Here is a 72,089-nt window from a genome sequence, read left to right as displayed (position 1 = left end):
TCATAATTCCCCAGAACATCATTTCGATTGAAAATGTAGTTTTGAGCAAAAAGCACTAATTTCCCAGTAATCAAATATTTTTTTCCCGGAAAGACAGTTGTTGTTTTTTGGCTGGGACTTTTTGACATGTCAAACGATGCTTGTGCAGAGTTAGTTGATTGCTTAGTCATTGCTGAGTTCTATTTGGCATGTTTGTACATTTGAAAGGAATTTTCTGGCAATGATGGCTCTAAGAGTAAAGGAATGCTTCATTAACACATGTAGTTAGCCACATGGCCAATAGAGGGCATGACTGTATGTCAATTTGAACATGAAAATGGTTAAGCCTACTTGACACATAACATAATTGAAGAAAAAAGCAGCAGAGCTAATGCTTTTATTAGTAGCTTGGACCTTGTAGTGCATATGTCTAAATGAGACTGAGATGAGGATTACTCTTTTTTTAATCCAAACATGACATGCCGATTGCCAAAGCTCAGCAATTTATAAGTTTGACTTGTTTACATGTAAATTTGATACCAAGAGTGAGTGTGTCTTGGAGGACTCCTTTACACTGAGGGGAAAAGGTTGAAAGGGAAAAACTCTTTTGGCAGTTCGTTGGTGTATTGAGGCAGGTCTAGACAACGGAGATGTGTGAGGAATGTGAATCTGCTAAATGAGTTATTGTTAATGTGGCAATTCCTTAGGAGTGATCTTAGAAGTGGGATGGGCTGTTACTCTGAAACAAGAGTTAAGATAGAGATCATAATCAAACGCATAGCATGATCCACACGACACAATGCACTTTTTCAGATGTAAGGTTTTGTATTTGGACAAACTGTAGATTTTTCCTCATTGAGTTAAGGTTCTATGAACTGTTCTCTAGATATCCGGGAAACTGCATTTTTGTATGCCATCACAGCTGCTGGGGTGATGCATGCAGTAACACAAGCCTGCAGCCAGGGGGCGCTGCCACAGTGCGGCTGTGTGACCCTTCAGAGTTCCTCTCAAACTCACCATGACTTCCAGGCAGAGGAGGTACTTATCCAGGCTTCACCTGTCCAAAATGGGCGCTGGGAATGGGGGGGCTGTGGAGATGATGTGGACTTTGGCAACGAGAAGTCTCATCAGTTCATGGACACCAGGCAGAGAAAAGGCCAGAGTGACATCAGGACCCTTATTGACCTGCACAACAATGAGGCAGGAAGACTGGTATGTTTACATTTCTGGGTTTGGAATACGGATAGCATGGTACATTGGAGATCGTAGTAAATATCATTTTTGTATTCCCTTGCTTTAATAGAAAAAGAAAAAAAATACACTATTGGGTTTCCATAACTTTCTAAAAGAGTTTTTTTTTTTTTTTAACTACAGGTAGATTATGTGGACTACAGCAGTCAGAAGAGAGAAAGTTGTTATTTAATGTCACCATGAATTCAAAATTGAAAATTGTTTTTGATGCAATATTGCAATATTTATTATAAATGATTTATCCTTGCACATGATTATTTTATTTTATTTATATACTTTAATCAAAGTAAACATTTCTTCTCTTCTCTGATGATGTTTACAGGCACGAGAACGGGACGACCTGTCACTTTTTAAGATACGCATATAAAACCCACAAACATTTCTGCAGCTGGTAATGTGTTCTGCACATCAACACTGTCAAGCAAAAGTACTTTTTAAACATTAAAATGATTTATTTTACTGTAATATTTTCCTATGGGGAGTTTTATATTTCTGTTTAGATAAACTGAACGAACCAGGTTTAAAGCAGAAACCACGATTTTCGATTAGACCAATATAAAAATACATGTTTCACTTTTTCTTGAACTAAATTAAATCAGGATTAAATTAAATTCAGCTCTTTTGTTGAGCTGCTTTACAGTTGAAATTGAATTTGTTTAATAATTGAGGAATTTTGCAACGTTATTTTTTTCTGTTTATTACTGTGAAGCTGCTTTTGAAACAATCTGTATTGTATAAAGCGCTATATAAATAAATGTGTCTTGACTCGACCATTAACTAAACATGTCTAATCATACTCTGGCATGAAACAGAAGTTGCCATAGTCTTTTCTATTGTGATCTATATCGGCTGCTTGAACAAGAAAAAAATGTAGGGAGGGACTTGATTTTGTCCATCGGGAGTTGATTGGATGGTTGTGATATGCTATTGCTGTGATGTCATGTGAGTGACAGGTTGCCCCGCCCTCACGCCAGTAAACACGTCATCAGAGAAGAGAAGAGAAGAGGGAGGGGACGTTATTTTGATTAAAGATTACAAGGGTACATGAATAAAAAAGATGTCCACAGATAAATCATTTATTATAAATACTGCAATATTCCATACAAAACAAATAATTGTCAGTTTTGATTTTATGGTGACTTTAACTTAAGAGACTGCATGAAATGCAGTACAGATGCACGTATGAAGAAAGAAATCACTTTGTCACTTTTCTGTCTTGTCATGTGTGTGCACAGGCCATACAGATACATATGCGAACAGAGTGTAAATGTCACGGCCTTTCTGGTTCCTGCACTCTTCGCAGCTGCTGGAGGAAGATGCCTCTCTTCCGTCAGGTCGGCGACTATCTCATGCAGAGCTTCCACGCGGCCGTTCGCGTGATGGGTGGGAATGACGGGAAATCACTTGTCCCCATCGATCCGGATAACCCCTCCCTAGATGCAAACGTCCTCATCTATTCAGCTGAGTCACCTGATTTCTGTCAGGCCAATCAAAGGACCGGTACAGAAGGCACACAGGGCCGTGTGTGTAACAGCACAGAGACAGGCCCGGGAGGCTGTGACAGCCTGTGCTGTGGTAAAGGATTCGCAGATTACACACTGGAACACGAGGAAAACTGTCTGTGTCGGTTTCACTGGTGCTGTGAGGTTCAGTGCCAGAGATGTTCCGTGAGACAGGACGTCAGCCTCTGCTTGTGAAGTCCACTCGAGGAGATAAAAAGCAGAAGCTATGAGCTAGAAGGGCACATTTGTTTTCTCTCCTATGCAGAGGAGCATCCTCAGTGCAGAAGGAAGCAGTGACGTGTGAAAACAAGTCTGCTGGTTATTGCAAACAAGACTGAGCATTACCTAAAAGTCAGGTGGGAGTCTGGGATTGTGTCTGCTTTCGAAAACAAGCACATGTCATGCTGCCACCTGCTGGTCCTTTATTAAGAGGAATAAGTGTATACAGAAATAATTGATTTCTCCAGTGTTTTCAGAACAATACCTGGGAATAGACTGAGCTTGAAACTTGAGACAAAAACATCGTCTGATAAACTTTGGCCACATCAGATATCCTTGGCTTTTGGTCATTTTCTTGGTATTTGAAAATGAACCAATTTCAGCACTGTCCAAGGTGCTGAATCCCTGACTGATTTGCTGTCTGGCAAACCTAAAGATACAGTCAGTACCCAACTCGTTTAATTATGGATTACGTTTATAATTTTACATTTTCCAGCAATTTTTCCTGTCCATGCTTTTAAATACCTGCATTTGTTTGTAGCAAGACACTGAAGGGTAACCTAAAAAAAATAACATCTAAATTAAGTAATTTTATTCCCATCAAAATGTTATTTGTGAATCAACCTAAATATATTAGGTTATACCAACAAAACTAAATTTAAGGTTATGATCAATGAAATATTGTTCCTTGTTATAATCACTCTGACATGAATGTTTGTAGAGCCGTCTATAAGGATGCCAGTTGATAGATGTAAAGAACACTTTTCCAACTTTATTTACGCCTCATATTCTCCGGTCTCATACAGGTGACTGACTCACGTGTATGCGGGTGTCGCCTTCTGACGTCATCACAGAATAAATGAAATGCTTATACAATCAGGTAGCTTTATATGGTGACATTTGCAGGTTTACCATATTTTACAGCGCAACTCTAAACGTAATACACAACACTAATGTTGTAGACACTGTTTTATGTTTGTCTACAAATGAATGTCCACAAGGTGGAGCATAAGAATCAGTGCTGCTCAAATGCCTGAGGCTACTGTAATGCACCTGTACCACAAGGGGTTTAAATGACCATTTATTTGTGTTATGGTATCTATACCTATTTAAAAAGTATGAATGATCTAAATCATTGAAATTGTTTGTTTGAAGTGACAGTCTCCAATACAATTATAAATACACAATTAAGAAAAACTTGCTACCATCTGTTTTCCCCCATTTTCTTGTTTTAGCTTTCTCTTTGCTTGACCGTTCTACCAGCTGTGAGATAATTTTGGGAATTGATTGTGTCTGTCAGAGAGATGTACCTTGCTAGCTGACAGGTTGAACACATGCATGCATGTAATTATGAGGTAAAATTTTTTTCTATTGCTGGCAAAAATCCAGGAATACTTTCTGTACCCCTTGTATAAAAATAGAAATCTGAAAGAGACTGTCTAACCCACATACAGACTCATATAAGATGTGAGCAGATGCATTTCAAGCTTCTCTGGTTGGTGAAAACAGACATCAGTCGTTTCACTTCGCATTAGGATTGGCAGATGGGGGAGGCTTATCCCGGTTTACAGGTATGTACCTTTAGTTTTTTTGCCCGGCTACACAAGTCCTGCCCATTGCTCCCGCTGTCTGAGGCTGCGCGCGCAGTGGGATGCAGAAGGAGTGGCGGAGCGCGCGCGTGTGACTGAAGCTAGCATCGATTATTACATAGGTACCGTAACCTGATCAACTCAACAGCTGTTTTCCCCACTGTATACCCAGTGGTCACGCGAAACGTAAATGGACGTGAACCTGTGACTCTGAATTCGCACCTCCCCGAGGCACTCAACGGGACGAAAGGCGAGACAGCGCATTCCGAAGGGCCGGTGGGTGTTGGTCGACCGTTGAAAAGATGGGCACGGTGCTCTCTATTTCTCCCACATCCAGAAAAGGAGGGATTCTGGATGAGAAGACGGATGGAGCTAGCGGTAAGACGGAGAAGAGCCTCAAGCGCCATTCGGTGCTCATATCGGCTCTGACGTGGAAGCGGTTAGTCGCTGCCTCGGCCAAGAAGAAGAGTGCCAAGAAAGTGAACCCGAACCCACCCGTTTCTCAAATCAGTAACCCCGTAGACCAGCTAAACACCGAAAATCTTAAGAAATCTCAATCAGGCTCCGAGCGCAAGACGAAATCTGGGCCACTTGCAGTGCCAGTACCTACTGTACCGGATAAAAGCCTTCGATCCAATCAAACCCAGAATGCGTCCCAGAACGGAAAGCAGCTCCTTTCGGTCCAGCGGCAACCGAGCAGTCGCTCCATCATCTCCCCTAGACGAGTCATCGTGCAAGCCTCCACAGGAGAGCTCCTTCGCTGCCTGAGCGAGTTCATGTGCAGGAGGTGCTACAAACTCAAAGAGCTGAGCCAAAACGAGATCATCCTGTGGTTCCGAAACGTCGACCGATCACTGCTCATCCAAGGTTGGCAAGACCAGGGTTTCATCACTCCTGCCAACTTGGTGTTCGTTTACCTGCTCTGCCGGGAGGCGGTGACCGAGGATATTTCCAGCGAGTATGAGCTGCAGGCCACCTTTCTCACCTGCCTGTACCTGGCTTATTCTTACATGGGCAACGAGATCTCGTACCCGCTCAAGCCCTTCCTGGTGGAGACCAACAAGGAGGTGTTCTGGGAGCGCTCCCTGCGGATCATTGATAAAATGAGTGCCAAAATGCTGCAGATCAACTCCGACCCGCATTTCTTCACCGAGGTCTTCCAAGACCTCAAGAACGAGGGTGGCTCGAGCGATACGAACGGAAGATGGAATAATAATCTGGACCGCTAAATTTGGCTTGTGTTAAAAGGAGAGAGAAGCTCTCTGATACCTCTCCACACCCTTCCTTCAAGGGTGAAATGAATGTAAGGCCCGACTGCTGAAGGTGCAAAGAGTGTTTCGCTCTATTGCTGGTTTGTGGAAACGGACAGGGGGATTTCGCCTCACCTCCATGAGAGGGGGTTTACGTTATCACATGTGTAAAATAGGCTACAACCTTCATGACCCAGTGAATGTCACGAGCGCGATCTGGGGTTTCTTCATAGTTTACTTAATGCATGCTTAAAGAATTCTACTCGTATCATCATTGTGGTTTTTGAAGAAAAAAAAAATAATAATAATAACGAGCTGTTGGTGCCGAGCTAAAAACGAGAGATGTAAATTATTAGCTTGTGCGTCCACGCTGGGGTCTTATTTTTCTATTAGTTTCAGAAACGATGTTGTCACCGACGCTGAGCTGTCCGGGGTGCTGGCCTGCAACAGACACTCTCCTCCTGTCTCCTGTGGCGCCTGATGCTGTCTATCTGAACGCTGAATGTACTGTTTTACAACAAAACGATTCTCTACAGTCAATGTGCCAATTGTAATAGTATAAAACGTAATGTTTTATATTGTATATTTGAAAATATATGAATACAAATACCCCCAGACTCTCTGCCGCTTCTTTATTGTTTTGATGATGAAAAGGGGACAGTTGATGCATTGGTTCATGATTGAAGTGTCCTTTTTGAGGCGTTTTTAATGTGAGCATAAATGATCAAGGTTTTACTGACATTGACAGGCGCTGGCGTAATATCGCATGCAGATAAAGATGATTTCTCTTTGAATCAATTCTCTTAAATCAATTCATTTGATTTCATTGAAAATTATTTGCATTTCCTTTTTTTTAACATTTTAACAAAACTCGACCATTGGTAAAAGTTGAATTTCAATCATGCACGAGAGCGAGCAACAGTGTAGGGTTTACGTCATTCCTGTGCAGGCAAATGACTGCATATGCTTGAGCAAGATAATCAGTCGGATAAGGAGCGCGTGCTGTAACAACATAAATCCATGCAGTCCCTGAATTCACCGGAGGCTTTTCAGTATATATAGCTGCTAAATCGTTTTATTTTGAGTCTGGACAGTAAACACTTACATTTAATCAATTGTTCGTGACTAAGTTCTGTGTATAAATATGTATCGGGCCCTTTTTTATTTAAGAGGGGTCGCTAGCCGTGGTGCTGAAACTCGCCTTCAGTTTCCGCATTAGTTTAGTTAATAGGCCTATTGGTTATATGTGTTATATGTAAACTACTTCCATATCTATTAAATATGGGTTACCTTGAACTTGGTCTTACAAACGACTCTCACATATCACGTTTCAGAAGTTACAGTAAATTAAAAATCAATATTCTACCATTCTACTTGGTCGTACAATTGGCTGTCACCTGAAAACATCAGACACCCAGACGTCATATATGATGTGATTACCTCAGTAATAAAATGATAAGTTTAAATGCGCTCGCGTGTGTGTGTATGTGTGTGTGTGTGTGTGTGTGTTTTGGTCCCCATGAGGAAAACAGCTTATAAATCATAAGTTATGTTTTTTGAAAATCTAAAAAGTTTTCTGTGATGGTAGGTTTATGGGTATAGTGTTAGTTTAAGGGGATATAATATACAGTTTGTACAGTATAAGCATTATGTCAATGGAAAGTCCACTCAAAACAGAAAATGTGTGTGTGTGTGTGTGTGTGTTATTATGTATCTGTGTTTATATATATATATATATATATATATATATATATATATATATATATATAATTATTATGTTTTGTGTGTGTGTGTGTGTGGCGGCTGGACATGGTGCACTGACATTGCTCACTTTCTCCTGTACAGGTAGTCCTCAAGAGAAACGTCTTCATTGTGAAAATGGCCTCAGGGGTGCATGAGTCATGGAGAGAGTAAGAAGCAGCTGGTTTGAAACGAGAGAACCCCCAGAATTTGTGAATAAAGCACGTGGTTCGGGAGTTCGAACATTTGATTGGCTAGATTTTGGTGCAGTCTGATAGAAGTGTCATTGTGACGGAAGGCTGCAGAACCGGCCGCGTGTCGGCCATAGGAATTCTGCGGGCGCATTCCGCTCCGTCTCTATGGCAACGGCTATATTAGCAAAGGGTCTGATCCAGATCGAGCGTGGGATGAGAAAAGCTATATTTCGAACAATATCTGTCTCTATACAGTATGAAACCGGACGCCCAGAGTTAAATGATACAATATAGTGTCAGTAAACGTATAACACCTTATTACTAATGTGCACGGATGTGCATAAATGCCCCTATATTTAATCAATGTTCTTGAGAGTGAAGCAGGAGAGGTTGCAGAGTCAGACATGAATGCTAATGTGCTGGAAGAGCCGTATAGCCCTTAAAGCGATATGCAATGAAGAGATGCACCAGCAAGCATGCATTAGGCACTGTTATTAGATGAACCTTCAATGTGAAGATCATTCTTGTTAAATAAGCCGTTTATGTAAGTGTATATTCTTGTCTGCTGGATACGGATGCAGCCGTAGGAATGAGGTTGCCGTGGAAACGCCAGCAGCTGGAAGCGAGATCCAGGGACCACAGAAAGGATGAAGCAGACAATTAATAATTTACAATATTTCTTTCGGCTTTCTATTTTTACTGGAGATGACTGTAAAACCTTTAGTGGGAATGTGGGATTAGTCCCTGGCGAATGCCATAGGCTATCCTCTAGTTATTTCTTTTGGTACTTATTGGTACTTAAACAGCCAAATACACACAAAATAATGTCAAAATGCCTCTCTTGGCGAGTATTCAAGTAAACACAGTCAGTCGTTTTAAGACAAGTGAATCGTCTTAAAGACGCAGAAGCCTAATTTACCTGCTGCCAAATACTTTTAAAAATATATGGAAAATTTTCCCCATGGTATCGATATCAAAAATGGGGCCAGTGAAAATGCTAAGTGGCTAGTAACTTTGGAAAACCACAAGCCACAGTGGCTGGTGAGCAATGTCAAGCTCTGCTTTCAACCATTCATGATTCCACTGAAACACAAAATAAATGGATGCAGTTCAGACTACTTACCTGTAGGTTATTATATCAAAAGTATGATACAGTTTTTGTCAGAGAGATTTTATTAAACTAAAGGTTAAAAATTATTAATTTTGGGTTAATGTTCTTCACCTCAATATTCAGCAAATAAAGCACATTAGTCAAAGTATGGAATGATAACTTCTGAAGCAACTCATTTAAAATAGAAGCAACTTCAAACTGAATTTTTCTGGACTTATGATGTTGTTTATATTTTGTAAAGAGGTCAGGACAGTTTTTCTCTTTCTGTCAAGACACAAGTAAACATTGAAAACTGAGATATAAACACACTGACAAAATGTATTCATCACACAGTTGATCTAAGTTTCATATATACATGTCATATAACCAATATCAGTTTATTTCATAGGTAATCAACACTAGAGATAGTCTGTTTATATCTGTACTTTATCCACAAGGGGGCTTATGTCTTTCAGGTTATATTGGTATGGGCTAATCTTGGTTATGAGATTATTTTATTCTCCCTGTGCATGCAGTTATGGCCCCTCTGAGACACTCAACTGAATTCGGAAGACATAATCCACAGCTAGTATGAAAATAACAAAGGGGCCAAGACATAAACAGTCACAAAAAGAACAGAACAAATGCCATCAAATTGTATGTGAAATAACAAAATTGGTTACACTTTATTTTGATGGTCCCTTCAACGCATTCTGTTGACTCTAAGTAATGTTGCACCATCATGTCTACTAACTCTCATTAGAGTGTTAGTAGAGTATTAGTAGTTAGGGTTAGAATAAGTTGATTTGTAGTTGCAAAGTTATTTATAGTCAATAGAATGTTCAAAAGGGACCATCAAAATAAAGTTTTACAACAAAATATGTTCAAGCTATTCAGATAACCCAATATTCTTGCATTTAAACATTTTGTATAACTATGTTTAAATGCAAGAGCTACTGTTTATATGTTTGGAGTCGATATACAACACTTTATTTCAGTAGTCCACTTTACACATTCTACTAGTAACTTTGCAACTACATGTCAACTTAGAGTATTAGTAGACTGTCTGCAACACGGTCCCCAACAGACATTCTACTTCAACTTATTCTACTAACCATAACCATAACCTAACATAACAATCTACTAATAATGAGAGTTAGTTGACATGCAGCTGCAAAGTTATTTATAGTTAGTGGAATGTCTAAAGTGTAATCAGAGATTTTTTTTTATGCTTTTGAAAGAAATGCTCACCCAGACTGCATTAATGCAGTGTCAAAATGTCAAAATGCAGTAAAAACAGTAATATTGTGAAATATTATTACAATTTATTATTGATAGCAAATCGAAATTTGCCGTTACATTTGAATAATTGAATGTGCCCTTGCTAAATAAAAATATTCATTTCTTTGTGTGTGTGTGTGTGTGTGTGTGTGTGTGTGTGTGTGTGTTTGGTTTATATTACATTGTGGGAACCAAATGTCCCCACAAGGATAGTAAAACCTGAGATCACCTCCATTGTGGGAACCAGCCAGCGGTCCCCACGAGGGAAATGGGTTAATAAACATACTAAATTATATTTTTTTGAAAATGTAAAAATGCAGAAAGGGAATAGAATATACAGTTTGTACAGTATAAAAATCATTATGTCTATGGAAAGTCCCCATAAAACATGAAAACACTACATGTGTGTGTGTGTGTGTGTGTGTGTGTGTGTGTGTGTGTGTGTGTGTTTATTTAAATAAACCCTTAGTCCCTTATATTTAAATAGACCGTTGTACAGTATATTTTTGAGTATTTAGTTGAGTTCAGTCGTGCTGAGATCTATCCATCTTTTTGACAGTGGTTTATTTGCAAGCTTTTATTAACAACCTATTGTTATAATACAATGGTTCATGCTAAATAAGCATTGATGCAATGATGTATTTACTTTGCAACAGTAATTTTCATCCCTTGACACAACGTTCATGAAACTTTGCCAAGGACTTCCAACGAAAACAACTCGCCCACACAATGGTTAGATAATGTGAACGAGGGGGAGTCATCAATGAAGCTTTTGATGATTTCATACAAACATGAGTGATTAGAAAGATTGGATCAGAAGACTGACTTGAATCAATAGTTATAATTACAGATCAACTTTTTGGTAGGTGTACTACATTGATCATGTCAGTGATACTGAAGGATGCTCTCATCTTACACTGCACATTTTTCACTTCAAATCTGCAATGACAGTTTGTTGTCTCTTACCTGGCTGGCACACCTGTTCTCTTATTTATTGCACCAAATTATGTTCTCTTTCCCCTCATGACAAATTACACTATCCATGCATTTTGTTCTTCCTTGTGGCCTTTCAGGTCCCAGGAGAACATTCCTGATGAGACTCAATAGGGATTAAGCTTGTTCCACCCACCTGGCACAATCATGAATAAAGTCTCAGAGCTGAGAGATATATTTATATAAGCCCTGAATATAAGCTCATTCAGCACCTTCAGGATTCAGCTTGTACAGGGCAAGTCAGTGCAAGTCGTGTTACATGTGTGTGTGCGTTTTCACTGGAGATGAGCTTATCAGAAGGTTTCATAAGGTTCAACACTATTTAACCCTAAAGCCTACTGCATCACATTTGATACACACGTTTCTAAGGCCTCTAAATGATCAACATGATCAAAACCCATTGTACACAATCTGAATCTACTACACGCCTTCTGCTGTCTGATGGATAATTCATACTTTTTTAGAAGGTAAAAGGCAGTATGCCTTATAATTCTAAAAAGACCCCCTTCAGGTTGAGGTACATTTCTTTTTGCTGTGAAATCTTTACAGAGGTAAATATTTAAATAACTTGTATATTGTTAGTAATATAGATTAATACTTACTGGACCGAAGCAATTTAGGTTTACTTGATTATCCAGACATCATTTTTTAGAAAAATCATGACAAAATGTGAGTATCAGATATGATCAGGCTTTTGAAGATCATTTGTTTGTACATCTCTCAATCGTCATTGTATTGCATTGCATTACATGTTTTGCCCCCACAATAAAAACTACAGAGATTTGATCATGAAACGAAGCATCTAAATATCATCTTACTAAGACATTACGGGAAGATATAGAGCAAAAACTGATATTTAGTAGACTGCAATACTGGTATAAAGATCTCATTAATCTATATTACAAGCTATCAGAATTTTAGGTCATATACATTTCAGCAACTGCACCAAATGCTCAGTTTGGGCCTCTGAACTGTTCCATTAAAAATGGTTTTGACTATTATTTCATATGATTGCATATCAGGATTTACAGGGTTATGTAAGATTGTAGCTGTACCATGAGGCTTTATGCTATGAAATAAGAAGGGAAAACAGGTATTTCATACCTTCTTATTTATTTTGGACCACTATTTTTGGGAGAGATATAAAAAGGATGCACTTATCAATTATATTATATTATATTATATTATATTATATTATATTATATTATATTATATTATATTATATTATATTATATTATATTATATTATATTATTTTATACTATGTTATACTATGTTATAGTGTATTATTATATTATATTATATTATATTATATTATATTATATTATATTATATTATATTATATTATATTATATTATATTATATTATTTCATTTCATTTCATTTCATTTTATACTATGTTATAGTGTATTATATTATATTATTTTATTTTATACTATGTTATAATGTATTATATTATATTATATTATATTATATTATATTATATTATATTATATTATATTATATTATATTATATTATATTATATTATATTATATTATATTATATTATATTATATTGCTGTATTGCTCAATGTCAATTGGTATGTTAATGACAGACTGACACAATCACAACAAGGACTGATTTGTGTGGGGTCTTCACTTCCTGTACCTTCTAGAACATCATTGCCAGAGTGTTGCCATGGTAGCCAGCAGTGGCAGTAACAGCAGAGTCAGAAAAAAAGAGTGAGAGATGCTGGCAGCTGGAAAGGAGTGAGAAGAAGGAGGAACGTCTGGTACTGTTCAGAACACCGAATAGAACAGAAAGTAAAATGAGAACATAAATGGGGACAATATAAGGATGGGTGCAAATCTGAGAAAAAAAAAAAAATACAACTGTTTACTATTGTAATATATTTTAAAATGTATTATTGATTGAATTTTCAACATCATTACTCCAGTCATCAGAGTCACATGATCCTTCAGAAATCATTCTAATATGCTGATTTTGAGCTCAAGAAAAATTTCTTATTATTATCACTGTTGAAAACATTGAAAACAGTCATATTTTATTCTTTTTGTCTAAACTGTGATACATTTTTCAGGATTCTTTGATGAATAGAAAAAAAAAGAAGAAAAAAAAAACATTTATTTGAAATGATCTATGTAGATCAGGGATGGGCAACTTCGGTCCTGGAGGAGCACAGTCCTACAGAGTTTAGCTCCAACCCTGAAAAAATCACCTGCCTGTAATTTTCTAGTAATCCTGAGGACCTTGATTAGCTTGTTCAGGTGTGTTTGATTAGGGTTGAAGCTAAACTCTGTAGGACAGTGGCCCTCCAGGACCGAAGTTGCCCATCCCTGATGTAGATAGATAGATAGATAGATGTACAGCAGAGGAGGTGTACATCTCGGGCATGTTATTTTTGGAGGCGGTGGGTGATGGGCATGATAGGTTGGTGATAAGAGAGTGATTTGAGTTGTTTGCACCTGATTAAACTCTCCTGATGAAGAGACTTGAGTAGCCTAATGGCTGCTATAATTAGCATAGCAACAGGTGCAGTGTTACTTCAAAAAAGTGCAGTGGCCTCATTCAAGTATAAATATAAATGATGTGTATGATGTATATTATGATGTTGATGAACTATATGCCTTTCTCCACTGATGTTCTAAGTTGCTCAAAGCGTTTGTAAGGATGCTGATTTTTAGAAGGCAGTTGTCTGACTCTGAGATGCCAAACGTGAACATGGTTTGTGTAACATTATAGCTATATTAGCTGCTTGATAACATAGTAAGCAAATGGCTAATCATATTAATTACCGTTATGTGTCCGACATTGTAGAGCAATGCATAAAACACATTACCATTTTGATCTGAATTGATTTAGTTTCATAACGATGAGCTTTGCAACATTGACACATTGACCTGAATTGAAACAGCATTGAACAGAGCTGAATAATGACACCAGGCCTATATTCTGTAGAGCTGCTTCACAGCTGAAAATGAATTTGTATCAAAATGGATGATTTTATAACATTAACACTGTCTTTTAATGTGGAGCTGCTTTGAAACAATCTGCATTGTAGCCTACAGCACTAAAAAAATAAATGTGACTTGACTTGGATTGATCACGGTCAAATCCCTAGTTGTTTCTCCATGACATTTTGACATCACAAACAGAAATGTACTGAAGCTGTTATGTTACTGAATTGCATGGCTAGTTATGAATTTAACTTGAAATGATATAGAAAACAATTCCTAAAAAAATAAATAATTCTCTATTTTCTGACAACGTAGAAGGAACGCCCGAACGTTTCAATGCAAAAGTCAAGGGCGCCATCATGTGGCAACATGAGAGACTAGCTTTTTATCTTTTTTTCATTCAATATGTATTAGCCACGTAATTTATTAATTCATAAAATAAACAGTCATTTCATGTTTTTTTATGTTTTAAAAAAAATAGAAATGCAAACATTAATAATAGCCTATAGGTTATGAATTTGTGATCGTGATAACCGTTAATAGCACCTCTGTATAGAAAGACATTTTTATTTTAACATTATGAGACTTTTTCCCACTTTGTATCTATTTAAAGTCATTTTAATACAATACACATTTTAATTAACGTTTTAAAATGATAGGTAAACTGAGGTCTAAAGTAAAAAAGTAACCAGCAGAGGGCGCTCAATGATCGTCTCTCGCGCTGTCAGCCTGCTGTCTATTTGAATGCGCCTCGCTGATCAAAATACTACATTTACTGGACCTTTGTAACCGATTGTGTTTTGTTTTGTTGTGCTGTAAAGCCGCTTTTCTGTAGGCTAACTTCAGTCAGGCGTGTTGACTACATTTTCATATTCTTCTTAATTCTTCTTAATTTACATATTTAACTTAATTCGATGAAAATCCAATGGAAATTTCTGTGAAGTTCAGACACCTTGCCAGTAATAGTTCCACAACTATTAATGCTATGTTAGTCTCTTGCTCTGTTACGCGACTAGAAGATATCAGCACCGCGGACAGCTCTCGATGAATTACTTATTCTTCAAATATATGATCTTAATTTTATCTGACCAAATGAAGAGATTTAAACCAGCTTTTATGAAGCCAAGGCTAATATTCAAATAACCAATGCTGACCAATCGTCATAATAAACAAACGTTTTGAGCTGCAAAACACAATCGATCCGGCAACAATAGCACACAGTAGAAACACTAACAGCCATCATCTCGTGCTTTTGTTTATTGAAAATAAAATACAATCCGACAAGAACAATATACATTCTATGTCTGACATTAAGGAAAAATAAATAAATTAATAATTTAAATGAAACAAAAAATCTAATCTAAAAATCTCTAAGATGAATTGAAAAGTTCTGTTAACAATATGTTAAATCTTTATAAGTACAAAGGCTGGGATAGCCTTATAAGCAGTATTCCATCTTGATTTGTTGTAAAATAATTACACTCCAGTTTTTAACGATCTAACGTTCAATTTTCTGGCACGGGTTTGAAAAATTAAATGAATGGCGACAAGCACACTCTTTTTTTCTGGAGTTTGAAAAGCGTTTATTGCCTGCTTCGTATCATATCATGCTGTCACTTGATTCACAGTAGCCAATAGGAGAAGAGCGGGGGCGGAGTTAGTGCTGGATTCTGCGGAGTGATTGGATCTGATTGCTGTGGGACTGGGTGCCGAACTCATTATAGTTCCTGTATTCTCCCTGACGTCTGTCTCTCTCAAAGATATACTGGTATCCACGGTAACCTGGAAACTGGTAGCCCACCCATCTGCCGTGAGATGATGAAGAAGAACATATTATAATTGAGATAAGTCTGTGTGCAGAGAGAATAATACAAACATAACTTATATTGAGGCAAAATGGAGGTTGACTTACGCTCCATTGTTGACTTTCATAGAAGGAACCTCCTTACTGCACCAGCCCATGGCTTGAAGAGAAGGATAGTCATCGCACATCTCAAACTTGCGTCCCATCATGTCCTCACACTCATAGAGGGTAATTTTACTATCACTGTGTTTCTGGCGGTGAAAGAGGTCACACACACAAAAGTATATTTTGAAAGGTTTGTATTTCAGATGCAAGATATCATGCTCATTTGAATGAACTGCTATAAAATTAAAATTATGTAGGCTACACATTGCATTTCAGCAGAGTAGATTGTAAGCTTATTATTTCTATATCGTCCAATACCTTTATTAATATTACAATTACTATTGGTTTTGTGATATTTCACAAACAAATTTGATTTGTACTCAAATGTACATCATTTGTACAATATGAGACGCTTAAATGAATTTAACTCACAGCGCATTTGATGGGTCTGAAGGAGAGCATGTGCTCAGTGCGGTAGCTGCTGTTTCCACTCCAGGCCTGATAGCAGGGATAATCTCCTTTCTCCAGGATGAACTGCTGACCCTGAAACTCTGGGTACTCATAACCCACCCAGCTGCAAAAATTAAGATCAATGTTTATATTATCTCAAGAAAAAAAAGGGACAAAAACCTATTAAAAATATTATTAACTATACACACACACACTATATTAGTGCTGTCAAATCGATTAAATGCAATTGATCGCATCTTAACAGGAAAGTTTGTAGACATTGTAATTAGTGATTACAAACTAATTGATTGCTGTCAATGATTAATCACGATTAATTGATTTGACAGCACTAATATATATATATATATATATATATATATATATATATATACAGTATATGTATGTATATGATGGGGTTATACATGTAAGATGCTGATATCAGCAAAAATAATCAGCTCAAACACACACTTACGGGCCATTGTCCACCTTGATAGAGCGGATCTTTTGGAAATGCCTGTCCAGAATGTTCGGGCACTCCAGCATGAACTCACAGCGCTTGCCCTGGAAGTTCTCCTCTTCCCACACTGTGATCCTCCACTGCCCCCTCTGCTCCATCTGCTCTCGCTGATTCATGATGGCCGCCTGTCTGCTCTCTCCAGCTACCGGCAACATTAAGGGATAAGGTTAACAATACAACACCACCTGCCCTCACCTGACAGATTACAAGCACTATCAACAACATTCAGGCCTAACCCATGACCTCAGGCCATTACTGTTAGCGTCAAGTTGTCAAAAGCATTCTTCTTTTAGGTCACTTTAGAAATAAACACATTTTGTTCTATTCAGCCATTTCAGTGTAGCTGCGACAAGAGAAAGGTCTTGTATCAGACATGATATTCACAAACTGATGCCTATCTGCACTAAAACAACCAGTATATAGATAATAAGGGGCCCCATGAATCCAGCAATGGCTGAAATGTCTCAATTCCAACACTTCTTTGAAAATTCATTTAGCAACCACCAAAAATGGGTGACTTTTCAGTCCATGGAAAGATTCACAAAGGCCTCTATCTCCCATCATTCATGATGATCCATGATGATTGTGTCCAGTCAGCACGACTGAGCATCAGTTTATCCATTTTCACAGTTAAATCCGCTTTCATGAGGTTTGTTATGATGTTGATTTTGGCAGCATGACGGAGACCCATACTCACATGCTGTTGTGGGAGAGATTTGGCGTTATAAACGTTGGGGGTCGGTCCAATGCGGGGTGTTTATATAGCCGCTGTCTCTGCAGTTACTGCAGAATGTGCAGAGGGAATGCTAGCTCAGCAACATCTGTCAAAAGAGAGCTTAAGTCCTGTTATTGTCTAACAGGGGGCTTCAATTTCTGACTCATCAAAAAAAACAAGGCCCATCCATACCGTTTAACCTTAATGTAGATTCATGGAGTCCGCTTAAAGAGATAGTTTACAGGGAAATGAAAATGATCTCATCATTTACTGCTTGTTTAATGCTTGAAAGAGCACATGGTAATCCATAAGACCCCAGTGGATGAATCAATGATGTGAAACGATAGGCGTCTGTAAGAAAAACACTAATATTTTGTAGCTTTTTAAGTCATTGCTTCCAGTCTACTGTCATATAAGCGTTCGTAAGTGTGTTGTGAAGCTTGCACAAAATGTGTCGGTCCTCTGTGTTTCCACGTTACTTCTCGCACGAACTTCACAATGCACTTAACATTTTGCTTCAAATTCTTCCACTGGGCTGTTATGGATTACTGTATGGACTCTCAGAGATTGATTATTTTTTCTAAAAATCATTGTTTGTGTTTATCTGAAAAAAGAAATTGATATACATCGGGTATGGCATCAGGATAAGTACAATTTTGGGGTGATCTATCCCTTTAAGAAATGGTGAAACAGTGTCAGAAAATTATTATTCACATTATTTACAATGCGAAAGGAAGCTTTTATTTCGTCCATTTTGCTTCTTGTCATTTACTGTCGTGTTTAGGAGAATCTGCAGGTAAAGATGTCAACCAAGCAGTCATCAATCTCAGCTAAAAGATATTACAGCAACTGCATCACTGGCTAACATCTTGTTTTAATGCTGTTGTTTATTACAGTGGAACATCCATCCATGATGTGGTGTCCTCTCAGAGTTTCAGGAACATGATGCATGTGTCATGTGCATCAGTCCAAACAATATTGTTGTTCTGTGGCCCTCATCTTTTGTAGTGGTAGAGTCATTGTAGCACCTACAGATGAACCCTGTTTCTTTTTTCTTCAAGCACATTCTAGCATAGTAAAACATAACAGTACATAATATGAACTCGCTAAAAGCTCCTGTCAAAAACAAGCTTGTAAAGTGCTTAAAAAGGAGCTTTCAATAACTTTTGTGAGAGAGTAGGCTACTGAAATTCACTCTAAAGAAAGAAAGTAAAGCATAATGTTTAATATTCTAGGTATTGTCATCATTTTATATAATGTGTTGAATTATATTACTGTTTAGCATAGCACCATTTGCTGCTATTATACATCTGTTATAGGTGTTTGTTTTTGTTTATTACTTATATCACAATAAAAGTGTCTTGAAAACTTCTCAGATGCCTTTAGTATAAATTTTGTTTTACCTTTATCTCAGACCCAGAGATTCAGTAATATGAATATCTATACAAAGAGAGGAACCTTCAATATTTTGTGTGAAAATTATTTATATTAAGTAAGGGTTCATTTCGGCGGAGGCTCCGCTGCGCGTCGGACGGTTCACGCCTCGTCGTCGTCCATTAATACCTGACAATGGACACCTCGAAGGGCATTAACCCGCTTATACCATGGTCACTTGCCAAATAACACATTTTTAAAACATTAGTTTATATTTTAATTAGTTTTACAATCGAAATCTAAAGTTTTTACAAACAATAACTTGGTTTCCGGAGATCTCGTAGAACCCTTCAGTTTACTGCCTGTTGCTATGGTTACTCACAGCTGATGTAGCCAGCGCATTTATTTATTAATTTGGAACGGTAAACAGTCAGTTTCACCAGAACTCCTTTACTAGGTGTCCTCTATCACTTTTTAATGGACACCCTGCAGCCAATCACAATCGAGTATTCACCCAGACCATGGTATAATCTCACTGCAGTACCACATACAATATAGTATTTTTTAATTATTTAAAAAAAATTCTACTGTACTTTGTTGCAAAGAAGACTAATGTCAACAAAGACCATGCTTGAGATGAAATATGAGACGTGATGTGATGCAAAGAAAAAAATCAAGGTTAATACCTCTTTTTAGCAGAATGTTTAATGTGTGTCATTTCCAAACAAACTGTTATTTTTTCAAAATATACAAGAAGTATGACAATTATTTAACTGTGTTTATAGGTTACATTAAATGCAGCTCTGAGCTCTCAGCTCTTAAAGGCACTTCAACTACCACTACCATTATTATCATCAAAAAAGTCTACTGAACACTGGTGGGAATTTTCTTTTGTAAAAAAAAAATTAAATACAACTGTAATGCATATATGTAGACTATTAGCCATTGTTATGACAGTAATTCAGTAAACTGGCCATAGTTGAAGAAACTCCCAATTCATTATTACATGTAAAAAATATACAAAACCATAAATTTCATGCCTGGTTTTTAATTTGATCTGTCATCATGTTAATAGAACAGGTATCATTTGAAAAAGCAGGTTCTCCTCCACACAAGCTTTTCACCAACAAATTATGCAATTATAATGACTAAACAGACAGGGAGGGTGAAAACACTGCTAGTCAAAGTCTTATCACTCAACCAGCAAACATTGTGTAAAATAGGACAGTGTACATTTGTTTTTAGAAATGTTAGCATTTAACCTGATTTGTAATACATTGTGATCATCAAAAAGTCGTATGTTTGTTCATGGATTATAGAAATAAGTGAGAGGTGTTTCTGTGCTTCTATTGGTGCGAGACAGAAGAGTTGGTGAACTCAGTCAAGGCCGCAGGCTAATCACATCTCTCCTTGCATCACTACAGCATTCATTTCACAGTAAAATTAGTCCATTTACATCACAGGCCAGCTTACTCTCTCTCACACACAGATAACCATTCAAAGTAGCTCAGTGAGCCAGGTCTTTATGAACCAGATTAAGATAGTTAGCAGGCTACTCTGTAACAATGTATGGTAAAAATTATTATTAGTATAGCATGTACTGTAAACACTCTCTTATTACCGCTGTTTTACCGTGAGAATCATACACTCCACCCACTCTTGGAGAAAATCCAAGGCTGTCACATGTAGCTTGAATGTATTATATGGAGCTCAGTGTTCCAGCAGGACCATCACCTGCTTCTCACTTCCCCAGTCATTCAGCCATTACACAGAACAAACAGGTAGTGTTTACACATCTGCCCCCACTCCTGCTGTCTGCGTGCTACACCCTATACCTGTGTGTGTGATGAATGTTTATTAGTGTGTATCTCATTCCGTGTGTGAACGACAGGGTCAGATAGTATGCAAGCACTGTGTGTGTGTGTGTGCCTGTTTCATAAATCCATCTGTTCCATGGTAACACTCTTCGTCTCCTGTTCTTTCTGCATCTCTGTGAGATGGCATTAGCATCTCCATGTTGTCAGGTAGGCTCTGGAAAACAAGAGCTGTCTGGATGACGCACATCTCCAGGGGCTGTTGACCGGTCACCTGTCCTTGGAACTATATTCGGTGAAGTTTACACACACCTTGAATTTAATATCCTCCATACAGACACACAGCACAACAGTTAGACCAATTTCACTGCCAAATTTCTAATTTGCATTCTTTTTAAAGATTCTATCTCTTATGTAAATGGCAATGCAACAGACAAAGAAGTTGCAGTGTGGACATGTTTACTGGAATGGAAAAATTATTATAAAACATACATCAAATGAAATGTATTCATTGGTTTTATCCATGTATACATATACAGTTTTATAGCAACTGCTTCCTTCTGCAAAATGTATAGTTTCTTTTATGACTGTCGTTTTAGGATTTCCTCACAGACAAAACGAGTGTCTTTTTCTGCTGGTAGTACAAAGCTGAGGGCAAAAACCACCTGCCACATGTTCACTGCCACCATGGAAACTAATCCTGCTCTGTGTGTGAAAAACGGGTCCTGACAGCTCAAACTCAGACATCTGCAACACCAACAAATATGCTGTGACTCTCACTTTGTGTGTTTCTGTGACATGCTCGTGTTTGAAACAGTTGTTTAAAATATATTAGTAATAATTTTATATATATATATATATATATATATATATATACTGTATATATATATATATATATATGTATAGTTATAGTGCTGGATAGTAACTGCTTGCATGTAATCTGGATTATGTCAGATTCCAAAAATTAAGTACTTGTAATTAGATTATATTGCATTTTAAAATACTTGCAATCATAACTCTTAATACTAATACTAATATTTATTTTTCACATTATTTATTTTCATTTTTATAATTTAATTACTTAATGGCCCAGTTTCACAGACAGGGCTTAGATTAAGCCAGGATTAGGCCTTTAGTTCAATTAGGACATTTAAGTAGCTTTTATAAACGTGCCTTAGAAAAAAAACATTACTGGTCTGCATCTTGAGACAAAACAATGGCACTGACATATTTTAAGATATCAGAGCAAGTTTATACAGCTCAAACTGGCATTTTAGTCTGGGAATATCTTAAACCTTGTCTGTGAAGCCAGGGGGAACAGCTTTTCATTAATCTCACGAACCCCAGTCTGGGAAACCCTGACGTAATGTAATGTTCAATGCATTGCATATTGTTGATTACTAATCAATGGAAAATATTTTCTTTCTCTTTATATTAATGTGGTACAAGATCATACTATTCAAATCAATGTGATTAACGAGTAGGTCAAAAGTAATCTAAAAGTAATCCAAATGTAGTGAGATTAAATTACCATAAAGGGTTAGTTTACCCAAAAATGAAAAAAATTGTCATCTGTTTCTCACCCTCATGTCATTTTAAACCTGTAAGACTTTCGTTCATCTTTAAAACACAAATGACGATATTTTAAATATAATTTGAGAGATTTCTGTCCTTCCAAGTTCATAAAGAGATCGTAAAACTAATCCATATGAATAGAGCGGTTTTGTCCAAATTTTCTGAAAAGACACGATCGCTTTATATGATGAATAGATTGAATTTTTCCTTTTATTCACATATAAACATTGATCAGCGAACATAATCAGAAGCTCAGCTGAACCTGCTTGACACACGAGAATGAACCTCATTGGTTCTCGCATGTCAAGAAAGCATGCTTGAGTTTCCGTTTACCATATCTGATGTGTGCGGTGATGAATGTTTATTATGTGAATTTATAGCCTATGTACGTTATAAAAAGTGATCTCTTCAAAAAATTTGGACAAAACCACCCAATTCATATAGATTAGTTTTACGATCTCTTTATGAACTTTTTGTAGCGACAAAGTAGAAGTTGCATGGACTGTCAATCTCTCAGATTTCATTCAAATATCTTCATTTGTGTTTCGAAGATGAATGAAAGTCTTACAGGTTTAGAACAACATGAGGGTGAGCAAATGATAACAGAATTTTCATTTTTGGGTGAACGATTCCTTTAAAAATATATGGATGTTTATAACTTTATGTCATGTAATTGGGAATTAGTAACCGACTATAATTTGTAAGTGCACACGCTAACAGTTTACATATAAAAAAAATCAATACTTTTATTGCAGCTAGGATGCATTGAATTGTTACATGTTACAAAAGATTTCTATTTTAAATAAATGCTGTTCTATTGAGTTTTCTATTTATCAAAGAATCCTAAGAAATGTATCACAGTTTCCACAAAAATAGTAAGCAGCACAACCGTTTTCGACATTGATTACAATAAGAAATGTTTCTTGACAAATCAGCATATGAATGATTTCTGAAGGATCATGTGACACTGAAGACTGCAGTAATGGCTGCTGAAAATTCAGATTCAGAATTGAGAAAATGTGAGTTTTAAAATGAAAGTTAAGCGTCCAAATGTTTTGGAGACACTGTATAGAGCTTACTGTAAATGTGTGTGCACGTCCATGTATACAAGTAGGTGTGTTTAGGTTCGTTTGCCAGATAGAATCAATAAACAGCTCGAACAAAACACTCATCAAAATTGCTTCGGGCACATTGAATGTTGACCTCAATATCCCTCGGCCTAATTGGTGATATTGAAGATACGTCCATGGCCAATCACAGGCTGTGAAGCCGCCCAAAGGCACTTGCATATTTCATTAGTGGTATTGTAATGGTCTTTGGCTGAAACACATGGCCTCTGGAGCCTCTTTAGTTGCAGTAGCCTTCAGCATCATCAGAGCAGAACACCAAATTCTGATCTAATAACAGCCCTCCGATTGCACATCTGCTACAAACCACGTTTCTCTTTCAGCTAAACTGCTTGTTTTATTAGTATTCTTGTGTAGTCTGTGAGCTTTGTGGTAATGCTTAATAGAAACAACAGATGTGAAATAAAACAATGTGCCTCACACTATAACGGTTAATATAATGCAGCTGTATGGTAAATAAAGGAAAAACACACCAAAGGCGTGCTATAACGATGCACTGCTAACCTAACAACATCGAATGGCTTTATGTGCGTGTTATCCAGAAGAGTTGAGATAATAATGTTAATTTATTTGAATGAATTTGACTTGAGAGATAGAGGCCAGGGTGACTCAATGTGAGCCTGTGTGAAACAGCCAGGAGCAGATGGTCAGGGAAGAGAGAGTCCAGGCTCCTCTAGTTAATGTTTTACCTGTTACCCATTAGTGCGGATTACCCATTACCCATTCTGCACATCAAACTCTCCACTGACTTCTAGATTTCCATAGCAATCATATGCTTCCACAGTTACCGGGCTACAGCGTACGTGTGATAACTCAACATACAAACACTGAAGGGTTAAGAAGTATTTTATTTTGCCATTACATCACTGCAGCATGCGCGAGAAGTAGTTTACTCATTTAAAACCAGCACAGAAGAGAGGAAGTGGAGAGCTCAACAAACATTGTGTTGGATAACAGGTGATATTGTAAATCATGGTCATTTCAGAAGGCAGGTGATCAATTGTAGCTCACTCATATTTCTACGGATATCTCACATTTATGAGGTTTGGGTTCTTATTTTCCATTCCAAACACAGAGCATAGCAGTTATTCATGCTTCTGATCCATAAAATGTAACTGAAGAAGTTCTGCACTTGCTTAACGCGAGCCGAACGAACAAAACTGAATCCATATGTATTGTGCGTGTGGCTCAACGTAGAGCAAGTGCAGTTTTATCCGTCGAAGTTCTGGATCCACACCGTGATAAACTCCAGAAACTACTGTCAAAAACTCTGAATCCATTCGATTTCATTTTTCAGGTGTTCCCTGCCATTTACCTGCAAGAAAGAAAAGTAAAATAAGAAACAGTTCAATTAAATGGCATATTATAGCATTACAGTACATTCTTGGATACAATAATGTTTTGGTTTCAATCAACTCATCTTTCCTGACAAGTTTTAATTTGATTTCAGCAGTAATTACATTCAAACTGGTTGAAACTGCAAATAATTTTCCTCTGCATGATGTCATTTTGGCACTACTTTCAATTTACTTTTAACCCTAACTTACTAAATTAAAAAAGGTTATTTTAATAGATGTTGATATTGCAGTTTGTGCGTATATTGATATCAAATTCCAATTAAATTGTAAAATAGGCTATATTCTGCACAATGCAAATAGTTTACTAAAATAAAAAAAGACATGTTCCCTAATGCATTTATGTATGGTCTGAGAAAATCCCTTTAAGTTTTTTTGTTTTGTTTGTTTAGTTGGTTTTACCTGTCTGGCTCACCCCTGTAGTTTCATATCCAGGTTGCTCTGATGGAGGGCCTCGATCGACATGCTCGTTTCCGTACCTGCGGGTCCTGTGAATCAGCCTGGCCAGTGTCGGGTTTTTATAGTCGACAAAAATCATGCCCCCTCTCCTTTCCCCGCAGCTGTAAAGGTGCTGATCTCTCCACGCACCTGTCGCACTTTACACAGGTCTAATGTTGACCGAGGGGCGGGGTGTGATGATGATGATGATGATGATGGTCCTGCTGAAGTGTGGTTTGGGCCTCCAAGGCTTTAGATGCAAATGTCCTTTTACTTCTACGATCTAAGATCTGATATACGGATATGTTATATGAATCATCCGTGGTCGTAAGCTGTAAACGTTTTGAATCATTCAGTCACTGAATCACGATGACAAGGAAAGACTTGCTCTGTTTCACGTAGGGCGGGTATAATTTGCACAAAATTTACATGACACTTGCAAATGTCTCTTCTTTTTTTCTTCCTGATTTAGATCAGACGCTGAAAAAGATAGTAACCCGATGGACGTCTACCGGTCTACTTCTTTTTTTAGGTTAGCTAATGTTATGTATGTGCAGAGAAAACTGAATAGCAGCAGTAGGCTAAGAGATGGGTTTCACTTCTGAGTAGAATAACATCAAATATGAGTTATTGTCCATTAGGCCTATCACATAAACAATTGACGTTTACCTCAGGTTAAATACGTAACTGTTCTAAATTAGATTATGTGTAGGCTAACATTCAAAACCTACATTTTATGTTCTCGTTTCAATGATTGTTTCTGCTCGGTGCTTGTTGCAAGAATATGGCGCCATCGTGTGGTGGATGATGGAAACGACGCCATGTGACATCTGTTTATATAAAATGAAAACGTTGTAGGGTCATTTTAAGACACACCATTGTATAAAAGAACATTGTTTGGATGTTCATATGCCTTTTGATATACACTGCCATTTTTTTAAATTATTTTAAAAGAAGTCTGTTCTGCTCAACAAGGCTGCATTTATTTTATCAAAATAGTATACAGTAAAATATAAGATAAGATTCACAATATTACAGTTGTGTAAACATTTTTTCAGGATTCTTTGATGAATAGAAAGTTCAAAAGAACAACATATATCTGAAATAGAAATCTTTTGTAAGATTATAAATGTCTTTCCTGTCACTTTTGATCAATTTAATGAATCCTTGCTGAATAAAAGTGTTAATTTCTTTCTTTAAAAAAAAAAATTCTTACTGAGCCCAGACTTTTGAACGGTAGTGTATAATGTTACAAAAGCTTTCTATTCCCAATCCCAAACTTTTGAATAGCAGTGTCAGTTTGGAAGCATTACTATTTTTTATGTTTTGAAAGAAGTCTCTTATGCTCATCAAGTCTGCATTTATTTGATAAAAAAAAACAGGAAAAAAACACACATTAATATTATGAAATTTTAATGGTTTTCTATTTTAAATATACTTTAAAATAGAATTTATTTCTGTGATGAAAAGCTGAATTTTCAGCATCATTACTCCAGTCTTCGGTGTCACACAATCCTTCAGAAATCATTCTAATATGCTGATTTATTACTAATGTTGCAGGAAACAGTTGTGCCGCTAGTCAGCCTAATAACTGTTGAAGTGATAGTGAAAATTCTGTCACAATTTCACCCTGAGGTTTGTTTCAAACCAGTCACCAATCACTATTTTTTTTTCATACAGTGAAAGTGAATGAAGTCTGCCATGCCATAAAGCCTAACATATTCGTTTGTGTTCTATTTTTGGGTGAACAAATCCATTCTGCAGCTCCCCTGCGTCTCTTCACCTCACTTACATGCTATAACCCTTTTATCCAGCAGGTGGCAGCAGTGGTGTTGCACTTTCTTCGTCACGTTGCTCGCTCACGTCATTATTTTCCTTCGTCTGTTGGAATGTTGGGCTGGAATATTAATTTGAGAATAACAACTACATATAATGATATTTACGGCCTATTCAATGACATGTATTTGATAATCTCTGACGAATGAATAAGCGTACTTAGATTTTGAATCCACTCATTTGTGCCAGTAGACTTAATTCACAGTAAGTTAAATGAAATGTTCCATAATCTGTAGTTTTGTAGTTGTTGTTTTATTCCCTTGAGTCGATACAGTTCATTACAGAGAAGTTGTTTGTTAGATGAGGACAGCTGAACGTTATATGTACAGACACTGATTAAATACTGGTTTTTTATCAAATTTGCCACCAGATACTACCAAGAGTAGCTTTAGAGATTCCCATTAATCGAAATGAATCCCAGGGATTTGCGTCTGTGTTCATTCAAATTCACGATCCTCCACTAGTAGCACTCTCGTGCCCTACATCTTCCCCTGACCCCGCCTGCTCGGGCCAATACGGTCCGCCCCAGACTGAGTAGGTAACAGCAGTATTTATGTGTGTTTCGGCATCTTTCTGATCAGTGTCTGTCATCCCACTGAAGTAACTCCACAGCATACTATAAAATATTGTGCTTTATCTGTCTTAGGGTTCACAAATGTAAGGCAATAATCAGTGCGTGGACTAATTGGCAGCACCCACGACCAACGAGAAGCCGACAGGGAGTCGAGGGGAACCTCGGGAACATCTCCGGAGCGGTTTGTCAGGACAAACAAGTGCTTTATTATATTCCCGAGCGAGCTCAAGTGTGCAGGGCTTGATCGATAGGACTGGAATGTGGCTGTTTCGCCGGAGATTAGACTGTCGGACGAGCGAATCCAAAGCACGGGACCGGGATCTGGGAGAAGCAGGATGCTGAACCGCGATCAGGGTGAGTAGCGTTACATATGGCCACGTCTGGACGCTTTTGTTCACAATAACACGAGAATGCCAAGCGCGGGTTTGGTTTTAGCATTCAGGCAATGTCGTTCATGCAACAGACACGCGTGTCACTGTAAATGTATGTACATCAGTAGCATAGGGGGATTTGCTTGCGTGTTATGAATGCGATCATATCAAGAAAATTATGTCGTGGCCTACTTCGCTCGAGATGTCTCATCTGCTCCCAGTCCAAATGAGTGTGTGCATGAGATTTACAAGATATGACACTCTTAGTGTCGTACGCTTATAGATATATAATTAGACTATCTATGCATGTGTGTTTATATCTGCGGGTAAAGTGATTATGACTTCTGTTAACATATAGCAGAAGGGCATTGACGTGCCAGACGAGACAGGACTTGACACACACAAACAAACTTGAATGCGACAGCCTCATGAACTTAGACTTGCTTTTTTTTGTTATGTGTTGGCTTGTATGTTATGTGTGTGTTACAGTTTAATTGATATTATTTTAGTTTTGTATTCGATGCGAGTTTACTAAACATTTTCTTGTCCCAGAGAATGTACAATGTACTTTATTTACTGGAATTGGGAGATATCATGTCAAACTATTTCATTGATTTCTTGGGAAACTGTTTTTATTGAAGGCATAGCCTACTGCACCCAAAGCTGATAATTCTCTCATCCTTTACTCGCCCTCATGCAGTCCCAGTTGTAGCCTATTTGACTTCCTTTATTCTGTGGAACACATTTTTCGGGAAAATAGTCCATAATGCAAGTTCTTCAAAGTTGACGCTTCAAAAACCAAGTGAAATGGAACACGACTAATCCATGTGACTCCAGTTGATTAATCATTGTCTTCTGATGCAAAATTATAGGTGTGTGAGGAAAAATACTAATATTTTACTAACACTATTATACAGACCATCACTTTTGGCCAACTGTCAGCATGTTGTGCAACTCGTGCGAGAAGTGATGCGGAAGCACAGAGGACCGTCACTTCTCGTGCGAGTTTCGCATCGTCAACTTTGTGGGACCTATCTGTATTATATGACCTCACAGAGATTTGATTATTTTTGTAAAAATCTCCATTTGTGTTCCACAGAAGAAAGTCATATACAACCAGGGTGGCATGAGGGTGATTTTTGGATGGAGTATCCCTCCAAGAACCGGAACCAAGTGCTTTACAATTTTCATGACGATTGGTTTGTGTCCTGCCTTACTAATAAATGTTACTACAACACAACTACAGAATATAGCAGCTACAGTGCAGAAAAATAGTGTGAACAGTGACCCAAACTCATGCTTCTTACGAACTGGTTCTTTTTAGTGAAGCAAAAACAAAGAGCACGTGCAGTGTAGTCCGATTCCAGATCAAATGACAGTGAGAAACAGTATCATTCAATTATTTATTTTAGACTTTCTTTAATATCATTTTTACAAACAGTGCTTTTCTTAAGGAAGAGCCAGTGATCTTGATCAGTGTCATGTACTGTACAAGTAATTTGGCTTCTCACATAACCTCTTCTGTGATCTTCGGTATGTCACCGCTATCATATCGTGATATGACATGTTTACAGTTTGTTTGCTTCATCTTATCACCATGTTCTCTTTAGGTTCTTTGTTAGGTCTAACTCTGATCCCATCAGAGTTCCCACACATTGTGGACTTTGTTGGTGCATGCTTCGAAAAATGTATGTACCATACCAAATGTTTTTCATTGACAGCAATACACATACACACTGGCATGTGTCTTTTTAACCCTGTGTTGTGCTGTGTGAATGGCCTCTTATGGCGCTTTTCCACTACACAGTACCAGCTCGGCTCGGCTCGACTCGACTCGGCTTTGTTTGGTTTTCCACTGTGTAAAAGTTGTACCTGTACCTGCTTCCAGGTACTTTTTTTCGTACCACCTCCGGCGAGGTTCTAAGCAGGCTGAGGCGAGCTGAGGCGATACTAAAATGTGACGTGAAAACACGACAGATTGCTGATTGGTCAGAGAGAATCGTCACTATTCACTGCGTCATCATTGCACGCGCCAGACGGAGTATCCTGAATAAAAAAATAGCAAAAACATCCAAAAACAGCATACACTCGATTTCCTCCATTGTCCTGTGTGTGTGGGTAGCGGGTGTGTCTCGCGCGTCTCGCGTAAAAGATTAAGTCACGGCAGTTTCCTGCGGCGTCGCTATGACGACCAGGTACTATTGTGGAGGTACTATCTGCAATGGAAAACGGAGCGAAAAGCGAGCAGAGGCGAGTCGAGTCGAGTTGAGCTGGTACTGGTAATGGAAAAGCGCCATTACAGACTTACTCCCTTGCAGATTGCTTTAAGGAGTTGGTGACTGTCAGCATGTGCACTGCCAGTTTTATTTGTGTGATGTTGTCACTTGGCCTTTAGCCTGTGTGGACGTTCCCTTGGAACATTTGGTATTGGCACATGTCACCCATCGATTGCAGTGGTACAGTAACGCAGTAGTGGCACAGCACAAATTATGCCCCCAGGGCAGTCCCCATCATTTGTCCTGCATGTCAGCACACATCGAATCCAAGTTAATTCATCATGGCTGGAGACCTATTCCTGGAAAATCTGTCACATTTAGCAGAGCTATCATGTGACACCAACAGATTTGAGTAGTTTGGATGGGAGCTTGTGATAATTGCTATGGTTAGGTAGGTTACATTAGCAACTGGTACCGGTATATTAGATTATGCCTTGGTCTGCTTTCAGGTGTTAGTATAATTAATGTTAGTAAATTATTAATTTGTATTGATTTGGCTTGTCAATGTGGACACCAGATTAGGGATCACACTCAAGTGAGGTAGCATCAATACACACGTGTCATTTCAATCACTGCAGTGGAGTTTTAAGTCACGGTCGCATTCACTGTTGTTTGGTGAATTTTTGTCATTGACTCAGTCATTGAATCCACACAACTGGGAATTTCGTGGAATGGCGCACACACATTTCGCAATGGATTCAAATTGACCATGCAGTGTTGATTGGTCATTTTCCAGGTTGATGAACAAAAAGCTGCATGGTTTGAAAGTGACTTTTGTGTGAGCTGTGCTTCTTAGATCGTTACACTATTGACAATAGACAATGGACTGGTTTGCACCATTTTTGTGACAGCACCTTTAGTCTTTATTTTTTACACCAACCACTACTTTTTATGTGTTTAACCAAACATATGTTGCCCATGTAACGCATGTTTGGACCATCATAATTTGATGCATATTGTTGGTCTAAACTGCAGATATTGATGTGGTTTAGCTCTTTTTCCACTGGCTCAACTTCCATGAACACAGAAACAGAGTAAGACTTTCCCCCGGATGCACTGTATGATGAACAGACCATTCATTGTCCTTTAGGCCTCTAGCGGTTAGGTCAAATCTTTCGTCTTTCGTCCTCACTTGTGTGTGCCACATGGGGATCCTTTTGTTCCATGTCCAAATCACCAAAAGACTTGCATTCTTTTGATGTCCACCAACTCTGACAGATATATGACTCACAGACCTTCTTATGATGGGATTTTTTTATTATTTCAAGTTAATAGGAGCATAAAAAGTCAGTGCAGAGGATAAACTCATTGCTTTGTTTTGAGAAGTCCCGATCAGTATGTTTAACCCCACGTTACAGTATGTTACAATTGTATTGGTTGCAGAACAGATTATGTGGTCATTTCTGCATGTTAGTGTAATTGGTGTTGGAGGATATGTGTACTAAGTGTTACAGGGTAATAAATAATGAACAAAAATATTGAGAGTAATGGTGTGTGCAGTTAAGTCACAGGTGGTTAGGTGGAGTCATTCCTTAAACCTTGAACGAACACAATAGAAGTGACCTGGAAAGACTGAGAGGTGCTATGGGGTTGCCGCTAAAGAAAAGACAAAGGCGCACAGAGAGGGTGGAGGCGTGAGGTCATAATACTATTAATCCACTCAACACAAACCACATGTACTACAGAATCTTTTTAAATTCCAGCAAGCATGCACAAGCATTTCATCATTGTGTTGTTATGAAAACACATACTGATATTGGATGGGAATGGACATTTCTGGAACTAGTCTGTGCATTCTAATTAGTCGTTCATGAAATTACTATTTAAACATGGGTAGATGGCATGTTTCATTTGATGTGAATAAAGGCAAGGCTTTATGGGACATGAGTGCAATCAGCTCAAAAAGTTATTGTTGAGAACTTTAGTGTAGATTGTTCAGCCAAATTTTCAGTGGCCTTAAAGGGATAGTTCACCCACAAATGAAAAATCTGTTATCATTTATGCACTCTGACCATCATTTATTCCAAAACTGTTTGTTTTGTTTCTTCTTTGCTTCAATGTTATTAGTTGGCATGCTATAAAATGATACAGAATAATGTATTTCAGTCTGATTCAGAATTAATGAAACCTTAAATAAACTGAGTCTGCCAGGGATCTCATGTCCTTGTGTATATTAGACTAGTAGCCCCATCTAAGGCCTGTCATTACTGATCAAGTATGTTTACTAGAAAACTCTTCCCTAGCTGGCTGTGATATTCAGTGGTCTGAGCAATGCCATAACTTATTTGTGTTAAGTTATAGTAGAATAGCCACAAAATCTTTTGTTCAGTGCTCTCTGTCAGAGTCATTGCAAGCATTGTAGTGAAATCTGGTGTGGTAGTCTGAGGAAAACCTGTTTCTTTTTTTCCATGTCAGTTCCTGTGCGTCAAATCTGTAACCTTACCCCGTTCACCTGGAATGATCCGTTTTAATTTTTTTAGTATTGTCCCTGGACATTCATTTGATGACCGGATATAAATTTAACAGAATGTCCATCATTGTTACTTAGGGACAAAGTAATCACCAAACTGGAACTGATAACCTTGATAATCATGCATCAGCATAAAGACGACACACAGATTTATTAACTGAACCTTTACTTCTTATTGTTGTTGTTATTATTATCAACATCTTTTCAGGTGATTCCTGTAGGCGTTTGTTGCACATGAGCCTCTGTTGTTTTACATTGATGTGACCTCACTGTAGTTGGTTTCATGTGACCACCCCTGTGGGTACGATTACAGGTCTGACACCAGAGGAACCTCTAAAATTCAATCCAGAAGTCTCAAGGTTTCTAGAATAACAGATTGTTTTCATTACCAATAGTAGTTTGATGAATGATTAGAGTGATGATAGATCCTGTGAAAGAAAATAGGTAGGCCAGCCTCTAGCCTATGTGCTAATCATCTGCTTTTTATTTTCTTTGTGTGTTTTTATTAGTTTTATTTTTTTAGATGAGATTTTAGATTTTTACATCTGTTTTTTTTGCTTTGAAGTTGATTTTGTTGTTTTCATGCAATGTGTTTCCTGTAGACTGAGCCATGAGGTGCCGAGAGTATGACCTCACTGGAGCCTTGTCGTTCTGGGAGGCCCAGAGTTTGGCCGTTGGAAACTATAGCACATGAGGTTAATTTCCTTGTAATTCAGAGAAAAAAAGTTATTATTGTTATTAAAAAAACGTTCTTGTCCACACTCAAGCATTTTAGGGCACGTTTACGCAGCAACGATGTACTAAAAATGATGTACGTTTTTTCGCATACAGACGACAGCATTGTCAAAACGATCCCCGTTCCGACGAATCTGCAAAAAACAACTAAAAATGCTGTATTATGCTGCCAGGCCAGTAGTTGGCGACATCACTTTGTAAAGTAAAACTTCATGCCAATTGACTGAACATGTAATATGCATAATGTCCCCGTTTTCACAAATTCGCATTTTTGTAGTTTACACAGAGACAATAACGGTATAGTTTTTAAAAACGTTTTCAAAAATTTGCGATTTCAGGCCCCCAAAACGCCATTGTTGTGTAAATGAACGGCCAAAACGCATAAAAAGTTTTTAGTTGAAAACGGTGTCGTGGAAACAGGTCCTTTGCTAATCTCAGTCTGAAGAGTTGTGAAATGTTTCATCTGACTCCATTTTCTAGTTCTCTGCACAACCAGGCTTAGGGTTCCTTTCACCCTTCGTCAGCAGATACTGCAGGCGACACATGAACAGAATGAGTGGAGCATGACTGATCCATTATGAAGGAGTTATGCAAGAGAGGGTTCCATTTCTTTCTCCTCCCTACACACAAGTTTACTCTCCCTCTTATCAATTCTTCGGTTCCTCACATTGTATTATCCTTCAGTCTCTTGTACTCTTTAAAAATCACCACAGTCTTCTCTCTTTTGTTTTGCTCATTGCTTTTCATCATCTCATTTTTTCCTCCTTTTTTATTCCATCCTCTCTATTCTCTGCCCAAGTTTCTTCCGCTGGCAGTGTTCCAGGTTCACCCACGCACGCACACACACACACACACAAATTCACTCACACTGATCTTTTCCGGAGTGGAATTCTGTAACTCCACGCTGGGTGTTTGGCAGTGTCCAAACCGCAATGGGATGAGAGGAAAACAGCCCCTGCAGGGTTTGGCTGAGATGGCAGACTATTTTAGTAGCCGCCTGTGCCAAAGAGCACCTTCTGATTCATGAAAATAGGAAAATCTGCTAGTGGAGGATTATCATTAGGATGGTGGTGTGTTGGGCGCTATCTAGACAATGTGTGAATGAGAGGGTGCTCCATGTCTGTGCAAATATGATATAGAATGTTTGTATGTGTGTTTTAAATTGGATAAGACAAAGAAAATGTGTAAATGTTTATGTAAGGGAAAGATAGAGTGGTGGGGTGTAGTTTTTGGCGCTTGTGGGAGGATATGATTGAGGTTTACAGCTGGACAGATGCTTTTCTGACATTTTGCAACACTAGCACACAATACTGGAACAAACCAGAGTGTGCGAGTCAAGAGTATGCATTTCATAAGCAAAACTGGATAAAGAGTTGGCAGAGAAGAGAAACAATCTGTAGGCTGGATAAGATATGGAAAACAATGAGACAATGCTATGATACACATTGATTTTGTTGCAGGGTGACGCATCAGGCTGGAACCCTGTGCTCTGATGAACATACACACTGTTCAAATCATCAGCCAAATTCTTCAGGAACTGAATGTTTTCCAAACACGACACTGCCTAAAACACACACAATATCATCTGTAGCCAACGCATGCTGACGGTGCTGTAGGTGGGTTACTTAATGGGTGATTGGTGTTGGGTGTGGGTGACTAAGGGAGTCGTGAGAGAACATAGCCCACAGACAAGGCCCTGGTGTTAGGTACGACAGGACAGCTTGTACGGGGTGTAGCAGGTGGTGCCGGATCTGCTTCTGTGGTCAAATACCACTCACATAGTGCCACTCATTCAGTACATCATCAAACGCATACAAACAAATGACTGTGTCTGTAGTTATTCATGCATGAATCAGTCTGGAATCAGTTGCTTTTTTGGTCTTCAAAGTAAAATTTGCTTTAAGGGGTGCGTTGACTCCGAGGACAAAATTCTTGGCATTGCTGTATCTTTCAATAAAAGATATTTTGAAAAATGTGAAGAACAAACCATAATTTTAGTGTTCAGGCACGTCATTAAAAATAAATTCAACCATGCATTTGTAATTTTAGGAAGTTTTTGGAGGTGCAGTTTCTGTACATCCACTGAGAACAGCATCTGAGTTTGACGGTCTTACTCGACATCTTTATCCAACAGCAGAATCACTCTTATGATTGATGAACAGATATGAGATGTTCAGAACACACCTCCATAAATTCACGATGATGATGCATGTTAAGCGGCGTGTCAAGGAGAAAGGCGACATCACAGTTCTCCTGATTTCAAATCATTCTGTTTGAGGAGGGTAGAAAAGAAAAAGTGTTTATTTAATTTGTTAATATTTTAAACTAGGGAGTTAGTTTTGAGATGTAAAACTTCTGAATTCTGAAAGCAGTAGCCTATGTTTTTATTTTCCCTTAACGCTGAGCTCAGACTACAGGAGTTTTAGGCTGATTTATCCCTGATTTACCCCTCTCGACAATCTGAGAAAAAATCTTGTCCAGGACCTTGGTCTTTATACTGTTCACCCCAGATTATCTGGTGTTGTGAGGCATTTACAAATCAAATCTTAAACCTCCCGATCTGTTTGCAGACACACCGGGACCGCCCCAAAAAATATAAAACATCATGTTTTATATTTAGGATTTTAAATCGGGATGATTATGACCATGAAACAAGTTGCTGTACGGGTCAGTTGAACAGCGGAGATGGAGGAACAGTGGCAACAACACTCCTGTATAAGGGGCAGTTCACACAGAACAGGGTTTTCTTTGAAAAATGTGAGACATGGACAGTGGAATGGGGAAAAACTCGAGATGCGTATTTAAAAATTGCACTTCTTTTAACTTGAGCACAATGTTTTTAGAACACTGTGTCATGTGACACGCTTTTCAATTTGTATGTGGACAACATCCGGATACAGGTCGCATGTTAATGCCAAGTGTAAACGCAGCCTAATGGACATGCATGAGACACACATCCCATTTTCTCTCAAATGTGTGCTTTCACTTTAGACATAGCCTACTGTGTTTATGTAAACCTTGAGTGTATTTGACAGTATTAGCGCAATAAGACTTGAAAGAAAACTTAGTCCAGAAATCAGGCGCTGTTTGACGTTTTAGTGTGTGTGCTTCGGGTGTATGCGCTCAGAAAAGCGCATGTTAGTTAGAACCGTGCAGAGCACACAAATGAAATGTTTAACCTGCAAAACTTTAATGCACAGGCAAATAATGAACTTTTATGAACTGCAGTGTCCTGTGAGTGTAACTCTACCACTGCGTTAACATGTGTGAGTTTGTTGAGATGGAGGCTCCAGAACTGAACTGATAGAATGCACTGTAGCACGATACTACGATATTTCTTCAAAAGCAGATCGTCAAGGCATTTTAATCGTCATTAAATGCATTTTTGCTGCACCTGGCCTTATTGTTATCAGACTTAGGAGCCAACTTTCACCTGAGCATGTGAATATTCTTTTTTTCCTCAACATGAACGTGTGGAACAATATAAACACGATAACCATATTGCTGACTCGAGTGTATCCGTTTTGCACGATAACTGGCACAGTCTTCTTTATTAGCATTTTTTCCCGTTCGCTTTGCTTCGGCTTAAAGTCCCACTCCGATCATATTTTGAGCTATTTTTAAACATTCTCAGTGGTCTTTAAATGATGATTATGCCGTTTTTAGCCAAAATCACAAAACCTGTGCCGTTTTCTGGGACTTTGCTTCAGCAGAGCGGCAGTAGCTCATTAGCAATTCGCCTCTGCGTTGTGGGGGGAGCCGGTGGCACGGAGACGACCCTCCCCCTCGTTCACACCGCCGCCGACTTGAGCTTCCGAGAAAACGGAGGAGAAGCTGATCATCGCCGTTGCTGGGTTTCCAATCATTATCGGATTAATTGCAGTTTAACCATCAGAGTGAAAGTTTATCATTTGCATGTGTTTTTAAGTCCTGCCAGTTTAACAGGGCGCGCTTGACAGGGCATATAAGAACGCAGAGATAGCAGAGAGAGAGAGAGCCTCGGCCGCGCGCGCGCACTCACTATTAATAATAATAAATAATAATGTGACCAAAACGGTTATACAAATGCTGTCATTATAAAAGGTTTCTAGTGTCAATGTATTGCTTGTTTATTTTGTTTACTTTTCATGGTGTGACACTTCTCTTCTCCCATGATCGAACATAGAATGCTGCTACGTCAGAGCGGCCAAAGCGTCAACAAGCTTCCTCGTACTTTTTGACAAGCGTCCTTGACAGGGCGGCCAGAGCTTCTTTGCCGCTCAAGTCGGCGGCGGTGTGAACGTACAGTTAGCATTGCAACCCGCTACCGCACATAGGTGTTGATCCGCCATCGTCTTCTCTACTCCTCAGAACCTGAGCCGCGCGGGCGGGGACGGAGGGGAGTATGAGCTTGTGGTACCGCCCAGTGGAGTTACTACGTCACAACTCCAGTCTATTTTAGCTGGCATTTTAGCGTCTGCTACTGATTCACAGCCATTTGAATGCAGAAATACTCAGAAATACAACTTTGAACTTATTTTTCTCAAGATATGTCCTCTAACATCAGAAAAATGCCACAAGAACATGTTAACACCTAGAAAAACATGATTTTCATCGGAGTGGGTCTTTAAATGTTTTTTTTCCTGTATATTTTTTTGTTTACACACATTGTCTAATGTTTTCAACTAAAAGAAAATCTCAAGATATAATGTAAGCTTGTTGTGTATATTTGCTAATCATAAGCTTGTTCAGAAATCATGACAAAAACGTAATGATTAAAAAATAATGTCTTTCTTGTTAAACTTGTTAAACATTTAAATCAAGCCCAAATTTTAAAATACAAAGCTTTTGAAAAATGCCCATCCCTACTTTCTTGGGATCTGGACTCCAACGGGAAGTGGTCTGTTCATCTTGGGTGAACCCCTCCTGTTGTACGGCACCTCTTATTAGAGTGCTGGAGTCTAGAGACCAAATCATATTACAGGTTTTACAATGGTCCTTGCAGCATTATTCCACTATAGACAGTGACATCGAGTGGTATGGTTCTCTGTGGGCCTCCTTGGTGGAACTGTCTTCAAGGTGGAGTGTTGTTAGGCCTCCTCTGGCTCTAGAGAGTCATTCTGTTGAGGCCTCCACTCCCCAGAGCTTTGCTTGGATAGCAGTATCAAGTTGTCAGGCTCTTTTGTGAGCCTCCTTGTTAAGCAGTAATTAGCATAAGACGTAGTTAGGCTTCCTCTCTCAATAGAGGGTTGTTATGCTAAAACCTCTGCTCTGTAAGCTCCGTAGAGCAGTGAACTGACGTGCTCTTTTATGAACGTGCACCTCTCCAAAAATGACGTGCACCTCTCCAAAAATGAGGTTTTGGACCTCATTGGCTCTGACGTGCACCTCTCCAAAAATGTAACAACGCGTCAACTCTATGTGGACGCAAGCGCTGTAATTGGTCTGCTAGGACCGCTCCCTCGGGTTTCACATGCTCCCTCTTCAAGTGTAATTGCGCGTCAACGCGGACAACGACGCAGAAGTATAAATGAAAACCAACGCGTTGCCTGCAGCGTAGAGGCTCCGGTGTAGGTCCGACGCAGAAGTATAAATCAGCCTTTAGAGTGCAGTCACACCTTTTCCATTAAGGGACAATATTTGCCCCCTTTAATCTATTTTTTCCAGTTCATTTTTTACCTTTTTAAAATAAATAATGCTTTAAATAAAACATTGTTCAATAAATATGCAATGATGGTAAAAACGAAGTGATACTTTTAAATATTAAATTAAAATCGCCAGTAGGTAGCGGTAAGTCACTGTCTTTATGAGCGAGTCATCGAGTCATTAATTCATTCAGTAACGAAGCAAGTGGCTGTTTATGAACGGGTCATTGAATCTCACGATTTGTTCAAAGCCACAGATTCGTTCACAAATCACCGCTGTGTACTGTAGTTCTGCTATAGCTTTTGTTGCAGCCTACTGACAATACTGTTTTAAATGTAGTACATCACAATTAAACATCACTTAACAAAAGTTACCCTTTTGTTTGTTGAACTGTTGTATAAAATCAATTTCACATTTGAAATCGTGTGGATATTCGGGAAACATTGCATTCTTGCTCGTATAATATGATCAACATTAAAAACACTGCCCGCATTTTGATCGCTGATTTAGTCGCACAAACAACGCAAGCGGCTCGTGACAGAACACAGACTGACTGAATGACACTTTAATTTAAGTAGAAAATCTCAAATGAAGATCGCTGAACTCCAGCTTATTTGTCTGTGTTTTCAGATCATCCGCGCTTCTTCAACAGTGTAGAGAGCGTGTGCGTGTTGCCAAATACTATTGAAAAGACGGGGTAGAAAATGTGTTCTTTTAACAGAAAAAGAGCTCTGACTTGGGGTTTAAATTATTGAAATCTAGCAACCGTAAGCATGAACGCTCGTAAAAATAGACTGTAATGTGTTGTCTCCTCCTTTATTTGACAAAAACAAGTTTTTTAAATATTTTTTTTAAACACATTTCAGTCTTGTCTGTTTTCGTCAACGATATTGCATGTATTGATATAGTCACAGTTATCATTTAATGACGTGGGTGTCGTCTCTCATCGTCTTGTCTTAGTCAGGGGAAAAAAGGTCGTCAACAAACATTTTTCGTCAGTTTTCGTTAACGAAATTAACACTGCTTGGTTAACTGTCTTTAAGGTGGGCGTTGCTAGGTTTCCTCTCGCATTAGAGAGTCATCCTGCTTAAGCCTCCGCCACCCAGAGCTCCGCCTGGATAGCAGTATCCAGTTGTCAGGCTCTTTTGTGATCCTCCTTGGTAAGCAGTCCTTGGTTTGAGCTCTGTCTGGGTGGTCATGCCAGGTTGAATGGCTCTCTTTGAGCCTCCTTGGTGAAACCACCCTTAGGAAAGCGTTGTTAGGTTTTGTCTCGATTTAGAGAGTCATCATGCTGAGACCTCCGCTCCCCAGAGCTCTGCTTGGATAGCAATATCGAGTTGTCAGGCTCTTTTGTGAGCCTCCATGGTAAGCAGTCCTTAACGTAGAACGTATACTTTCCCCAAAAGTGACAGGCAGGATATTTCTAATCCATGGCTGTATTCCCTTGAAGATATTTGGAAGAATACCAGGCCCTGAGATCTACCCGCAGGGTATGCAGCCAGGGTTTCTGGCCCTAGGGAATAGTCACGACAGCCGCTGGTGCGTACCATCTAGGATGGGGAATTGTGACTCTGGACCTAGCTCCATGGAGTCATTGACTTTGTCCGCTTTTACGGCATTCATTCCTTTTACATGGCGGAATTGGTATTTGTTCCCCAAAGCGTCCTAGGATGCAGTGCAAGTTCACATTCGAAAGGGAATGTATTGGGTTACAAATGTAATTATGGTTCCCTGAGAAGGGACACGAGACACTGCGTCTCATTGCCATGCTTCGGGTATGCCTGCCCACGTCTCCATCAGACAAAAGAAGTTGTTGACGTGTACTAAAGGTGCCCTTTTATACTCTGGTCATGCCGGTGGTGCCGTCATATGCTGTCACCTGCCAATGTTATTGTTGTGTTAAGACACCTGCTTCAGATACAGGTCACTCTGGAGGCATTCCCCAAAGCGTCCTAGGATGCAGTGTCTCGTTCTCCTTCATGGTTACATTCGTAACCCGAGACGTTCTCACAGTCCCCTTTAAACATATTTTATCCTCTGTGTCAGGTTAAAAAGCTAGAGCAGTTTACAGTGGTAGTTAAACTAGAGAAATACTCAGGAGGAAGTGGCAACATCTTCATCTGTCAATTGTCTATCAGTCAATTTATTAAGTGTTAAGCTGTGTTTGCACCAAAGCAGTTTATTTAGCGCACAAAGGTGCATCTTCTCAGAGACTTCCATTCAAAAAGAACAACCTCAGATCTCCCTGTTGGACGGACATTGCACTTTTTTTTAGCTAACCTTGTAGGCTCCCCATAGGAGAGGGACTCTGGCTGAACAGTAAAGACTGGACTGCATTTCAGTTTATCAGAGGAAATAAGAGAATGGAAAGCGACAATGAACAAAAGCAAGGGATTTAATCTCATTGAGTGCTCCGCTTTTACATGCAGTGGTGTAAGGTAAATTGGATGGTTATTTAAACGTGTTTCCTGGAATGGGAATGGGCCGTGTGGCTAATGTTGGACCAGCGGGCGATTAATCATATAGTGTTTGTCTGGAATCTGATTATGTTCTTGCTCTTGAGGACAGATAAACACAAGTGTGTGACATGGAGGCAACTCTGAGAGCGTTTAGGTGAGAAACAGAAGGACAGGTGACCAAATCCACTAAAACATCTCCAGGGAATGAAAACGGTGAATGCTAAGCTTCTCCGTTTAAATGGAAAGAAGTGCAAGTTGAGGTAAACAACCGCAGATGGAAGTAATTAATGAGCTTTAGAGGAGAACAGCAAGTGGGGAAGAAAAAAAAAAGGGAGGCTAGGAACTGAGCAAAAGGAAGGCAAACTGAAACAATGGGATAAATCGAAGCCAGCAGCTCTAACAGCTGTGTCAGATTAGGTTACCGTGGTTACAAGTGTCCACCTCGCTATCCAACAACAGGCGGGGCAAGACACTCCAGAGGTCATGATATTAACACGGTCGATAAACAAGTGTTGTCTATTTGAATGTGGTCATCCCTGTGTCCTCAGGTAACCTCTAGAAAGTGACAGTTTCAGAAAGCATCAGAAACCACAGCAGTGTAACTGCAGTAACTAATTTCAGATATCACTCTAATGTGCTGTTTTGGTGCTCAATAAACATTTCTTGTTATTATTATCAATGTTGAAAAAAAGTTGTGCTGTGGGAACTTTGATGCATAGAAAGTTCAGACAAACAGCTTTTATTTGAAATAGAAATGGTTTATAACAATGCATAATTTTTTTCTGAATTTCTTTCAAAAAGAATCTTACTGACCCTAAACTTTGAATGATGGTATATTATAGAATGATAGTATAAAATAAAATATATAGCCATTTATATTATAGCTACTAATAATATTATTAATTCATGTCTTTTTTTAATTTATGTAGGCACTGTTTCTGTTCATGTAGCCTTTAAAGGGAATTATGGGATTGTTTTAAAGCTTTCAACTTTCAGAAGCAAGTCATTTTGAAGGGCCATTCTGAGTGAGTTCTACACACTTCTGAATAAAACAAATGGTGTTTGATGGTATTGCCACTTGAAATGCATTGCAGTTTTTAAAAACCTGCTTAGACCACAACCTGTGTGATGGCTTGCAGAATACACTATTCAGAATTCCTAATTTATCCCAAACTTCAATTTCCATGAAGCCACTTTACATTCAATCAGCCTCTTTTTTCACTCTGCGTTAAAAGAAATGTTAGTCTGCTGAGTAAAAAGTAAAATCATCAAACTAACTTCCCCAAACAATTCTTTACATATATAACTTGGACTATATTCGTCCCTCAACCAGACTTGTGCTTGTGTTCACAAATGCGAGTTTAAACATTCAGGAGAGTATGGTGAACTTTTGTATAAGCATAAATGAGGGTATGTGGTCAGTTGTTTTAGTTCCTCGTGTTGTGATGATGATGCTGCAGCAACACTTAGAAGAGCCCCACAAGCTAGAATGGCTCTGATTGGATCCTAGTCTGTTGCTATGGAGGGGGAGGCTGCCTTCCTATTGGTCAATGCTGCCTTGGCCTAGAGCTGATAAGAGTTGTATCTTTTTATTGTTATGGTCACAGACAGGAAGTGGAAGGTCATTGATGTTGGACATCTGTCTGGGGGATCTATTGATCATTGAAAATATGTTTTTATCAAAACATGAATAGAATATGGCTTTTTTACTTTCTGTGCTGGATTGTAGTTTGGTTTGGCAGGGATTCTCTGCCACGTGGGGGTTGACATAAACAGGGCTTTGATTATCCCTATGTTGAAGATAATTACTAAGGCCATGTGCTTTGTATGACAGAGAAGGGGAGAAAATAGGGAGGGAGCACAACCGAATGGAGGATTTTCTCACGCTCAACTCAGACTGGCTTCAGGGGAATTATGGGCTAGGGATATGCAGAACTACATAGTTTCATAATCTTCTACTCAGTTGGTTTTCTGAATGACTAGCTGACTAGTGGGTCCTAAGGAAGCCCTGTATAATTAAGTTGGTTTAGGGCCATGCCCATCAGACATGTTTCATAGAATGTATTTTTGCATTCAGAATAGTGCTGGGCGGTATGACCAAGAATCCATATCACGGTATTTTTCAAAATTATTCCGGTTTCATAGTATATGACGGTATTTATTTTTTTCAAGCATGACTGGGTGTTAATCACATTTTCTACTGATGGAGAGAGGAAATACTGCAGTAGATTGACTTAGAATGCCCTATTTTTACTGTCATGAGTGAATATTGTAGAAGAAATCCACACTAGTATTAATACAGGTTTGCAAGGCTGTTTACAAAGAGGTGACAGCAGGAGGCGCTTTAGGAGTGGCAGAATTATCGGTTTCCCCGGTAACGGCTGTACACAAAGCAGGCTCATAACTCTGCTTTATCAGGAAAGATAAAGAAAGATTAAATTGAAATAACATTGAAACTCTCACTTCAGATACATTCATATAAAAACACCCACGCCGCGGTTTGACTTTGAAATGTGCAGTGCTCATGTTTATTCAACGATGTCAAATCCTTTTGGAAAATCTATTTGTGGTTGGCAGTGTTGATATTGTGAACCAATGTATGGGAAACACTGTAATATAATTTGACAGCTATCAATTATAGTTTATCCTATCCATCTTCACCGTCACGCTGCAACAGTGAAAAGCGACCCCTCTCAAACAGTGTTGCGCCACGTTCCAATCGTTGTTAAAGCAACATACACCGGTATTGCTGTATATTAAAGGGATACTCTACCGTTTTTTCATATTAAACTATGTTATTCCCTCATCTAAGACGAGTTGATACATACCTCTCTCATCTCAGTGCGTGCACTTAATCGCTCTAGCGCGCGGTGACACTTTGAAAGCACTTAGCTTACCCCAGTATATTGAATGGTATCTAACAGCAATGAATTTAGAAGTGACCAAACACATCAACATTTTCCCTATTTAAAAACAGTTACACGAGTAGTTATACGACCAAGTATGGTGACACACTTTTGGAAGTACTTCGACTGGCGCAGTAAAAAGTCACGCCTGATCCTCTTCCTCTCACTTCTGTCAATAGTGGAAAGAGGATCAGGCGTGACTTTTTACTGCGCCAGTCGAAGTACTTCCAAAAGTGCTATTACGCCATACATTATAGTTATCCTTTTTAACCGGCTTAGAAAAGCGCCACGTTTTATTTTGTGTCACCATACTTGGTCGTATAACTACTCGTGTAACTGTTTTTAAATAGGGAAAACGTTGATGTGTTTGGTCACTTCTAAATTCATTGCTGCTAGATACCATTGAATATACTGGGGTAAGCTAAGTGCTTTCAAAGTGTCACCGCGCGCTAGAGCGATTGAGTGCATGCACTGAGATGAGAGAGGTATGTATCAACTCGTCTTAGATAAGGGAATAACATAGTTTAATATGAAAAAACGGTAGAGTATCCCTTTAAAAATTCATATCATAACAAAAATAAACACCGGTATTTGGTATACTGCCCAGCACAAATTCAGAAACAGCTGTACATAAAACTGCAGTATGAATGCAGCAAAAAAAATTATAGCTATTGCAGCTTTGCTTTAAAGAGGATGATTATATGCTGCATTCACACGGGGCATCGGCATCAACGCTTGATGGAGGGCGTGTCTGAAGCATGGTGCTGACGCGACCGTCATAGTGACAATTAGGGCTGCCCCCGACTAAAGATATTCCTAGTCGACTAACACTCCTGCATTTTAGCGATTAGTCGAATAATCGTTAATTTATGATATTAATATAAAAACTTGCGTATATACAAGGAAAGGTATAGTCCAAGTTGAAGTTTAACACTTCCATATGACAGAAAATGCTAAAGCATGATATTAGCGCGTTCAAAATGAAAATTAAGCGCTTAAAACAGAATAGTAAAGCGTTTAAAGTATACAGCGCTTACACAAAAATCAGTGGCCAGAACGTTATAGGCTAATTATAGCCTAACATAAAAACAGCAATCCGACTGCCTGTGCATTTTAATAATTTATTATCAAAAATACAAACTGTAACAGTTACATGTCAAAAAAAAAACAAAAAAAAAAAAAACAGTTTTGAATAAAATAAAATAAAATTCGTTCTTTTAAAATAAATTAAATAAACTTATTAGTAACTTAGGCCTAGTACAAAACAAGGCAAAAAAAAACAAATAAATACTGTAGCAAAAACGCTGTTTGGTATAAAAATACAGTGGAAATATAATTTTTATATTGTTCAAAAGGAAAATTAACAAAAACGAACAATTTAATTTATGCACATGGCACATCGCACAACGCCAAAACTTAGAATAAAAAAGAAGGCGACAAACAAATCAACAGCCTAAGTATTTGATTAAATATTGTTTAGAACAACTATATTTAAGACAAAATGTGGAACGAATAATTTAAAGAACACTAATACAAATAAAAAATATCAGAGCAAAGCCGCAAACTGCCATTAAGACGACGGATGAGTCTTGACCTAAAACAACAAATTGCAAACGTCAGACTAATTTTTCTTACAGAATAAAAAACAACTTCTGCATTATATAAAAACGAATAAATAAAAATAATATGTATTTATTTATTTGTATAGCCTACCCGTTATAAAAATACCCGTTTTTTTTTTTATATATAGCCTAACGGATAGCAAACAGAAACACTACAAAAAGGAAATTAAGCATTCTTACCTAAGCTTTCAATTCGATTTTATTTTTTTCATATTATGTGAGAGGAACACCAGCTTGTCCACATTGTTGAAGAAGGGAGCTTCTCGACTTGTTCACAATGAAGCCGGCCTTTGAAAAGATGCGCTCTAATGGAGTGGATGTGGAAGGGATACAGTGGAGGCGTTTAGCTGCTTTAGCGAGCTTTGGATATCGATGTTCATTTTTTTGCCACCATGCCAATGGTCCCGAATCAACCTTTGTTTAATCTGCCAAGTACATTTTTAGTTCATCCTTCATCAGATCTCGTTGATCTCTCGTTGCTTTGATGTCATGTCATACACTGACTGCGCAGTGCGCAGCCCCTGATTGCGTAATTTTTTCACGTGATTTTTTTTGCGACCAACCGACTAATGAAAATGTATTCGACCAAGCCCTCTTCATATCGACTAACGTTTAGTCGACTATTTGGGGGCAGCCCTAGTGACAATAGCCAATCACATTCCTTTCCGGTGTTGCATGAACGCAATAGAGCTGGTAAGTCCCGCCCCTTCCGCTAACCCCACTGGACCTCTAGGTTGAAAAATCGTCAATGCAAGTGAATGTGAGAAAATAATTATGTTCTGGTCTTGTTTGAATTTTGCCATGAATGTGAACATATGTTGTCTGTGAATTTTTAATATAATTTTTTGTGTGAAGAATGCTACAATTTAGCGGGTAGAAGTTTGATACGGTTAGACTTTGTGTGAGAGCACTTTGTGGACTACAACTAGTTTTTACATCAGACGGGAATCTGAAGAAAGAACAGCCCATTTGGTTTGAATGGTGACATTTGGGTACAAAACACACAGGCATCTTGATCTGTCTCCATAGATTATCGCAGCATTAGCACCGTGATTTGACAAGCGGAGGGAAAATGTGTTATGGGGTGACGTCACATAGGCGACATGTAGTCTTTCTCGTTATGTCTTTTCCACAACTGCTAGCCAAAGAATCGTACAATATACTGTCAAACTCGTAACATGAAAAATTATATAAAAAATTCACAGACAACATATGTTCACATTCATGGCACAATTCAAACGGGATCAGAAAAGAATTATTTTCTCACATTCACTTGCATTGACGATTTTTCAACCTAGAGGTCCACTTGGGGTTTTACGGATGGGCGGGACTTACCAGCTCTATTGACTAGCGTCTGCGCTAGGGTATTTGCATAGGCGATCTAATTGGCTGATGCCTGCGTTGGCGCTTAAAGTTGAAAAGTTTTCCAATTCTGCCATGAGCAACGCCATGTAGCCCACATTTTAGTTCAGCAATGCATGACGTCACCCATTCAAAGTAAATGAGAAGTGTTAAAGCCGACACCCTGTGTGAATGCACCGTTTTGCTTAGAGGGTTTTAGAAAGCACATAAAAACACACACACACACACAGCAATCCATTTTTTGGCTTTGAGTTCATTCCCTTTGAAGTGTAAAATTTTTTTAATGGGTGTGTTGCTGATATCTTAGAGAGCAGGATGGCCGATATAAAGCCTATATAAGACGATTGAACTTGGGGGAAAAGAAATCTGTAATATAACCGATTTAGGGTATATTATTTACATGTCACTGTGTTCTTAAAATGGAAACGTTTTTCCTTTGTTTTTTACAGACAACAACGTTGTCAAAATGATCCCTTTTACAATGATCCACAAAAACAACTATGCATAACAATGCTGTGTTATGCATACCAGGCCAGTAGTAGACGACACCACTTGTAAAGAAAAACTTAAGGGCCTTTAGACTAAACGCATAATACGCATGCGCATGATGTTACAGTTTCCACAAATTCTTAATTTTGCTGTTTGCATGGAGGCGATAACGATATTGTTTTCAAAATCTTGCACTTTGAAACCTGGGGCCTTATGTTTTCAGGCCCCCAAAACGCATAAAAAGTTTGAAAGCGTGTCTTGTAAACGGCCCCTTATACTTTTAGATAGCAGTTTCTTGATTCTGTAGATGTATTTTAGTTCCCTTTTAGTTCCCTTAGTTCGCTTCCAACACTTATCAAGTGAACAGATCAGTTGATGCCAATAATACAAAAAAATGCCAAATATCAGTCAACCATCAAGCACTTATAGAGTCGTCAGCTTGTCGCCAACCAGGCCATTGAACCGAGAACTCTCTTTTGGACATAATGAGCAGGATTACAACTGAAAACCATCTCTTTCAGACAAGTCTGATTTATATTGAGAAAGTAGATGAGTGAACTTACTCGGGCCATTTGGAATGCACTGAGGATTTGACTGATGGGGTAAAAAGTTACTTTAACAGTGTTACGCCCCGTCTAGGGTAAAGGACGTAACATAAAAAAAGGAAACGATACGGTTTATTTTTATGGAAAAGTAAATTAAACAATATTTATTGAGTTTTAACAGGTTTATAATACAATTGGGGATTTTACCTCAGGAGCCGACAGAGCCCAAAACAACAAACAAAAAAAGTAACTAATTTGTATGTACCTCTTACTGCCCTAGAAAAGAAAAAAGAAAAGAAAATACAATTACTTCCCTAACTCCCTAATCCAAAACAGGCAATAAAGATCAAACAAAAAGGTGGCGTAGGTCTCCCTACCTCCCAAATCCAAAACACAAGTATATACAGGTATAAGAGCAAATAAATCAGTGCAGGGGTAATCTGGAATCTAGGTCATTAAACAGTCGGTAGTCATTATCACAAATATGGCAGTTCACAAGAAACAAACAAACTCTTCTCACTTAAACAAATTCTCAAATGCACAAGATTAAACACTCTCAACAGTCTTACTAATACACTAAGTAGCAAAGTCAGGCAAGACAAGTGTAGCGAGTGAGCACAAGGCTAATGAAAGCAGTGACGAAGGAGGCTTTTATCATAGATAGTAAAATAAATGGACACAGCGACCCCATTGAATTCAACGGAGAAAAGTGAAGTCAATTAGAAGCACTCACTTCCTGATGGCTGAGCGTACTGCGCAGACTCAAACTGAGCTTGACTACGTAGATGTGACGTGAGCAACCCGTCTGTCTTCTAGTAGCTGTGCCAAGAGAAATCTGAATCATTCCCTTCTGAAACATGCAGAAACGGAGAGTGTGAATAGGAGCTGTCCATGAGCTAGGAGCAGGAGAAACTTTTGCTAAGTATTCTGATAAATTATAATTTCTGATAAATTATTTTGCCCCCACGTCCCCTCCTGTCCATACGGTAATCTCTCTACTGTGCGACAGAGAGTCGCGTGGTTATGACGCAATCGTTAGCCTATTTTTACAAAAACTGCTTCTACGGGGCCATAACGTAAGATACAAGGTAATGGAGCCTTTTATACATTTTCGTGTTTCTTTAGAAATAAATAATGGAAAAATTTAGTCTTTAAACGCCTCAGATGTAAAGTTATTCGCTGTCAAATTAACGCCAAAATGAATGGGAGTCAATGGAATGCCAACAGCAGGTGATGGTCTGCTAATCAATGGCGGCGCTCCGCCTTCAGTTTTTTCCGAATGATTGCCCCCCTGGCTTTTAAACACGTCCAGGTATCAGCTGATCAATCAGGGCGTGGCACCAATCAGACTGCAGGAACCAGTTCGGTCTTCTTCCTGGATAAAAACAAACACCTCCCACAACAGCATAAAACACATAAACAAACCAAAAGGGACGTAACAACAGTTACTTTGGTTGAAAAGCAGTAATAGTACAGCTAAAACATGCTGGAAATATGTTTATGACCTGATTTTATGTCTTTTTATCCAAACAAAACATGTATGCACAAGTTGGTTTAAATAGCTTTTTATCCCTATCCCTAGTGCACCTATTATGCTATTTTAATGTTTCCTAATGTTGTTTTGTAGTCTCCTACAACAGGTTTACATGCATCAAAGGTAATTTCATTACATGCATCAAAGGTTTCATTTTCTCATAATACACATTTGCACATCACATTTTTCAATGATTCTCAAACGACTCATCGGATGAATCAGTCTCTAAATCCCTCCTTTCCGCGAGCTACTCTGCTCTGATTGGCCAGACAGCTCAGTCTGTTGTGATTGTTCTACCGCGTACAGCGCTCGTCAAACAAAAACGCCCATTGCCATAACTGAACGTTAGCCCTGTCCTGCAAGCTCAGCGATTTTACACAGTAAACTAAAGACAGTAACAGACAATGATGTTGATTTTACCATATCAATCTAAAAAAACTATACATCAATAATTAGTCATACTTACAGGTTGCGATTTTGAGGAGCAAGTTAGTCCAAATTAACTGGGTACTGACCCGTCTCTCAAGAGCAAGCGTTTTGCGAATACTGCATTGAACTCCGAGATTTGAGAAGCAATCGTCAGTAATATGAAGGGAACACAGCAAAAGTTTAGGATTATACTGCTGTGGTATTGTGGTAAAGATGAATTTTAACCACTGAATCTTCACATGCTTGTCCTTGGGAAGTGAAAAAAAACTGGCTTTACCTTCACATTGTAGAGCACAGTGTCTTCTCGACATGATGCTATCCAGTATCCACAGGAATCTGGTGTCTGCACGCGCAGTAAGTGGGCAGGCAATATGCTAATGTTTCGTCTTGATGTCACAACGAAACGGCTTATGACTCGTTTGAAAAACAATTCATTTCATTGACTCAGAGTCGAATCTTACTTTTGAGAGACAATAACTTTATGTACGGCGCACTTTCAGATTTAAAACTTTACAGGATGTTTTCATTCAGAGCTATGTTGCACACTACATGAAAGGTCATTTTCAAAAATCCATTATAAGGGCACTTTAAAACATGCAATAACCTTTGAGCTAAGAGACATCAAATTAATTTTAGTATTGTTTATTGCAAATGCAAAGTATTTTAGATTCGTAAAGGGGATGTCTAATACCTGTTTCACACATACTCCGTTTGCAGTGCATATTTTTCACACTGCGGATGCGATCCGGCAATGCGTTCCAGGAGCGGTGCGTATACAGCAGTGCAGCGATAGTTTCCACACAGAGTCTATTTTTGCTGTGCTGCACACGCTATTGCTATTTCATGCATTCTGACTTATTTGCATTGTTAAACAGTTGGATTCTCCTGCTAAACATGGCCAAAGTTTTTCGTCTGTTTTCGGAAAGAAGCGTTACAGCTGTATCTCTTTTATAGATCTGATAAAACTAAAGACTCCTCTGAGATCTGAAAGATGCAATACTATAGATTGGCAGAAACTGTGTGTGTTATGTCCCCTTTAAGGGTTGTTAAAACCATGTTGTTAAAATGAATCATGGTAGCAACAAACCAGTTCATTTCATTGAAACAAATGGCTTAGTACAACCACTTAGTTGTTCCAATCACTGCTGGTCAGCAGTTCTGACACATTATTACTTTTTCTACAGTGTCAAAGAGTGTTGGATAAAGAATCAGGAACTAGAATTAGAGAAACTTAAGAGTTGTGTAGTAGCCTAGTGGTCAACCAATATTGTTTTTTTGATGGCCGATGCCGATATCTAAGAGAAGGTTGGCCAATGGCCGATATAAAGCCTGTGTGTGTGTAGTTACGTTCACATACAGTGCTGTTATTTAATTACGGGAGTGACAACCGAACTCGCACCCAAAAATTTCAGGACTCACGAGTCACAACGCATTCTCGGAAAACCCGCGCTGTGTGAACGGAACCGCACCGGACAAATAGTTTTCTGTCACGTCATACACTGCCAGAGAGTCGCTCTGCTAAGGGGTTTTGTTTGTGGTTTTGCTTTCGGTAACTTACAGCGACGGAGATATGAGCCGTGTGTGTCATCTGAAGGTTTTAGATTCAGTCTTTTCTCCACCGGAGCGGCTCCCGTCAGTTTTGTGTTCTATGCGTGAGACGCTGTAAAGGACGTGAAACGCGAGTGATTACGTTGAAGCTTCTGTCGGTTATTGAAAATTTGACGGAACTCGCGGGTCAATTGGACTCTTGTCGTGTCAAAAGTGATAAGACTTTTTCAGTTTTATGGACGTCGCCATCTTTGATATTACTTCGGTCACTGTCGCTATGGTTACTGGGGCTTGACTCTAGTCGTTGCACGTTCGTACAGAGACAGTAAGTTAACGTTATTCAAGACGCTGCTGTAATTTGCTGTGTGAACGGGACATTTCGAGACTCACACGCCTGTAAGTAAATGCGGTTGTCAATCCCAAAAATTGACAGTGTGAACGTAGCCTTAAAAGTCTAGCGTGCCGTCAAAATAAAAGCCCCGCCTCCAATACATCGCCAAACAGAAAAACATATTTAAGAACCGATTAATAAAAATGTCAAATATCGGTCGACCACTATTCTGTAGTAAACAGTGCCAGAACAATCACACAACTGTCAGAGAAGAATTGTCCATTGATTAGATTGTGATAATTTAAAGAAGACCTGTCGGCAGAACAGTTAAACTTATTAGGCATCGTTAAGCACAAAAGGAACCACAACTAACTTAGGCCTATGTGACAGAGAAGGGCATGACTGAACAAGCAAATGTGAGATATTTCCACTTAGGAGTGTTAACCTTGAAGGAATTGATGGAGTCCCTGTTAAGGAGGTAGTCTCATATCTTGGTGTAAAACTTTGTAAAGATGAATCATATCGTGCTTCTCTTAACTTTAATCCGATTATCAACCGTACAAAAAGAAAGTTTGACTTTTGGTTGCAGAGAGATTTATCCATTTATGGTTGTGTCTTATTGTCTAAATCTGAAGGTTTGTCAAGGTCTACGTATATCTCCCAAGCTCTATTTGTACCCAAGACATTTACCAAAGAGTTTGACAAGTTGTTATTTGATTTTGTTTGGAAAAACAAACCTCATTATTTAAAGAAAAATATATTATGCAATCCATATGATCAGAGTGGTTTGAATGTTGTGGATTTTACAACTTTGAATAGCACTTTTAAAATAAATTGCCTAAAATGTTTTATTAAAAATAATTGCTCTATGTGGAATATTTTCCCTAACCATTTAAGCTAATTATTAATCAACTTGGTGGTATAATTTTTTTTCCTTAGATGCAGTTTTGATATTAACAAAATACCTCTTTGTTTATCTAATTTTCACAAGCAAGTACTTTTGACATGGTGTTTGGCTTTTAAACATAACTTCTATCCTCACTCCTTTTTTATTTGGAATAAGTATATCACACACCAAAGAAAAACTTTATTTTTTAGACATTGGTTTGAGTCTGATATATTATTAGTTGGTCATTTGTTGAATTCTGATGGTCATTTTTTTGAGTATTACTGAACTATGTCTGAAATTTAAGTGTCATATTTCTGTTAAAGAATATTGTATTGTCATGAATTCTATTTCTGCCAAAATTGTATCTCTATTCAGAAATCATGGCAATTGGTGTAACACTGTAGGAAGTACACTTTCCAAACATTTGTTTCTAGATAAACTTGATTTAATTAATGATAAATGCAGTAACCAATCGATTAGATCTCTTTTTGTTAATATCTCTTCTCCTCCATCTAAATTTGTTTGGGTTAATTTGGAGAGTTCTTAGTCGGTATTGTGTAACAAATAAAACCAAAGAAGTGTCATTTAATATTGCTCACAGAATATATCCTGTGAAAGACACATTAGAGCGTTTTCATCTGGATATTGATTACAATTGCTGTTTTTGTAATTGTGAAAGAAAGTCTATTGTGCACTTATTTTTTTAATGTCCCTGTTCATCAATCTTTTGGTATGAGATGTCTCAATTTCTAGGTGTTAAAATGAACTGCAACTTAGTCTTAAATTTGTCATCCGTCTTACTTCATACAAATGAATATGACTTTTCCAAAAGAAAAATATGTTATCGATTTGTTTTTGTTATTATGAAAATGTTATATTCATCAAACTAAATGGAGTAACTCAAAACCCAAGTTTGCTCATTTTAAAGCAGCCTTTTAAAATGTATTTAGAATCTGTAAAGTTTTTTAAAAAAAGCCCAAAGATCTATATCTCTGCTAAATGAATTTAACATTGTGATGCCCTTTATTTTTTGTTTCTTTTTATTTAAATTGTTAAATTATTGTTGTGTTTCAAGTTATACTTACAAAATGTGAAAATGTGTAAAAGAAATGTGTCAAGAACTTGATATTGAATTCTGTAATTTTGAAAATTCAATAAAAAGAAAAAAAAGAAAGGGAGAGAATTAAGAAGAGTGAAGTAAAGCAGAGAATAAATGAAACGGCAATATCTGTGAGTGAGTAATGGCCTACATACCAGTAGTGTCGTGGAAGTAAATTTCATAAAATTAGCCTTACATTTTCCAAAATCTTTTCCAAACAGCCAGACACAGGGGAAAAGGTAAAACTAAAGGGGCAGGACAGAGAAAGAGTCAGTGTAATTCGGAACCTTTAAAACTTGAAAACTCTAATAAACATAATAAATATAGGCCTAGGTAACTACAAGGGATTTTTTTTAGGTTCGATTTTATAGGTTCTATAGAGCAAATCTCAACTGATTGTTATATTGTTGAAAAATGTACACTTACTACACAGTATATTATCACCCAGCATTATATTAATTGTGGGATAAATAGTTTATCCTACTTTACCTGCACATACAGTATTCCCATGTAAAGAAATATACTGTATAGCAAATATTGGCTGCGTGATTGTTTGTCTTCGCAAAATGTAAACTATTATTGCACAGCTCCATATATAAAGTTATTATATCCAACCTTATCCGCATTCCGCATGCATACAGTACACTCACGTACAGTAAAGCCATATGCGCTATATTGAAAATCTCAACTGCCTGATGTTTTTGTGCAAAATGTAACTTATTACTCTTATATAACAACTCTTTATATAAAGTTGGATATATAAGCATGTCCAACTTTATATGCATACATACAGTATACTCGCATAGAGCGAAATATGTTATATCTGGCATATTTCAACTGTTTGATTGTTATATCATAGAAAAATGTAAACTATATTATCACCTGACTCATAAACATTAACATCATGATTTTCTGTCAAGATGCTTTGAAACTGTGTATTGTGAAAACTGCTATACGAATATATTTGACTTGACTTGGTTAGATTTTCCTACTAATTCCATGTTGGTTTATGCAACTTCTAGTCTTCCAATCTTCTAACGCATAGATTTTTCTCTCTCTTACAGGTAGATTCATGTGGACACGTGGTGTACCCTGATTTCCCAGCCCTTTCCCCTTCCCTCAGTCACCCCTTCCCTACAACCTGTTCGCTCCGTCCAGTGCACTACGGTCACCATGACGTCCACCTTGCAGACCCTAGCCTTTAAGCTGGCCCCTCCCTCAAGAGAAGCTGGACCAGAGCCTTGTAGCGATGGAGTGGGACGACGTTATGAGGTGGTCCCTTCGGTGGTCTGCTCTATGTGCTGTCTCTTCGGAATCATCTATTGCTTCTTTGGTGAGTTGAGTCTTCATGTTTATGTGCATTACCAAGACACGATATTTGTATGTGTTACCAAGATACAATGTTAATAATTTTATTACAGTTAACAATCTGTAGATGGCACATGATCTCATGCTTGCAGTCTGTCCCTATTATAATGTCCCTAATGGTGGTGGTGGTTTTCAATTTTTATTCTGTTTCTGTGTCAAACCCATGTTCTCTTGTTCTGAGTTGTTTTTTGCCCTCTTTTCAATATTGATGAGGTTCTAAATAAGGTCATAGCTTGTATAACTGTACTGCATTCTTCTTGAGATGGCTACAGATTTAAAGGGAACATATTCTACTTTTTTGTACCATTCAATCCACTTATGTTGTTAGTCAACAGCTGTCATATAGAATTTAATGGATGTTTTTGACACCGTACCTTTAAGCCTTCTCTATTTTGAATGGCTACCCACATTGCATGAGAAATGCAAACAATATCATTGTGAAGAAATTAACAATGTAATAGCATTGTTATGAAAATAAACTTTTCTGAAAAACCAGTGTGCACACAATTTACAATGTACCTTCTGTTATCTGATTGATAGTACATACTTTTTTAATAAAGTAAAAAGCCTTTTAGAATAATTCTAAAAACGTCCACAATTAAAACTACTGAGCTTTGATTGTAAAACTATGCATTTAAATATCATCTTAATCAGACAGTTTATAGAGTGAAAACTGATATATTTGCATATGTGCATTTAATGTACAGTAAGTTATCTGTATAAATAACATCTACACCAAATTTGAGCATATTTTATTCCTCTGAATAAACTTAAGGTGGGTCGTTCTTGTTAAATCAACCAATTTTGAGAAACTTCCCCGCCTCATTTTTTTATTTTGTAAAAAAAAAAGTGTAAGCAAGACAAACATAAATAGTGATGAAAGATAAAATATTAAATGTCATGGATGTATATTTACTGAATAATCCACTATTTAAAAGTACCGCTATTTTATTTTATTTTTCTTTCAAAGAGGAACAGTTGAGGAACAAATAACGTTGAAACTAGAAATGTATCTTGTTTTTCCTATCAAAACAATTGCATTGAACATACCCGAGTGCCACATATATTCTTTTCCAAAGGACTGTGTGCCTGTAACTCTAAAAGTATTAAAGATATCTTAATATCCTTCTAGATTCTGGTTCTTAATAAATGTTTCTTTTGTAATGTTAATTTTTAAGGTCCTGTTAGGTTTAATCCCAGAGACATGGGGATCTCAATGTGGTTCCACGCTGAAAAAAATAAGATTTGTGGTGCTTGTTTAAATTAATTAATTAAAATGAGCTAAAGCAACACAATTGCTATACATTTTGTCCTAACTTAATTTCATTGTGTTCAACTTCAATCCACTTAAATATATTTAGAATTTAAGTTTACTTTTACCATTTGTGTTGGGATTACATGAAAGATTTTTGTTGTATTAACTAAAACTGGGCTTAGGAATTATATTTCCCAGCATGCTTTGGATATGGCTGGATCTGGAGAGTAAATGTTTAAATTAAGTGTTATTTAATGTATTTTGGAGTGAAGGGAAAGACCTGTTAATGTTTAATGTTCAGTTATGTTTGACATTTAAGAGTTTCTGTTATGTTGAAGTTTTTATGGTTAACATTGTGCAGAAAAGTTGTGCAGAGCTTATGGTTAGGTTGTGGATGGCTGCATGTACAAAAACTATGCTGCATGATTCTACATCCAATGAGCAATAGCTTTGCTAATACCAGTGCATTAACAAGTAAGCTATTTTTCTACTTGTGCCGTGCTAGTTGCAGGCAGTCTTTTAATTGTACAGCATAACTGAATGTCAAATACAAACAGGTATTTTCCCTTACTCAAAATCACAGACTTGAATATATTGGAATCTTCTCAATATATTTAAACTGAAATAGAAAAAAAATTAACTAAAAATAAGTTTAAAATGAATTCAGTGCATGTTCAAATTGTTGAATGTTACCCATTTTTAATGTTCAAAAACCAAATGTGGGTAACTTTTCAGCTTTTCGGCAAGTGTGTGTGAAATAATACTGAAACTAGAGATGTTTTGTGTTTCCCTCTATCAAAACAATATTATGTCTGTCTGTCTTCATTCATGTATTTCTTTCATCAGTAAAAAAATAAATATTTTTTTTTTAGCCGGGGACCGGGAGTTGACACGTAATGACCCAATGAAATGTGCAGATCTATTTTCATAATGTACATTGTAATGTGATGCCTAAATTCACTTGTAGCATTTAATGTTGTAGCTTTTTAATGATTTTATTTTTATTTAAAACCCTGTTATTTTTTAGTATTACACATGAAAGGTATAATCCTGAGGGCTTCAACTTTAAAGTCATTTTGTTTTGTTTTAGGTTTTTTTTTTCTTCTTCTTTTTTTCTCACTTACAACTATAGAAAGTGTTGAGCTGCTAATAAACTGCTATTCTTGAGCTGTGAAATCAGTCACTCTGTATGTACAAACTTTCAGTATTCATCCACCTCGGATGTCTTTCTCTTCTCCCTCCTTCATTCTTTCGCACATTTGTTCACTCATTCAACTCTCACCCCCAGTTCTCTTTCCCTTTTGCAGGTTACCGCTGTTTTAAGGCTGTACTCTTCCTCACGGGTCTGATGTTCGGTTCTGTGATCATCTTCCTGCTCTGTTACAAGGAGCGAATATTAGACACGCAGCTGAGCATTGAGGCCAGCGTGGGCATCGGGCTGGGCATCGGCACCCTGTGCGGCCTGGTGACCATGCTGGTGCGGAGCGTTGGGCTTTTTATGGTGGGGCTGCTCCTGGGCCTGCTGGTAGGCATCGGGACCCTGATAGGCATGGAGGAGCTGTCATCCAACCCCCCGCGGTCAGTGTGGGTGCCCCTGGGCGTGCTGCTGGGGCTGGGCATGCTGTTCGCCGTCCTCACCCTGCAGTGGCAGAGATGCTTCACCACACTCTCCACAGCCGTGTTCGGGGCTGCAGTGATCGTCGTGGCCACTGATTATTTCGTGGAGCTCTTTGGACTTGTGAGGTACATTTACGATCGGGTGAAAACGGGCCCCCGGGAGCCGGTGTGCTGGACTACGTGGGTGGTCCTGGGAGCCTGGCCTGCTCTCGCCTTGCTGGGTGTTTTGGTGCAGTGGAGAGTGACGGCAGAGGGCTACTCCCACACGAAGGGTGAGTCAGGGAGAGACAGAGTGTTGTTTGGAGTATGTGACACACTGTTCTTGTAGATTTACTCTACCGGAGAGGGAGAGAAGGTTTGTATGAATGTGTGTGCAGCACGGCAGATGGTTCCTGTCTGTCGGCGTGCTCTCAGGCCCGTGTGACTAATGATCACAGAAACAATCATGCAGAGCAGAGCATCAGGTCATGGAGAGGTTCTCTCTGTCTCTCCAAGGCAGTTTCCATTCCAAGTGTGTGTCCATTGAATGGTTTTTAATGTCAAATTTCTTAAAGAGTGAGTTTACATGAATGCTTTGGCATTATTTCACCCTCATGTCATTCCAAAACTGCATGATTTTCTTTCTTCCATGGAACATGAGGAGATGTTTGGCAGAACGTGCAGAGTGCTCTTTTGAAAGTGAATAGGCACAGATGCTGTCTAACTCCAAAAATAAAAGACCATAAAAGTAGTTTATACTAGGGCTGAATGATTAATCAAAATTAAATTGAAATATTGCTTAGTGTGATTATCAATAGCAAAGGCTACGATTTTATTAAATAAAAAACATATGCACAGCGAGTTTGATAGCAAAAAGCGGCACTGTTTTCATTTCCACATGTGCAGCTCATGATACGGTGTTTTCAGTGTCTCCAAGCAGTTCAAAAGCATTTATAAAGAGAAAAGGTGATGATACACAGGGCAGCAATGTTGCCATCAACGGGCAACCAGATGAGACACAGGGCCCACGACCAAACTAAATTATCCAGATAGAAATGTATTGCCCATTTTCAATGGGAAAGTGCCCAATCAACAATCGCTCGGCAAGATTGCCCAGCAACATTGCTCAAAAAGTTGCCCTGTTATCATAACCTAAAAGCTTTAAAGTCTTCAAAAAAATTGTTGACCTAAAAATCAAATGAACAATCAATGCACAGAACCAAGTCACAGCCTGCATTTTTTTCTTTGTCAGTAATCTGTTTTACTCAGATGTACAATGTCACAATATGGAAGAAAAGAGCTGTCTCTACTTACATTTATTTCATTGCGAATTTAAGAGCTCCCTGCAGTTTTCAGCCAAAATAAAAGCTTGATTTGGAAGAAATAAATATTAGAATTGTAATTTTACAGTTGTACTGGAAAATAAAAATGAATAATCATAATGGTATTTTTTCTTAAATACTCTATTTTTATTTTATAGTTAAATAGTATTATTACAATAGTAATATACTATTGTATCCTGGAGCTCTTCGCAATAAAAAGTTTTATCAGAAAAATTGCAATTAGTCCCCCCCCCCCCAAATCATGCAGCCCTATTCTATACAACTTTTGTGCTATATGTTGATAATTTTCGCTATGTTTCTCATGACAGAGCATGCTGTGTAAAGATTATCAGTGAATAAAGACGTAAATTTCAGTGACTAAGTTTATACGCTTAAGAAAATTCCAGGGTTTTTGCAGAAAGCAACTTTCTGAAACATCATGTAAACACAAACTCTTTTTTTTTACGCCAAGGGATTAAGAAAAAACGGTTTTACACCTGGGTTTGTGCCAGAGAATTTGACTGATCATGCAAACATGTGTAGGATTTTAAAGAGTGTGCATGATTGTAGAAAAGAATGGATGATTAAATTAAAGGAAAAATAGTACACCACTAACACAGTGCATGTAAACATACTCTGTCTGTGTTCATCGCATTAAGTTATTGAATGGATTGGGAATAATACATCACATGACACACCACATGTGTGCTGTATTACTACATTTATGGTACTTTTGTGGTGCTTCATTTGTTTGACAATTTTCATTCCCATTCACTTTAGTTGTATAGAAACCAGTAGTTTAGAAATAATTAGTTTGTAGAAATAGTTTTTAATTTTGAGTGAACTGTGCCAATTATATACAAAATGTATGTTACTGTTATGTAATGCACTCTTTCTCTCTTTTTCAGTGATGATCAGTCGTCAGCAGCGACGAGTTCAGCTCATGCGTATTCGTCAGAAGGAGGAGAGGAGGGAAAGCAGCAGGAAGAAAAAAAAGAAGCAGAAGCAGGACTCACAACACACACATGCCGCCAAAGCCCTGCACCCGGAGCCTGCCTACCGCAGGAAACCCAACCCTATACGACGCTTTGATGGTGATGTACTTTCTCCTGTGAGTCCACACACATACACCGTCCTATACATGCATACTTGCACAAATTATACACATATACTGGAGGGCAGTGTTCGAAATGAATGGGGCTTGGGGTCAAAAAATGTCATAATGCCCCCTTAATGAATTCCTTGGGGAATTTTTTTTTGTAGCTTGGTTAATTTTTCTAATTATCTGGATGGAGAATTTATTTAAGCCTTTGACGCATACAATCACACCAGTGTATTTAAAACTCTCAGTGCATCATGTGATCAACTGCTAAATTCAAATCTGCTTTTGTGCTTTGACTGGCGCTAAGCCAGAGAGAGACTTATCGTATATCACAACTGTTCAGTGTTTTCTTGTTTATTTTAGGTTTCGGACATTTACAGATATGTACTAGCAAAAACATTTATAGTTTATATTAATAGAATATAATATGTATTAATATAAATACACACTGATGTCTATTGAAGCAGAAAATCTATGGGAAATAATTGAACCCTTTCAAACATAATTTGACAATGTGTTTTATGTTACAAACACATTGGGGAGGCAACTATAACATTTATTTTATTCTTCTCCCAGTTACTTTCTTCACTTGCTTTCATGAATTGGGAGAAGTGAGAAGTGAATAAATGTATCTGTTGTAAATCTTCATAAACTAACATGAGGGCACTGGTCAATTAGCATGACCTTAAATGTGTGTAGACAAAATACATTTATTTACATGTATTTGAGAAAATCAGATAGTTCGCAATCTGGTTTACAAGTTTGTGAATATTTTAAATAAAAATTAAATAAAACTGATACATCAGTGTATGACTGGTGTATCGTTTTATTTTATTTTGTCCGATATTGTGGCCGCGGTGTCGCGTGACAAGCTCGACGCATCTTCATGGAAATAGTAATGTTATACATTTTGAAATAAGTCTTCCTTTAAAGGGTTCACCCAAGCATTAAAATGAAGTCATCAGTTACTCACCCTCACGTCGTTCCAATCCATAAGACTTTCTTTAACTTTGTAACACAAATGAAGATTGATTTGTGAAATGAGATTTCTGTCCCTCCATTAAAGGTCTGTTCACCCAAAGCTTCAAAATGTTAAGTAAAGTTGAGCTTCTGTTTATGTTCACTGTATAATGTAGTAATATTTTGAATCTATACCTATGATATATAGGCCTATTTATGTTTATTTTTTCTCTCTGGCAGAGCTACATCCAGAGTTTTCGGGACAGACAGGTGGATGGACGAGCTTATCCGGTGGGCGGGCTGATGGCTTCAGGTCACACAAGTGTGGATATGGACTATGACTGTGGCTCTACCGTCCCTCTCACTTCTGGGGTTGGACCACATGTTCGGGTCTGACCACACTCACTTGTTCACAAATAAACACATACACAAACACACACACAAATCTGGTGCTGACCTGACCCTTGGTCCCGCACGCACAGAGGCTTGGGTCTCCTCACCATTCAGAACCGAACAATTAAAGCACTTCTAACTATAATACTGGACTCATCCTTCTGAGACCATGGTTGTATTAAAGAGCTGCTTTCACACACATAATTACACTAATACACTTTCCCCGAACATGTGCCTGAGATGTGGCATTCTGTTCACCTAATATTGAAACCATTATGAGGTGTTCAAAAAAAAAAAAAATCTATCTGGGCTCCATTCTGTCAATTTATTTTCTAAAAACGTCAGTGTGGTGAATTTAGCGTGTTGCCCGTTCATCAGTGTTTCACGATATTGCGTTTCCGTTTGTTTGTGACAAATTCATCAGTTGGTGCTGAATCTTGTCTTTGTACAATAACGCTGACTCGCGTCGAAGTCAGCCGCCCTTCCTCTCATAGTAAAGTCTGTGGACTCCACCAGTCAGTGTCTGTACTGTGAGATCCCGCATTCCCGCCCAGGACTGTACCAAATACTGTTGAGCAGGGGTGCCTTCGAGACACCAGTAAGAAACTCTCTCAGGAGAATGCAACTCCTTAGCCTTGTTTCAGAAAGGCTGTAGGGCAAAGAGCCATATTACTGCTGATCAGAGCCACCTGGTCCACTCTGGGATGCAGAGCTGAACACCTGGTGATAAAACGAACGAGGACGAGTCAAGATGGTGGAAAAAAAGTGAAGACGTTACTCAGGGACGGCGTGAATGTCATGGAGTATTGGGAGAAGAACTGCAAAGGACAAGGACAGAGAATGATGATGCAAAAATGATGATGATGTCCCCTCTGAGGCAAGTGCAAAAGGGATGTCACCATGACTGTTCAGTTACTGCTGTGTATAAAACTAGTTTGCAGTGCCATACAAGTGAACATTTATGGTGTCCAGGAGGACAACATCCTTCTAAAAAGACCCCCGCAATCCCTTGGGGCAAACTGCATGACATAAACACCCCGATTTTCTTTTAACAATGCATTTTCATGTTCATCTTCATACAAATAATTGAAATGAGCAGTTTCTGCCATGGTGTCTCTCTCTCTCTCACTTAAATTCTGCAAAGCAGAAAAGTCTATGTTATGTACATATATTGCACATTTAGTATATCCATTTCAACATGGCCTCTCATATTTATTAGATATTGGTTTAATTCGAATTAATTGTTTTTCAAGGGATTTTGAGTCCCGACAGGTGAATGGATGGTGGTATTTATTAGTTTGGTTAATTTGTTTGTCATGTTTTCTTTATTACTTACTTTCTGATAACGGAGTGTAGTCTTAAAGACTAAAAGTCCTCATGCAATGAAACCTTTGACAATCTGACATCAACTTTTCTTTAACACTGTACAACAGCATGTGTTTGTATGGGCCTGGTTATTATAGTAAAGTTTGTGAATTCACTGTCTCTTGTGGTCGATGATTTATTTGTCTAGGTGCATTCTTATACTATGTATAGGTGAACAGACACACAAACAGAAAGATTACATAATACAATGTGTTGGTTTAGGTATCTTTTAGTTTATTTTTTTTAATGCTTGGTACCATCACAATTTTCTCCATTTTGCCGTCTTCCACCTCTCTTCATTTGCTGCACTCACACCACCTTTAATATTTCTCTCATTCTTTTTACTTTATTTGAAATTTAAAGATTAATCTACCTTACATCATTCAAAATTGACATACTGGAATTTTTATTAAAAATATAGATTTGAAAAGAAAGTGATCTCTCTCTCTTCTCCCACTCATGCAGATGTGCTCGTATCACTTTTAGGATGTAAAGAAAAAAAAAGTACAGAATATGAATAACTGTCCTAGTGGTTGTATTTTTGTCTTGATTTGATTATTTTTTTTATATTTTTTTAGTTTTTTAGTTGAGGCTCTTCGTCAGAGGTTTACATGATGTCCTGCTGGTGCTGTGTAGATTCACTCACCACCTATAGGGGGCAGTAGACTCATTTAAATTCAAAGACATCACTTCCTGTCAGCAAGCTTCTGTAATGAATGTTACTTTATTTAATGATTTACAATATCCAAGTACTTTAATCAAATATTTTGATGTTTTATTAGACTATTTTGAACACAAAACTATTTGACCGCACCTAAGGTGAAGCTGATTTTGCATAAGATGTTATGAGGAGAATGAACTGAAATGTGTGAATGTGTGCGCGCATGCATCACACCTCTCCGTCACGTGTCTCAATGGTCTTGATCAGGACCGTTTTCTTTGAGTGCATTTCAGATGCTCTCTGTTGCTCTGGACTCGTCTCTGTTGAAAATGATATTAATAAACACATATACACTACAATTCAAAAGTTTGGGGTTAGTAAGATGTTTTTGAAAAAGGTCTCATGCTCACCGATGCTTCATTTATTTGATCAAAAATACAGAAAAGAGGGAAATATTAAGTGTTATTCAAATTTAAAATAAGTTTTTATAAAATATATTTAAAACTAATTTATTCCTGTGATTGCAAGGCTGAATCAGCATCATTATTCCAGTTTTCAGTGTCACATGATTCTTCAGAAACCATTCTAATAAACTGATCTGCTGCTCAAGGAACGTTCCAGTATCACTTCACAATAAAGTCCTTTTAGTTAACATTAGTTGAGTACATTAACTATATATTTGATACAGTATTTATTAATCTTTGTTAACGTTAGTTAATAAAAATAGCCTACAAATGTTCATAGTTCATAATAGCTCAGGTCCATTCAATAATATTAACAGATACAGCATTAGGTTTAATAAAGCATTCGTAAATTATAAAATTAACATTGACTAAGATTAAAAAAATGCTTTAGAAGTAGTTTTCATTGTTATTCATGTTAACCAATGTAGTTTACTAATGTTAACAAATGGAAAGTTACCAGCATGTTGAAAACAGTTGTGCAATTAATATTTTTGTGGAAACTGTGATACTCTTTTTCAGGATTCTTTAATGAATATAAAGTTCATAAGAACAGCATTTATTTGAAAGCTTTCTTTAGTAATATAAAAGTATTTTTGATCTGAATAAAAGTATTATTTCTTTAAAAAATGTTCTAAATACATTAACATTAAATTAAATCATACTAACTGTATTTAACACTCACTTTCTGTTTAAATTGACTCGATAATTAAATAGTCTTCAAAGAAAATCATACACAAGGCATCACAAATTGCATTAAGTCAGGTACAACGCCACCCTGTGGCCTCTGAGGAAACACATACAAACATTTCTACTTAAAACAAGGTTTTCATCTTACCTCTAAAGCTTATAGTGGAATACGCCTGCATGGGCATCACAATCCTTTAACGTGGGAGAGGAAGGATGATGAAAAAACAAGTAAGGAAAAGCCATCAGAATAAACAGAAAGGATGGAGTATGTTAAAAACAACAAAAACACATCTGTTTGATTCCCTGTCCTTTGTACCTGCTCTCCTCTCCTTCCAGCAGCTTCCTATAGGTGGCGATCTCTACATCCAGGGCCATCTTAATGTTGAGCAGGTCCTGATATTCTCTCAGGTGACGTGCCATCTCATCCTTCATGTTAGAGATCTCCGCCTCCAGCCTGGCGATGGTGTCCTGGAAAGAGCCGGCCTCACGACCGTGGCGATCCTCCATATCTCTCATCTGCCTCAGGAGAGACTCGTTCTACAGAGTGAGAGAGAAAGAGATGAATGACGCATGAAGAAAGACAAAAGAACAGAGCAATCCACATCAGATAGAACAGACAAACGCACAGTGCCCTTGAGGGAATCGATCTCGCAGGTGTAGGACTGGATCTGGTGTCTGAACTCCATGCTCTCCAGCTTGGATTGTTTGAGAGCCTCGTTGTTCTTGCTCACTGCCTGGTTAAGGTCTGACACCTGATGGTGAAAAAAAACAAAGGTCAAAGATCAGCAGGTTCTTCCTTTCACTTCTCTCTTTCTTCTGTCTCACCTTTGACTTGTACCAGTCCTCGGCTTCTGCGATGTTCTTTGCAGCGATGCCCTCATACTGAGCACGGATGTCCCTCAGGGCAGCGGTCAGGTCTGGTTTGGACATGTCCATCTGGATCTGGACTTGGGTCTCTTGCATCTGGGCCTGCAACTCACGGATTTCCTACACACAGAGGGAAAAAAGGCTCGTGTGTATGTGATTGTGCTTGTTCTAATAAAGCAGCACGGCAGTGTTGATACTGGCAGGACTAAACTCAAACATCCACACACACCTGGCCCTGAAGCAGAGGCCTGTCATACTGTGTTTCAAAGTATCTTATAGGAACAGATGCTGCTCTAATAGAGCTCTGAGATTCACTCAGCTCAGCAGTGTTGGGGAAGCTACTTTACTATGAAGCTTTAAGCTAATTTAAAGCTATATGCTCAACAACGTAAAAACATGCATGACACAATAAGCGCATTGTATCATGATGATTTAAATTTTAGTAGGCCTACATTCATAGACACAGTAATTTAATGTAGGTCCTTTATCTGGTACAAAATAGGTACATTTATATGAAATACAAATAAAAAAAACTACAAAATAAATGTGCACTACCTTTCAAAAGTATTTTAAAGAAATAATTTTTATAATTAAACTGGTCGAGTGGCAGTAAAGACATTTATAATGTTACAAAATATTTATTTTTCCAAGAAATAACTTCAAATTCAGACAAAATATCACAAAAATAAGAAATGTTTCTTGAGCACCAAATCAGCATATTAGAACGATTTCTGAAGGATCATGTGACACTGAAGACTGGAGTGACGATGCTGAAAATTCAGCTTGGCCATCACAGTAATAAAGGACATTTTAAATATTAAAATAGTATTTTAAATTGTAATAATATTTCACAAAATTACTGATTTTACTGTATTTTTGATCAAATAAATCCATCCTTGGTGAGACAAAAAAAGACTTCTTTCAAAAACGTTAAGAAATCGTACTGACCCTAAAGTTTTGAACAGTAAAAATATAGTGACAAACAGCAGAATTTAACCAAATATTGCACTACAAAAAAAGTAAAAGGACTTAAATGGATCAGTGAATCATGTTTTGAAGAGATTCATATGCATGAACTGTCTGACACTTTTATTTAGAGCTACAAAAAAATAACAGATAAATATCAGTTTGTATGGGACAAATGACTGTCTTCTCACTTTCCAATACTACATATAAATCAGTGAATCATTTACTTTTTAAATGAGCACAATATAGATTAGTTTGTATGAGACAGAGGACACAGAATGCTATATTTTAGCTGACTTACCTGGAGGCTGTGTTTGTGTGGCGAACAACAACGTTTTATCCCTCAACACGTGTTGTAAAAAGGTTTGTTACTAAAAAAGCTACAATATTAGTTTGTGTGTGCACCACTAAGTCAAATTAGCACAGACAAAATAAATGAAAAGTCTTTAAATGTGCTGACCTCCTCGTGGATCTTCTTGAGGAAGGCGATCTCTTCCTGGAGAGTCTCTATGCGTCTTTCCAGATCCATGCGGGCCAAAGTGGCGGCATCCACGTCCTGAGAGTCAATGTGATACCAAAATAAATCTATGACACATTTTAATGTTCATTAATAAAACCAATTTAGGGGACTCACTGCTCTGAAAGCGGACAGAGTATTATCTGCCTCCTCCCTCAGTGCAATCTCCTCCTGAAGCCTGGCAAGAAGAAAAGGGGGAATGGGAGTTATGTATGTCATATTTATTACAACCAGCCTCTTTCCTTTCCTTTTATAGACCGAAGGTGCACAACAACTTCACACACATGCTCTTCGCGCTGGAAGGTGGAGTGGGGCCAACACTTTTAGGCTGACTGATTCCTGAATAGGAATTAAAGCTAGGCTATTGTAAACAACATGTTTGAGAGAACAATAGCTTCCTTTATAAAGGCAGTTTCTTTAAGCCTTTAATAACCTCTCAAGGTCTGATACAGCATTTTATTTAGCTCATAATTAAATGGTAGACCGGATGAAGTAGTTTAAATTATTTCTTAGCTTGGTCACTGCAGAGAGAGGCTATTTGAAACTCTTTTCAGCATTAAATAAAGAACACATCAGAACAATCCAGTGACATGGTCTCTCGGCCTGATTTATCAAACCCATTATATAAATATTCTGCTTGTATTTTGAGAAGACTGTTATATTAACCCCTCCAACAGTTACATATACTTATTCTGGAAAAAAAAGGGTCATTTTAGGGGAGAAAAGTCCCTTCTCCCATTCTCAGCTTATAGAGATATTTCATGAGATAAAGTGCATGCTTTAATATAGCATAAGCTTTACAACCTCAATAATACATTGGTTTAAATATAAACTGACATTCTCAATTGATAAAACCATTTTCATTTCAGCTGGTTATTTTTCTTTCCTCCAGTTGTTAAATAGTTCACAAGATCTTCTTTTTGCTGTGATTTAGTCTTCATGTTGTGTTATGGGTGAACATGATGTTTGTATTCCTCTCAGATTATGTTACCTTCAACCTGATCTCATGAGAAAACATAACAAGGTATCAATTTCGTATGAACTTGATTTGTACAGGTACAATTTTTTTTTTAACTCAGAAAGAAGGTCCACCCCTAAACATAACATCATCAATTGCTATGAGAGTGTGCTGTTGTCTTATGAGTGTTTATAAGATGTTTGTGATGGGGAGAGATCATGTTCATTTCTCTGTTGGCTCTGAAAGACTCTAGATTGTGTGGATTGAAGTGTGGTGGCTTCACTACCACAAAGAACACATGCATAACATTTGCATATAGTTTTTTTTTTTACAAAATAGCAAATTTTTCAACTGTATCCTTTCAAACAGAAACTATAATTTTTATTCCATTTTTAAATGCTTAAACCAGCCCAAGCTGGTTTACTGGTCTTAGAAGGTTTAAGATGGTCTTCAGCTGGTCTAGTTGGACTCTTAAAAATTATGGTTACTGTATTGTCATCTGTGGCTCCATAAAGAATCTTAAAGGGTTAGTTCACCCAAAAAATTAAAATTCATTAATTAATTGCTCACCCTCATGTCATTCCAACCCCGTAAGACTTTCGTTCATCTTCGAAACACAAATGAAGATCTTTTTAATGAAATCTGAGAGCTTTCTGACCCTCCATTGACACCCTACGCAACCACCACTTTCAAGCCCCAGAAATGTAGTAAAGACATGATCCATGTGACTCCAGTGGTTTAAACTTAATTTAATAAAGCAAAGTGAGTGCTTTATTTGCAAAAAAACATAATTTACCACTTTATTTACAAAATATTAATCTCCAACGCGTGTTCACAGGAGCAGTTGAGAGCAGTCAACTGGTTTCTCACAGCCTGACTAGCTGAAATGTCCCATCTAAAACCAGCCTGAAGACTGGGAGACTGTTAAACCAACTTAGGCTGGTTTAAGATGTTTGTTTGTTTTCCAGTGGAGGATTCATGCATCTTACCTGTTTTTTAGTTTTTGCAGGTCATCTGCCAAGTTGTCCCGCTCCACCTCCACACGTGATCTGTGATTGGTCACCACTTCGATCTCTCTCCTCAGCTCCCTCATCTCATCCTCGTACAGGTCGGCGATGCGCGTGGGCTCCCTCCCCCTCAAACGCTCCACCTCAACCACCAGCCCCTGATTCTGATGCTCCAGCATGCGAACCTTCTCGATGTAGCTGGCAAATCGGTCGTTCAGGTGCTGAAGCTCAGCCTTCTCATTAGTGCGTGTGTGGAGAAACTCCTGGTTGAGCGCGTCTGCCAGGCTGAAGTCCAGCGTCTCACCCATCCCACCATAGGAACGGGTATAGCCCGCAGATAAGTTGGGCATACTGTAGGAGGAGGCTCGATAATTGGAGAATCCAGGAGAAGAAGTGGAGGTCTTGGAGAGCTCGTAGACTCTGGAGCTGACCCTAGAGTTGCCGGACCCCCCGGTGGAGGCTCGGCCAAACGTAGAACGGGACATTGGTGGCGTCAGGTAGCCGGGACCGCCAAACATGCGACGGTATGAAGAGGCTGAGGAGGAGGCATAAGAGTGGCTCATGTTGGAGCACAAGAAGGACAGACCAGATGAATACAAACAGCCTCCGGAGAGGACAGAGACAGAATGAGCGCATGACATGATCATCTGTGGCTATTTGTAGGCTTCTGCCCCCTCCCTCCCTCCCCAACTACCCCAAACTCCTTCAGCCCCACTCTCACTCTCCCATCCTACCCCTTAATTATCTCTATACCTCTTTCACGTACTGTCCAGCTGTCCCAACTCTTGGAACAAGAATATTGAGTATGAAGTGAGAGAGAGAACCAACTGTGCCCCTCATCACAGTTGTGGTCCAAACCTGCAATCTTGGGAAATGATTAAATGACAAGCACATGTTTTTCACCTTTTTCTATTTCTTTTTTTCTAATTAAAGGGATAGATCAACCAAAATGAAAATGGTTTCATCATTTACTCACTTACTAATCTTATGTGAAATACAAAACAAGATATTTTGAGAAATTTCTTGGTGTTTGCTGTTGTTGTTTTGGACCCCATTAACTTTCATTGAATGGGCCAGGGTTATTATAGGTAACTTAAAATAAAAATAAAACCATAAAAAATTCCATTACTTGAAATAAAATAAACTTTAACAAAAAAACACAAAAATAATTTATTTAATTTCAGTTAGTTGCGCTGAAATGAGCATTATTTCAGCATTTTGCATGCTGAAATGAGCATTACTCATTTTCGATTTTAAAAAACTTTTTAAAAACTATTAAAATAAAAATAAAAAACTAATAAAAAATGACAAAACACATAACAAAAATACCAACACTTGAACTAAAAATAAAATGAAAATGGAAAATATTTTTAATAAAAAAAATTCTAAATATTAATAAAAACTATAATAGCATATCAATAATAATAAAATAACACTTATTTTCTTTTCCGGAAAGTAATACAGGTTTGGAATGACATGAGGGTGTAATGAGAACAGTTTTTTTTTTTCCTTTTCCGAGAGAACTGTTCCTTTAAGCTCAAAAGCAAAGGGCGACTTTAAGAATAAAAATCATTCCTCAAATGTGTACCATTTATTGATTGGAAAAAATTAAAGAGCATTTACATTGGGATTCCATAAATTGCCACAATGATGTCACTGCATTGCTCTGCCCTTTGCAAATGCCCTGATAACAGCTTGAGAAAATGTCACATGTACAAAGCTGGTAAACAGATGAGCACAGATCGAGCAGAAGGTTTATCTAAGCTGCCTTAAAAAGGAAAGGCATGAACTGGAGAGCAGGGGATGTACGACTGTGCGCCTTCTCTGGAAACGGCAGAAGAGATGATCCTGTCCTCCAGCATTGGTAAATGCATTGTGTCATTATTGGATAATGTCATTTGCCATGTCACTACTGTGTACCTTCTCTGGAAATGGCAGAATGGATGATCCTTTCCTCCTGCATTGGTAAATGCATTTTGCCATTATTGGATAATGTCATTTGCCATGTCACTACTGAAGGAGAACAGTTTTAAGATGTTTCAACACAACACACCCTTGTTACCGAGTTCATTTGATTTAGAGACCATGGCGGGTGAATTTGTTTAAAGTGGCCAATAATACTAAACCAAGGGTATTTTGTCTTTATCAATGCCATGTAGGCCTACTCCTTAGAGGATGAGTGGG

General features: G+C 38.1%; 5 protein-coding genes across 8 annotated transcripts in view; 3 read left to right on the top strand and 2 right to left on the bottom strand.

Moving 5' to 3' along the window:
- Positions 1-4,153, top strand: part of wnt6a (wingless-type MMTV integration site family, member 6a) — a 6,240-nt gene extending 2,087 nt beyond the window's left edge. The window contains exons 3-4 of one of the 2 annotated variants that reach the window (XM_084129402.1): positions 866-1,191; positions 2,466-4,153. In XM_084129402.1, the coding sequence (XP_083985528.1) occupies positions 866-1,191; positions 2,466-2,927 (788 nt within the window). In that variant the 3' untranslated portion in view covers positions 2,928-4,153. The remainder of the gene's footprint in view (positions 1-865; positions 1,192-2,465) is intronic. The other variant, XM_084129403.1, reaches the window with a different exon arrangement.
- A 435-nt stretch (positions 4,154-4,588) lies between these two features.
- On the top strand, positions 4,589-6,400 carry cdk5r2a (cyclin dependent kinase 5, regulatory subunit 2a (p39)). Its single transcript, XM_084129404.1, has one exon. The coding sequence runs from the start codon at positions 4,843-4,845 to the stop codon at positions 5,767-5,769; it is 927 nt and encodes a 308-aa protein (XP_083985530.1). The 5' UTR covers positions 4,589-4,842; the 3' UTR covers positions 5,770-6,400.
- An 8,885-nt stretch (positions 6,401-15,285) lies between these two features.
- cryba2a (crystallin, beta A2a) lies at positions 15,286-17,719 on the bottom strand. Its single transcript, XM_084129906.1, has 5 exons — positions 17,617-17,719; positions 16,875-17,061; positions 16,385-16,526; positions 15,956-16,098; positions 15,286-15,848 (listed from the first exon to the last, which is right to left on the bottom strand). Exons 2-5 carry the CDS (start codon positions 17,033-17,035, stop codon positions 15,701-15,703), a joined length of 594 nt encoding a protein of 197 aa, XP_083986032.1. The 5' UTR covers positions 17,036-17,061; positions 17,617-17,719; the 3' UTR covers positions 15,286-15,700.
- A 9,914-nt stretch (positions 17,720-27,633) lies between these two features.
- On the top strand, positions 27,634-63,898 carry tmem198ab (transmembrane protein 198ab). Of its 3 annotated transcripts, none has more exons than XM_084128331.1 (6): positions 27,634-27,687; positions 27,800-28,081; positions 55,482-55,750; positions 58,348-58,929; positions 60,867-61,069; positions 62,261-63,898. In XM_084128331.1, the coding sequence occupies exons 3-6, from the start codon at positions 55,591-55,593 to the stop codon at positions 62,414-62,416; spliced, it is 1,101 nt and encodes a 366-aa protein (XP_083984457.1). In that variant the 5' UTR covers positions 27,634-27,687; positions 27,800-28,081; positions 55,482-55,590; the 3' UTR covers positions 62,417-63,898. The 3 variants fall into 3 exon arrangements, with proteins under 3 accessions (XP_083984457.1, XP_083984456.1, XP_083984458.1); XM_084128330.1 differs by having other exon boundaries at positions 27,668-27,691; XM_084128332.1 differs by having other exon boundaries at positions 27,671-27,708.
- A 95-nt stretch (positions 63,899-63,993) lies between these two features.
- desmb (desmin b) lies at positions 63,994-70,586 on the bottom strand. The gene is made up of 9 exons (XM_084128329.1): positions 69,888-70,586; positions 68,058-68,118; positions 67,884-67,979; positions 66,416-66,577; positions 66,217-66,342; positions 65,907-66,127; positions 65,739-65,782; positions 64,674-64,759; positions 63,994-64,427 (listed from the first exon to the last, which is right to left on the bottom strand). Exons 1-9 carry the CDS (start codon positions 70,550-70,552, stop codon positions 64,386-64,388), a joined length of 1,503 nt encoding a protein of 500 aa, XP_083984455.1. The 5' UTR covers positions 70,553-70,586; the 3' UTR covers positions 63,994-64,385.
- Positions 70,587-72,089: the final 1,503 nt, after the last annotated feature.

This window comes from Abramis brama (assembly GCF_963993115.1).
Source record: "Abramis brama genome assembly, chromosome: 11".
In the NCBI taxonomy this organism is placed as follows: domain Eukaryota; kingdom Metazoa; phylum Chordata; class Actinopteri; order Cypriniformes; family Leuciscidae; genus Abramis; species Abramis brama.
This window is presented reverse-complemented; position numbering and strand designations above follow the sequence as displayed.

Bases quoted from the DNA above. Each gene is read 5' to 3' on its own strand.
- desmb (XM_084128329.1), bottom strand. From the start codon at position 70,552: ATGATCATGTCATGCGCTCATTCTGTCTCTGTCCTCTCCGGAGGCTGT. The intron at 68,119-69,887 runs GTAAGATGCATG...TCTTCTTGCCAG, and splicing joins CTGCAAAAACTAAAAAACAG to GCTTCAGGAGGAGATTGCAC. The intron at 66,578-67,883 runs GTCAGCACATTT...CTCTGTGTGTAG, and splicing joins TCAAGAAGATCCACGAGGAG to GAAATCCGTGAGTTGCAGGC.
- cdk5r2a (XM_084129404.1), top strand. From the start codon at position 4,843: ATGGGCACGGTGCTCTCTATTTCTCCCACATCCAGAAAAGGAGGGATT.
- tmem198ab (XM_084128331.1), top strand. From the start codon at position 55,591: ATGACGTCCACCTTGCAGACCCTAGCCTTTAAGCTGGCCCCTCCCTCA. The intron at 55,751-58,347 runs GTGAGTTGAGTC...TCCCTTTTGCAG, and splicing joins AATCATCTATTGCTTCTTTG to GTTACCGCTGTTTTAAGGCT. The intron at 61,070-62,260 runs GTGAGTCCACAC...TCTCTCTGGCAG, and splicing joins ATGGTGATGTACTTTCTCCT to AGCTACATCCAGAGTTTTCG.
- cryba2a (XM_084129906.1), bottom strand. From the start codon at position 17,035: ATGAATCAGCGAGAGCAGATGGAGCAGAGGGGGCAGTGGAGGATCACA. The intron at 16,527-16,874 runs GTAAGTGTGTGT...TAATTTTTGCAG, and splicing joins ATCAAGGTGGACAATGGCCC to CTGGGTGGGTTATGAGTACC. The intron at 16,099-16,384 runs GTGAGTTAAATT...TTTCACCGCCAG, and splicing joins TCAGACCCATCAAATGCGCT to AAACACAGTGATAGTAAAAT.